The 71,100-nt window shown below is 49.0% G+C and overlaps 1 protein-coding gene and 1 long non-coding RNA gene across 6 annotated transcripts; one reads left to right on the top strand and one right to left on the bottom strand.

The window, feature by feature from the left end:
• Positions 1 to 10,908: 10,908 nt before the first annotated feature.
• Positions 10,909 to 64,872, bottom strand: rnpc3 (RNA-binding region (RNP1, RRM) containing 3). Of its 5 annotated transcripts, none has more exons than XR_015758096.1 (17): positions 64,842 to 64,857; positions 63,307 to 63,475; positions 59,010 to 59,057; positions 55,495 to 55,613; positions 53,054 to 53,149; positions 51,605 to 51,716; positions 48,996 to 49,064; positions 43,987 to 44,123; positions 41,282 to 41,407; positions 31,010 to 31,137; positions 29,073 to 29,231; positions 28,657 to 28,751; positions 28,494 to 28,552; positions 25,187 to 25,319; positions 16,639 to 16,722; positions 16,463 to 16,532; positions 10,909 to 12,457 (listed from the first exon to the last, which is right to left on the bottom strand). XR_015758096.1 is itself a non-coding variant. In XM_087990342.1 (16 exons), exons 2-15 carry the CDS (start codon positions 63,469 to 63,471, stop codon positions 16,657 to 16,659), a joined length of 1,512 nt encoding a protein of 503 aa, XP_087846468.1. In that variant the 5' UTR covers positions 63,472 to 63,475; positions 64,793 to 64,872; the 3' UTR covers positions 14,009 to 16,532; positions 16,639 to 16,656. The 5 variants fall into 5 exon arrangements, 3 of the variants coding, with proteins under 3 accessions (XP_087846468.1, XP_087846466.1, XP_087846467.1); XR_015758097.1 differs by having other exon boundaries at positions 16,477 to 16,532; XM_087990342.1 differs by lacking the exon at positions 10,909 to 12,457 and having other exon boundaries at positions 14,009 to 16,532; positions 64,793 to 64,872.
• Positions 23,687 to 55,483, top strand: LOC148149075 (uncharacterized). The gene is made up of 3 exons (XR_015758098.1): positions 23,687 to 23,768; positions 51,103 to 51,171; positions 55,319 to 55,483. It is a non-coding gene; the product is annotated as an uncharacterized LOC148149075 (long non-coding RNA).
• Positions 64,873 to 71,100: the final 6,228 nt, after the last annotated feature.

Below are 71,100 nucleotides of genomic sequence, written 5' to 3'. Positions count from 1 at the left end.
AAGATATTTTCTATGTCCGACCGATCAAATCCTTTCTTAAATTTAAGGCTCTCCATGAAACATCTTTTGCCTGAAAATAAAATTCATAAATCCTGTCCATCCTTTCCTAATGGCTATAACTGCTCAGTGTTGTTACCAGCTTCACACATTGTATCGACAGCTTCTCCAGAGTCCATCTGTGTGGTCTAACCAAAGTTTGATGTAGGTTTAATATGGTTTCTCTGTTATTTAGTTCTATCTTTCTCAAAATATAGAATTAAATAATTTCTTTTTAGAACTTTCTTTCTAAATTTGACAGAAATTAATTTACAGGACATGGGTGTCACTGGCTGGGCCCAGTATTCATTGCCCGTCCCTAACTGCCCCCTTGAGAAGGTGGGGGTGAGCTGCCTTCTTGAACCGCTACAGTCCATGTGCTGTAGATAGACCCACAATGCCCTTAGGGAGGGAATTCCAGGATTCTGACCCAGTGACATGAAGGGGACGGTGACATATTTCTAAGTCAGAATGGTCAATGGTTTGAAGGGGAATTTGCAGGGGGTGGTGTTCCCATGTATCTGCTGCCCTTGTCCTTCTGGATGGAAGTGGTTGTGGGTTTGGAAGGTGCTGTCTAAGGACCTTTGGTGAATTTCCACAGTGTATCTTGTAGATAGTACACACTGCTGCTACTGAGCGTTGTTGGTGGAGGGAGTGGATTCTTGTGGATGTGATGCCAATTAAGCGGGGGCTGCTTTGTCCTGGATGATGTCAAGCTTCTTGAGTGTTGTTGGGGCTGCCCCCATCCAGGCAAGTGGGGAGTCCATCCCACTCCTGACTTATCCCCTGATTCACACTGGCTCTAGTATTGCCAGGGCTCCTTGATGCCACATTTGGTTAAATGCAGCCTTGATGATAAGGGCTGTCCCTCTCCTCTCCCCTCTCAGATTCTGCTCTTTTGTCCATGTTTGACCCAAGGCTGGAATGAGGTCAGGATCTGAGTGGCCCTGGGGCAATCCCAAACTGGGCGTCACTGAGCAGGTTATTGCTGAGCAGGTGCTGCTTGATAGCTCTGTTACTGACACCGTCCATCACTTTACTGAGGACGGAGAGTAGACTGATGAGGTGGGAATTGGCCGGGTGAATTTGTCCTGCTTTTTGTGTACCGGTATATCTGGGCAATTTTCCACATCGATGCAACTATACCAGAACATTGAGATGAGGGAAGCAGCAAGGTCTGGAATGGCCTACTGCAGCAGTTACTGGGATACTCTCTGGGTCCATAACTGTTGTAGTATTCAGTGTCTCCAACTGACTCTTAACATGATATGAAGTGAATTGAATTGGTGGAATTCTGCCACCTGTAATCCCGGGGACCTGATGACAGTGCAATATGTGGACTCCTCTGCCCAGGAGCCCAGAGCGTGACCACTCCGTTCACTTATTTTCCTTTGCTCTTTTCTAATGTTCCTGTTTATTATGGTACCTCACCTTTTAACGATTTCAGCGGAAGGCACCTTCTCCAGGCCCAGGCCCAGTGTCGGAGATGCTTCCAAAGGCTCAGAATGGCAGGTTTGGACTGTCAGCTGGCAAGATGGTCTCGGTGTGGCTGGTTCTCGGTGTGGTGGTCTCTTGGAGAGCAATTCCTGTCTAGAAGGGGCACTCTTGTCTTGTCATGGTGATCTTCTTCAGCAGGTTGTGAGTATTCCAGCAGCTTTGTGTGAAGGTCTAGCCCCGGCACAAAACTCTTGACCTTGCTTCAGAGACGACTTAGGGATATTCCAGTGGCCCAGCATGGTGGTCTCAGTCACGCCCAGCCCAACCCAGCATGGTGGTCTCAGCCAGGCCCGGCCCAGCACAGCCCAACATGGTGGTCACAGCCAGGCCCGGCCCAGCACAGCCCAGCATGGTGGTCTCAGCCAGGCCCAGCCAAGCATGGTGGTCTCAGCCAGGCCCAGCCCAGCCAGGTCCAGCATGGTGGTCTCAGCCAGGCCCAGCCCAGCCCAGCATGGTGGTCTCAGCCAGGCCCAGCATAGCCCAGCCCAGCATGGTGGTCTCAGCCAGGCCCGACCCAGCCCAGCATGGTGGTCTCAGCCAGGCCCAGCCCAGCCCAGCATGGTGGTCTCAGCCAGGCCCCGCACAGCCCAGCATGGTGGTTGCAGCCAGGCCCGGCCCCGCACAGCCCAGCATGGTGGTCTCAGCCAGGCCTGGCCCAGCCCAGCATGGTGGTCGCAGGCAGGCCCAGCCCAGCACAGCCCAGATGGTGGTCTCAGCCAGGCCCAGCCTAGCCCAGCATGGTGGTCTCAGCCAGGCCCAGCACAGTCCAGCATGGTGGTCTCAGCCAGGCCCAGCCCAGCCCAGCACAGTGGTCTCAGCCAGGCCCAGCCCAGCACAGTCCAGCATGGTGGTCGCAGCCAGGCCCGGCCCTGCACAGCCCAGAATGGTGTTCTCAGCCAGGCCTGGCCGAGCCCAGCATGGTGGTCTCAGCCTGGTTTCCAGCGTACCCCAAACCCAGGAGTCATTAATTAAACCGTGATGAACTTTTACTATTTCTTCTTATTTACGACCTCAGTCATTAATTTAGAGTCCATGGTCTGGTGGCTTATAAACCCTTTCAGAGGCACCGGCCCTTGGAGGGGAGGGACTCTCCTGCAGCGCGCCGGCGGGAGTGAGTGACTGTCTGTGTGCTGGGACTCTCCTCCGCTATCGCCGAAGGAAGGAAGGAAGGAAGGAAGGAAGGAAGGAAGGAAGAAAGAAAGAAAGAAAGAAAGAAAGAAAGAAAGAAAGAAAGAAAGAAAGAAAGAAAGAAAGAAAGAAAGAAAGAAAGAAAGAAAGAAAGAAAGAAAGAAAGAAAGAAAGAAAGAAAGAAAGAAAGAAAGAAAGAAAGAAAGAAAGAAAGAAAGAAAGAAAGAAAGAAAGAAAGAAAGAAAGAAAGAAAGAAAGAAAGAAAGAAAGAAAGAAAGAAAGAAAGAAAGAAAGAAAGAAAGAAAGAAAGAAAGAAAGAAAGAAAGAAAAGAAAGAAAGAAAGAAAGAAAGAAAGAAAGAAAGAAAGAAAGAAAGAAAGAAAGAAAGAAAGAAAGAAAGAAAGAAAAGAAGAAGAAGAAGAAGAAGAAGAGAGGCAGGAGGTGGGAGCCTTTTTGGTCTGGCTCCTGGTCTCGGAGCTGCGGCCTAGGCCTCGCCACCGCAGGTCTCTGGGGCTCTGCCCGGACCTGTCTCGGCTGTTGCTGCTTGGGGCCTGCCTCCAATACAGCCTGGGACTTGCCTTGGGGCCCCTCGCGGGACCTCCACCGCTGCTGCTGTGGTCTGAGGCCTGCCTCCGCAACTGCGGCCTGGGACTCGGCTTGGGGCTGCCTGGGACTTGCCTTGGGGACCCTCCCCAACAGGTCTGCCCCCACCACTGCAACCGAGGGGACTTCCCAGGACTCGCCAGAGGCCTGCCTCCACCGCTGCTGCCTGGGACTCACCTTGGGCCCATCTCCACCACTACTGCCTGGGACTCGACTTTGGGGCTGCCTGGGACTTGCCTCGGGGACTCTCCCCAACAGGTCTGCCCCCACCACTGCGACCGAGGGCTTACCTTGGACTCGCCCGAGGTCCGCTTCTGCCACCGCTGTCGCTGCCTGGGACTTGCCTCTGGCGACTCGCCTCGGGCCCCTCCACCACTGCTGCTACCAGGGGCCCACCTCCACCGCTGCCTGGGGCCGAAGTACAAAGCGGCAGAATATGGCGAGCCCCAAAGTCGCCGGGCCCAGCCGCACCTACGCCGGGGTAGCCGCTGCCTTGGGCCCGGCTCCCACAACCCCGGCTGCGACGTCGACCCCCTTCAGGCACCTGACCAAACGCCTGGGGGTCAAGGCCTATCCCCACCCCAACATGACCATCGAGGCCTGCAGCAAGGCCATGGCTAGTGTGGTCGGCCCACTGGCCATCGTCGCTGCGGCCCGCATGTACGGGAAGGCCGTATTTTTCCTGAGGACCGAGCAGGCGGTCCACCTGGCCGTGGAGAGGGGGCTCGCTGTGGGCGGGACACATTTGCCCGTCGACCCTCTGGAGGTTACGGCCCAGAGGGTCGTGATCTCTAACGTCCCGCCCTTCATTGCCAGCGAGCTCCTCCTCCCCCACCTCAACACCCTGGGGGAGATCCGGTCGGGTGTCCAGCCGCTCCTGCTCGGTCTGAAGGACCCTGCCCTCCGACACGTTTACTCCTTCCGGCGCCAGGTGTTCATTTGCCTGGCCCGGGAGGAGGTCACCGAGGGCTCATTTACTGTCCTCCATGAGGGCGCGGCCTATCGCGCCTTCTGGACGGCGGACGGCGTGCGGTGCCACCTGTGCCGCGAGGTAGGGCACATACGAAAAAACTGCCCCGCCCAGAAAGCCGCCCAGCCCACACCAATGGCTGACGGTGGTGCCGCCGCACCCACTCCCCCTCCCCCGAAGTCAACACCACAGGCCCCGGCACCGGAGGCTAAGCCAGAGGCTCCCAATGCTCCAGCCTCTGGCAGGGAGGGGGGTGAGCGTCCGGCAGGCCAGAAGGCGCAGAGAAAGACGCGACGCGTCAAGCCCGCCCATGGGGAGACCACCCTATCCCCTTCCCCGGAACCTAGCCCACGACCTACCCCGCCCCGGCACGACAATGCCCCTGCGGCCGTGCCAGCGTCGCCCCGGCGCGGGACCCCTGACCCTCAAACCCCCGAACCTGTACCTGACCCTGACCCCAATGACACTACACCCACTCCCCACCCCGATGGAGAAACCCCTCGGGCTTTAACACCTGGCCCGGGGGCCCCCGAGCCCGAGCCCTGCCCAACCCAGCCACGCCCTGGCACTAACCTGGGGGAGGCCACCGCTGTTCCGCCTCCTGCAACGGCCGTGTCTCCGGGCCCCGGAGAGGGAACTAGGCCCCTGCCCCGCCCACCCTCACCTGATAAACCGGGGGTGGGGAAGGAAGTGACACGGCTGGCCCTCCCCACCCTGGCCACGCCCCCTGTCTTCCCCCAGCCATTCGTATTCCGGGAAAGGCTGGGGGGAGGGACCCCGGGCCCCATGACCACCGAGGCGGGCGGGGAGGGGAAGGCCCAGAAATCCCCCCCGGTCTCTCTGGGGAAGAGGCACCGGCCCTTGGAGGGGAGGGACTCTCCTGCAGCGCGCCGGCGGCGCTGCCCCTCTCCGGGGGACGAGCCAACGGTGCCCCTCGACTGTCCCGCACCGCGGCCCGACTCGCCCAAACCCCTGGGGGCTACAGCAGGGCCTCCTGCTGCCTTGACTCCTCCGGCCCCTGGGGAGGACCTCGATGACCACGAGGGCCGTGGTGCGGGCGACGACGGAGGACCCTCTGCTGGGTCGTCGAGCGGTGGAGGGGAGGAGGGTGTTATCCTCGCTCCTCCCTCCCAGACTGTTTTTCCGGGGGCCTTGGCCCTGGGGGATGACCTTTTCCTGGGGGATGACCTTTTCCCCGAGGAGCCAGGCGTCCCGGTGTCGGGAGAGGAGCGGGGCCCCGAGCCTCTGCCGCCCGACGACCCGAACTCGGGGCGTTCCGGGAAGGGGTGCGTCGAGGAAGGTACCGCCGGTGACCCTGGGGGTGGGGTCGCCGGGGGTTTGAGGCCGGTTGGCGGCGCCGGACCAGCCCCCATTCTCTCGGTGGGGGAGGGGTCGGTGACCGAGGGCGACCTCCCGGAGGAGGGTTCGGGATCGGTGGCGGACACCGGGGACGACGCGGACTCCGTCTGCAGTGACTTTTTTGAGTCCCGGGTGCCCCCCACCGATCTCCCCCTCATCCCCCTCGAGGAACTCCGGGAATTTGTCGAGGAAACTCGGAGTCGCCGGGATAGAGCCCAACTGGCGCTCGACCGCTGGAGCTCTTTTGAGAAAGTTTACTGGTCGGCCCTCGCTGCCCGCCAGGCGCCTGGGCTCGATGTCAATGAGCGAAAGCGAGTCAGGAACTTCCTGGGAGCACTCCTGGTGAGGGCGAGGGACTTCAGTGCCCCTCCCTCGTCCTCCCTGTAAATATATACACGGGTTTGTTAATTGTACTGGTGGTGGTTGCACAACGCTTCCGACATGGAGACAACTATAGCCAGCCTCAACATCAACGGCAGCAGGGAGTCGCAGCGCAGATTCCAGACCCTCTCGGTCCTTCGGGACGGGAGGTATGCGGTGTGCTTCCGGCAAGAAACCCACACTACCCCGGGAGACGAAGCCACCTGGCTCCTGGAGTGGCGAGGGGGGGTCTACATGAGTCACCTCACCCGCAGATCTGGCGGGGTGGCTATCCTGTTGGCCCCGCATTTTCAGCCGGAGATCTTGGGGGTCAGGGAGCCAGTGCCAGGCCGTTTGCTTCACCTGACGGTTCGGCTGGGGGGCGCGGTGCTTCACTTGGTGAACGTCTACGCTCCCCCGGCCGGGCCGAGGCAAGCGAGCTTCTTCCAAGAAGTGTCCGCTCATCTCGCTTCCATCGACGAGGGCCAGTGCGTCGTCCTCGGGGGAGATTTTAATTGCGTCCTCGAGGGCAGGGACCACGGCGGTGCCCGCACTGACCGCGCGTCAGGGAAGAGGTTGGGGGACTTGGTCAAGTCCTTCGACCTGGTGGACGTCTGGCGGAATCTCCATCCCGACTCCATCGCCTTCACCTTCGTGAGGCCTGGGGTCGGAGCGTCCAGAATCGATCGCCTGTACGTTTCGCGGGCGTACGCCTCCTGTTTCCCGAAGGCCTCCATGCGGCAGGTGTCGTGCACGGACCACCACCTGGTGTGGGCGGAACTCCTTCCGTTCGGCGCCAGGCTCGGCTCCGCGTACTGGCACTTTAACAACCTGCTGCTGGAGGACGAGCGGTTCCGGGACTCGTTTCGTCGCTTCTGGGCCGGCTGGAGAAGGAAGCGGGGAAGCTTCCCCTCCCTGAGGCTATGGTGGGACGTGGGCAAGGCTCACGTCCGCGTCTTCTGTCAGGAGTACGCGAGGGGGTCGACGAAGAGGCGGAAATCCAGGATCGGGGAGTTGGAGAGGGAGTTGCTCGACCTGGAGTCACGCCTCGGTCAGCCCGACGCGGACCCGGCCCTGCGCGGGGTGTACGAAGAGAAGAAGGCCGCGCTCCGGGACCTGCAGCTCGTCGGGGCTCGGGGCGCGTACGTGAGGTCGCGGATCCAGCTCCTCCAGGACCTGGACCGCGGCTCCCCCTTCTTCTACTCGCTGGAAAAAAGGCGTGGCACCCGTCAGCAGCTCCTTGTGCTGCTGGCCGACGACGGGTCCCTCGTCTCGGATCCGGAGGGCGTCAGGGCCCACGTCCGAAACTATTACACAGCCCTGTTCTCCCCGGATCCGTCCAGCGAGGATGCTCGCAGAGTTCTGTGGGAGGACCTGCCGCAGCTCGGCCCGGAGGACGCCGGAAGGCTCGACGCTCCCGTCACTTTGGAGGAGCTGACCGGCGCCCTCGACCGGCTCTCGAGGGGCAAAACCCCGGGGCTGGACGGGCTGACTGTGGAGTTCTTCAGGGCGTTCTGGGACGTCCTGGGGAGCGACTACGCACAGGTCCTGGGGGAGTGTTTAAATGCCGGACAGCTGCCCCTTTCTTGGCGCAGGGCGGTCATCGTCCTGCTGCCAAAGAAGGGGGACCTTCGTTCCTTAAAGAACTGGCGTCCGGTCTCCCTCCTCGGCACGGATTACAAAATCTTCGCCAGGGTGTTGTCTTCTCGCCTGGCCTCCGTGCTGGCCCACATGATCCACCCGGACCAGTCCTACACGGTCCCGGGCCGGAGGATACACGATAACGTCCACCTGGTCCGGGACCTGATCCATTTCTGTCGACGGGCTGGTCTGCCGAGCGCCTTCCTGTCTCTCGACCAGGAGAAGGCGTTCGACAGGGTCGATCACGAGTACCTGCTCGGGACTCTGCGGGCATTCGGGTTCGGGGCGCAGTTCATCGCCCGGATCCGACTTTTGTACGCCGCCGCAGAGTGTCTGGTTAAAGTTAACGGGTCCCTGACGGCGCCCCTTCGCTTCGGGAGAGGAGTGCGTCAAGGCTGCCCCCTGTCCGGCCAGCTGTATTCCCTGTGCGTGGAGCCTTTCCTGCGCCTCTTGCGGAGGAGGTTGTCGGGGCTGGTTCTGCGCGGCGCGGGCACGGGGGTGGTCCTCTCGGCCTACGCCGACGACGTGCTCCTCACTTTCACCGACCCGGCTGACCTGGGGAGGATGCGCGAGTGCCAGGCCGTGTACTCGGCGGCGTCTTCCGCCAGGATCAACTGGGCCAAATGTTCCGGACTACTGGTCGGCCCGTGGCGGGTGGACTCTCTGCCGGAGGAGTTACGGGGGTTCAGCTGGAGTACCACCCATCTCCTCTACCTGGGGGTCTACCTCAGCCCGGCTGAGGAATCCTGGCCGGCCAACTGGCAGGAGCTGGAGGCCAAAGTCTCGGCTCGCCTAGGCCGCTGGACAGGACTGCTCCGAGTGCTATCTTACAGGAGTCGAGTGCTGGTCATAAACCAGCTGGTGGCCGCCATGCTGTGGTACCGGCTGGTCACTTTGGTCCCTCCTCTTGGCTTTGTCGCTGGCATCCAGAGAACGTTGGTCGATTTCTTCTGGGACAAAAAGATGCACTGGGTCGCCGCGCAGGCTCTGAGTCTCCCTATTGAGGAGGGCGGTCAGTCGCTGGTGTGCGCCCGCACCCAGGTCGCGACGTTCCGCCTTCAGACCTTGCGGCGATACCTTTACGTCGAGCCTCCTCCTAGATGGTGCGCCCTGGCGACGTATTTTTTCCGCCAGGTGCGTAACCTCAACTACGACACGCAGCTCCTGTTCGTCGACCGTGACGGTTTGCAGGTCGCCCTCAAGACGCTGCCTGTCTTTTACCAGGACCTGATCACTGTCTGGAACATGGTCGAATCGCGTCGCGCCTACCCTCCGGCTGGAGTAGCGGCTGTCGTCAGGGAGCCGTTGCTCAGGAATCCGCACCTCCGTACTCGCGGGTTCGAGTGGCTGTCGGAGGAGAGGGCCGCGGCGGCGAGGGTGACCAGGGTCGGGGACGTGCTGGGTGCCGGGGGCCTGGGCTGGACGCTGCCGCAGGACATAGCAGGCAGGGCGGCGGTAGACGTCCAGTACGTGGCCACCGCCATCCGACGCCTCAAAACGGCGGTGCTCGGACCCGACGTAGTACACCAGTTGGAGGACGCTCAGGTGTGCGGTGGGATCCCGTCCGAGCTCACCCCAGCCCGGACGGAATTTCACATTGGCCCCAAGGTCCCGTACTTCCCGCGGGAGCCTGTGCCCCACAACCTGAGCCGCCTCCGAAATTTTAACTTTGTTTCGTTTAGGGAGGTGAACAGGAGAGCCCTGTACAGACTGCTGCTGCACACCATCCACCTCTTCTCCCTCATCCACCGTCCGGACACGCCTTGGCGTGCCCATTTGCCACCGGGCGGTGGGGATCCCCAGTGGAGGGCTCTCTACGCGGGAGTCCTCCCCCTTTCTCTCGGGGATCTGGGGTGGAGGGTGCTGCACGCAGCAGTCCCCTGCAACCGCAGATTGCGGTGGTTCACGGACTCCCAGCCCAACTGCTTGTTCTGTGGCGCTGTGGAGTCCGTGGACCATGTATATATTGGGTGTGGGCGTTTGCACTCCCTTTTTGATTTCCTTAAAAACCTTCTCCTCTGTTTTTGGCTGCACTTCAGTCCCACGCTCCTGATCTTTGGGCACCCGGTACGGAGGAAGGAGGGCAGGTCTGAAGACCTCCTCGTGGGTCTGCTCCTGGGCCTGGCCAAACTGGCCATCAACAGGTCCAGGCAGCGGGCCGTGGAGGGGGTCGTTAGGGCCGACTGCCTGCCCCTCTTCCGCGGTTACGTTAGAGCCCGGGTGTCCTTGGAGAAGGAGCACGCGGCGTCGACCAACACCCTGGAGTTGTTCAGGGAGAGGTGGGCGCCGCAGGGAGTGGAGTGCATCATTTCTCCCTCCAATTCTATTTTGATTTAGTCCCTACCCTCCCCTTCACTGTTTTGATCACACAGCACTGTCCTTTGATGTGAAGGGCAGTGTTTGTCACTGGCCACCCGGGTGTTTTCCTGTCTTCCTGGTGGTGGAAACTGAATAAAGATTCGTGCACTTTGTGTCTTTCACTGTGTCTCACACCTGCACACACACACCATGGGTGCTGGGGAAAAAATAAGCACTACCGCACTTAGGTGGTAGTGTGGGGGTTTTAAAAAAAAAAAAAAAAAAAAAAAAAAAATAAATCCCCCCCGGGGGTGGGGGTGTAGCTCAGTGGTAGAGCATTTGACTGCAGAAAAGAAAAAAAAAAAAAAAAAAAAAAAAATAAACCCTTTCACAGTATTTTTTTGTAAATTGTTATGCTATTCTGGAGGAGGCCGAGACTGATCACCCACTCAGCACTGCTGGTTGAAGGTTGCTGTAGGTGCTCCAGCCTTATCTTTTGCCCTGGTGCTGGGGTCTTCCATCATCGAGGATGAGGATATTGTGGAGCCTCCTCCTCCCGTTAGTCGCTTGATTGATTATCCAGCACCATTCACTACTAGATGCTGTAGGATTGAAGATCTCAGATCTGATCTATTGATGAAATTGCTTAGCTCTATCCCTTTCTGTTTATGCTGTTTGGAAGTAGTCCTGTTTGGTGGCTTCACCAGGTTGGCACCTCATCTTCAGATATACCTGGTGCTGCTCCTGGCATACCCTCCTGCACTCTCCATTGAACCAGGGTTGATCCCCTGGCTCGATGGTAATGGTTGAGTGGGGATATGGCGGGCCATGAGGTTACAGATTGTTCTGGAGTACAGGTCTGCTGCTGTTAATGGCCCACAGCGCCTCATGGATGCCCAGTCATGAGTTGCTCGGTGTGTTTGAAGCCTGTCCCATTTATCACGGTGATAGTGCCACACAACACAATGGAGGGTATTCTCAATGTGCAAAGTTAAAAATCACAACACCAGGTTATAGTCCAACAAGTTTAATTGGAAGCACTAGCTTTCGGAGCAACGCTCCTTCATCAGATGGTAGTGGAGGGCTCAATCCTAACACACAGAATTTATAGCAAAACTTTACAGTGTGATGTAACTGAAATTATACATTGAAAAATACCTGGATTGTCTGTTGCGTCTTTCATCTGTTTGAATACCATGATAGTTTCACTTCTTTCATGTGTAAATCACAAAACTTTTTTTTTTAAAATGTTGCATTCTCGGGTTAGCTGTAACAATGGGTGATAGCTAGACAATATGTTGAAGGTGTTAGCCCCTGTGTTCTCTGTCTATGCCATGATGTTTAGATTGATTCTAATCTAAAAAGTGAGATCGCAGAGTTTTACATAAATTCATGCGGTTTTTGAGCAAAGTACAATGTAACTTTGCAAGTGCAAATTCACCCCACAAAATATATGTGTGCATGTGGGTCTTTGTCTGTCTGTGTGTGTGTCTATCTGGGGTGGGGGTTATGAGTGTGAGAAAATGTGTGTGTGTGTGTGTGTGTGTGTGTGTGTGTGTGTGTGTGTGTGTGTGTATGTTTGTGTGTGTGTAGTGAGCGTAGAGTGTCTTAAGTCTGTGAGGGGGTACATGTGTGAGTGTGTGTGTCTGTAAGAGTGTATGTGGGTGTCTGTGTGCACATCAGTGTATATGTGTGTATAGGAGTGTGTGTGTGTGTGTATAGGTGTGTGTGTGTGTGTATAGGAGTGTCTGTGTGTGTGTGTGTGTATATAGTGCAATGGTGGTCACCTGTAATGTGACATGAACCCAAGGTCCCGGTTGAGGCCCTCCCTATGGGTACTGAACTTAGCTATCAGCCTCTGCTTGGCCACTTTTCTCTGATGCCTGTCCCGAAGTCCGCCTTGGAGGATGGTCACCCGAAGATCCGAGGTTGAATGTCCTGGATCACTGAAGTGTTCCCCAACTGGGAGGGAACCCTCCTGTCTGTTGATTGTCATTGTCAATGTGAACAGAGTTGTCAGGTATGTTTTTCCCTCCGACCGATTTCTTCACCACCTGCCGCAGACCCAGTCTAGCAGTGATGTCCGTTAGGACCCGACTAGCTCGATCAGTAATGCTGTCGTCGATCCACTCTTGGTGGTGGGACATTGCAATTCCCCCCCCCCACCAAGAGGACATTTTGCATCCTTAACACCCTTAGTGCTTCCTAGTCATCAGCTAAAGGAGGACAAGGTAATCCAGCAGGAGGTTTCCTGCCCATGTTTGACTTGAAGTTATGAGACCTCAAGGAATTTGGAGTCAGTGTTGAGGACTCCAGGGCAACTTCCTGCTGACTGTATCCCACTGTGCTGCTGCCACCTCTGTTGGGTCTGTCCTGCCAGTGGGTCAGTGGGTCAGGACACATCCAGGGTGATCTAGGGTAATAGTAGAGACTGAAAGGTGACAAAATGGGGAAACACCAATCAGAGACGGGGAGAGACTTACCAGGTTTGGAGCTGGACGAGTTGTAAACTTGTTGTGAATTACTCCAGGTGTTGGCTGTAATTTGGCTTCAAACATTTTTATTTCTTATTTGAATGCATTATCAAGGAAAGCAAACATCTGTGGTGTGTGTATCAGTAAGGTGACATAACTCTCATTCCCACCAGCACACAAGGACATCAGAATTAGAACATTCCCTTTCAAATGTTAACTAGGATGATTCCAGGGCTGAAAGGCTTAAATTAAAACTAACTTTGCTGATAGTTTTCTCATGTACCTGCTGGGATATGCAATCACTCAAAGTAGGGACATTACCACCACACCAGAGAACACTCAGGCAAGGCTTGTATTCACTCCAATACAGATTTTCAGCTGTGAGGTTTGATAGCAATTCTTTCCTCAAATGATGGGGGGGGGTGCGAGGCTAGGAGCGCAAGGGATGCACGCAGGGGTCACAGTCAAGGTGCAACTTGGCCCCTCCCTAACTGCCCTTAAACTGAATGGCTTGCTCAGCCTTTTCAGGGGGCAGTTAAGAGCCAGCCAAGTTGCTGTGGGTCTGGAGTCACATGTAGGCCAGAGCAGGTAAGTATAGAATATTTCCTTTTTTCAAGGACATTAGTGAATCGGATGGGTTTTTAACAACTGTCATCATTACAGAGACCAGTTTTAAGTTTGAACTTCAAGTAGCCACTGTGTGGGATTTGTACATGTGGTGGCAGCCTGGGGTTTTAGATTGCTAGCACAGCCCCATCACCATTTCACCACTGCCTTCCCAACTTTCAAAACCATACAATCAGAGCAGGCTAGTCAAAGGTGACATGAGGAGACACATTTAGGGCAGGTGTAGATGGATTCTTCATAATCCGGAGGGTGGGGGAACGCTGCTGAAAGGTTATCAGGGGAAGATGGAAATGTGCATTAATTAGCTCATGACCTTTTTGAATGGAGGAGCAAGCTTGAGGGGCTGAATGGCCTTTTCCCATTTGTATGTTTCGGGGAATTAGCAAAGGTTGGTACAGTGGAATAGGAGGCAGGTGGGAAAATGAGGATTGTGAGGTTAGTGATAAAAGCACCAGATCCCCATGTTATGCGAGGTTAGGAGATGAGCAGTTATGTATGAGCTGAGGTGATGAAATCAGAGCCACAAGGGCAAATTAAGTAGAATGTTGAAAGCTTCAAGGGCAGGCTCCTGGGCTCTGGGAATAAACAGAGAGTAGGACAGAAACCTTGCTAAAAGTATCACCCTGGGAATGAGGAAGAAAGTAGTAAGGGAGTGGAAGAGAGGTGAGGGGTGTCTGAATCAGAGTAAGAGAGCATCGGCTGAGGTTAGACAAGGAATCTGGAAGCAATGATCTGGGTGGGAAGTAAATTCTGGAATCCAATTCACTACCAAAAAGAAAAAAACATAAATTGCAGGAAGAACTCAACAGGTCTTATTCAGTTTTGAAGAAGATTGCTGGACCCAAAACGTTAACTCAGCGTTCTCTCAACAGATGCTGCCAGACCTGCTGAGTCTCTCCAGTAATTTCTGTTTTGGTTTCAAATTTCCATCATCTGCAATTCTTTGGGTTTTTTCCCCCCCACTATCAAAAAGATCAACAGTATGGACCTAAATCAAAAACACTGATTAACAAAAGCACAGTTTTGTTACACCAGCTTTTATTTTTGTTGAACACATTCATTCAAGCAGCAAGAATTCAACAACTGACTGCAGATATTGACACTTTCCCAGAGTACAGAACATCCACAGCATCCCAAACATGATGGCATTTAAAAACAGAATGAGGACTTCCTTGTTAGTGCTGGGGCTACCATCTCTCAGATTCACAATGTTTCCCAGTGACCCACAAACACTTCATCAGAACTCAGACTGCAACACTCCACATCCAGAAACAATGCTTTTTACCCTCATCCTGGCTCTTCCTCAACTCATGGGCCTGAACATTTCTGAACCAGATGATTGCAGGATACCAGAAGTAGAAGTTAAATACTCAGAGAAATTCTCAGGATAAGACAGCTCTCCATTTCTCCCTGTACAAGTAGTAACAAGGACAGTGCCTGAACTATGAACAAAGGCTGAACATGCTGGAGGGCTGTTTCCAACACTGAGAAAACGGAGGGGGGATCTGATTGGTAACTTCAGGATTCTGGAAGAGTCTCAGCTGATGCCGAGTCAATAATTCTGTTAATGGGAGACACTAGAAGCCGGGGCCATTACACATTTTAGTAAATCCAAGTCAGGAAAAACCTCTTTACTCAGTGGGGAGACAGGAAGTCACTGCCAGGGTAAGTGGTAGATGGAAACAATGTCAATACATTTAACAGAACACTGGACCAATGTGGAGAAACAGCAGAGAAGGATCTGCTGATGATCTGAATGAGATAAAGAGGACATGTCAGGAGTTGCTGTGGTGTGGAAACTTCCAATGAGGCTAGGCACAGTATGGCAGGTAGAGTTTACAGCCCACAGTTACAGCATGATGAGATTTCAATACTGCTATTGGGTGCTGGAGCACGGGGACGTCTATCCTTCACTCTGGATCAACAGGACAGAGGAAGGAGAAAGCCACTAATCGGTCTCTGGTTTTGCTTAAAAAAAAGACTGTTAGAGGTTTTCTTCTTACACACATCAGGACAAATTGTAAGAAATAACAGATGTGCCACACTATTGATCAGTATTTGCCAGAGGATTCAGGACAGACTGATAACCAAGTCTGGATTGTTGGTTGGGCTCAGTGTGGTGTATTGTGGGCACTGGAAGCTCCATGTATTAATAGTCAAAGCCATTTGTAGACAGGAAGAACACACACTGCACCTGTTTCACCTCAACAGAATAGGTGACAGCCATTCACTGACTCATTTCTCAGGGAGATGTTTTGACTAATCAGAGTCAACTTGTCTGGTTTAAAATTTAAACAAAGCCTAGCAGTTAACTGTCAACCATTAATTCTCAAGGCAATGCCGCTACCATGTAGAGTTCATTTGCTGACCAATCAGCACTCTCCTTTCCCACAGAATAAATGCTGTTTTCCCTTTATGTTGGCATTCTTGTGAAGTGTCCTGATGAGTGAAAGACAAAAAAAAGCTTCAACAAAATGTGTCTTTTTTCCAGCAACTTTCAAATCCTGTACAATCTAACGACTAATTCTATTAACAATTTTTCCACCTCAAGATGTGAGATCCCCTGACACAGCCTCCTTGGCTCAAGGATTGGAGAGAAAACACCCCATACAGCCTCTGTCCCACACACTAATTAGCGGGGATTTAATCTAATTTAATAACCCTCTGAGGTGGTGATATTGTGGGTGGGGGGGGGGGGGGGGGGGGGGGGGGGGGGAAGTGCCTGAAATATGAGGCACAGGTACCAGGATTGGAGAGCCCAGGCTCTATTGCTGCACATTCTGATTGGAGCAATGACAACTTAGCTCCCTTAACTGTGAAAGAAACTTCCACAGGCAACTGGATTTGCCACTGGGTTACTGATCTGACAGCAACTGAAAACCGTTTCTCATTCCTGCTCACCTTACCACAGGGGAAACGGGTTGTGGTTCAGATCGGTTCAAACCTCAACATCACTGCAGCATTCTGGGTTTCTGACACACACCGTGCTTCAAAGCAGGAAGAATAAATGAGGGCTGAGTCCACGTGTGCTTGCGATATCTTGATGTCGTGGACTATTCACCAATTATAGCAGAAGAGTTTCTAAAAAGTGATCATGACTGATCTGAAGATTAAAACCAAGTCACTGAACAAAAGAAATAACAGAGATGGAAATGTGTTGCTGGAAAAGCGCAGCAGGTCAGGCAGCATCTAGGGAACAGGAGAATCGACGTTTCGGGCATTAGCCCTTCTTCAGCCCTTCTTCAACGAGTTTACGAAACAGAAATCGGAGCAGACTCTCTGGCCTATCTAGCACTGCACCACTGAACATGATCCTGGCTGATGCTGGGCTTCAACTCCACTTTCCTGGCCACTCAAATAACAGACCGAGTTACTGAGAGGCCTCATTTCCCCATGAATTCTCAATAAGTGAATGACAGGAGCATCAATGCTGTCTTTTGAGTCATTGCGTTTTATATATAAAAGGATACATTATAAAGGATACACTGAATTATCACTGCCCCAAACTGATGACTGGGCTTTTACTGTGAACAGTGTCAACTGTAACCAAGAGAAAAACATAAACCATCAACGAGCCTTAAACGCTCGCTCCACGGGACATGCCAGCAACATTACTGAGCATTAATGAGCAGAGCCAAAGACTCACCATACAACCCTCTGATCTTCACTTCCCTTGGCCTCTCCTGCCGTCTGCTGGATCTTGTTTCGGCCGTGCAGAGCGGGCAAATTGCTGTGAAGGCATTAAGGTGCAATGTCCGGTACAGTTGATGTAACATCAATGACAACGAGTTTACGAAACAGAAATCGGAGCAGACTCTCTGGCCTATCTAGCACTGCACCACTGAACATGATCCTGGCTGATGCTGGGCTTCAACTCCACTTTCCTGGCCACTCAAATCCCTCAATTCCCAGGGATCAAGGATCAGCATATCCTCCCCGAACAGGAGTATTTCTCATCTCAATACTGAATGATCAACCCTTTATTCCAAGACTATAATCTCATGTTCCCAATTCCCCAGTGTTTACTTGTTAAACTCCTTCAGAGTCCTGTTTCAACTCATTTTTCTAAACTCCAGACAATAGGGATTCAATTCACTCAGTCTCTCACCACAGGATAACCTCCTCAATCCAGAAACGAATGCAGCAAACTTTCGGTTTATCAACTGTCCTTCCATAAATACAAAGACTAAAAACTGCAGACATTAAACAGGTTGCCTCGCTAAAGATCTGTACAACTGTAGCAAGACTTTATTTCTGTACTTCAATAGCCTGGTAATGTTTGTACAGGATGTTGGTGAGGCCACTTTTGGAATACTGGGTACAATTCTGGTCATCATGAGGGGCAGAGATAAGGTGAATAGCAAAGGTCTGTTCTCCAGGGTACGGGAGTCTGAAACTAAAAGGCATAAATTTAAGGTGAGATTTAAAAGGGACCTGAGAGGATAACTTTTTCACACAGAGAGTGATTCGCATGTGGAATAAACTGGTCAGAGGAAGTGGTAGATGCAGATACAGTTATAACAATAAAAAGACATATGGACATGAATAGGAAAGAGCTTCAAGGGATACGGGCCAAACACAGGTTAGTGGGACTGGTTTCATTTGGGAAACTTGGCTGGCGTAGATAAGTTGGGCCGAAGGGTCTGTTTCTGTGCTGTATGACTCTATAATGAAGTCCAAAGTGCCATTTGCTGGTCTAATTGTCTGTTTGATCTGCAGGCCAACTTTATGTTCCTTATATGAGCACTATATGGCTCTCTACACATTTAAACGTGTGCAACTCATTGGAGTTAAAGTATTCTGCTCTTCTGTCCTTACTACCTTTAAAGGGTCGGTATTATACAGAACCTGACACAAATGTTAAAGCACTAAGATACAGGAATGAAAAGAGCACAGATGTCTCAGAGCAGATGGAAAATAGGAAGGCAAGAGGTTCTGAAATGATCGAAAAACAGTGAACAGAAGTTTTTATGAAATATGTTGAAAAACTTCATAATAAGAAGCAAATTTAGACAATAAAGATATTTGCAATTCACACTGTCCTGCTCAAAGTTTAGACTGGACAGGAGTCAAGAACTAGTTATTCTTTAGAAAGATTATTTCTGACCACAAGCTAAGTATCCCGAAAGATTTTGTTCCCAGCCGATGTCAGGTAGACATTGCAAAATATTAGAGCTGAAAAATGTGTTGCTGGAAAAGCGCAGCAGGTCAGGCAGCATCCAAGGAGCAGGAGAATCGACGTTTCGGACATAAGCCCTGTTCCTTGGATGCTGCCTGACCTGCTGTACTTTTCCAGTAACACATTTTTCAGCTCTGATCTCCAGCAACTGCAGTCCTCACTTTCTCCTAGCTGATTGCAAAATATTACCCAACAAATTAGCTATTAAACTTTCACTGACTGAACAAACCAAAGCTTGAAGGCAAAGATGCAATTCTGCAGATGAAATAGTCGAGAGCGTGATGCTGGAAAAGCAAAGCAGGTTCAGGCAGCATCCGAGAAACAGGAGGAATGCCCTGAAGGGCTTTTGCCTGAAACGTCAATTCTCCTGCTCCTTGGATGTTGCCTGACCTGCTGTGCTTTTCCAGCAACACACTCTTGACTCTAATCTCCAGCATCTGCAGTCCTCACTTTCTCTAGTTATCATTTAACAGGGTTATAAAATTCTGCAGAAATAGGTCTAACACTAACATAAGGTTAGTATTGGATCAAACATGGAATCCAAGTTAAACAGAACATTTTTTTTTGAGTGCGAGCAGCAGCTGAGCTTAAACGAACCCGGAAGGCTACAACTAAGGTGAGACAGTTTGTTTTAAAATTACTCACCGGTAGCGGGCAGCGGTGTTTTTTTTTCTCTTCACAGAAAGAGCGGGAGCAGCAGGGGGAAGTGACGAAGACCAGAGGGGCAGCCAGGAAGGAAAGCAGTGAGTATATAAATCAGGCAGGCGGCTAAACCCGAGACTCTACAACTGTAGTGTCTCCCACCCACCCTCCTCCTCTAACCCCCTTACTAAGTACTGTTTATCCATTAATTGGTTTTTAGAAAAAGACTATAGCAGAGAGGTATCAGAAAGTATTTTAACTCAAACTTGTACAAAGTAATAAAGTAATTAACTAAGCAGAGAAGGCTGGGCAGGTGGTGTGCTGTAGCTGTATGATGTGGGAGTTGGCTGATCCCATTGTGAATGGCAGTGACCACATCTGCAGCAAGTGTTGGTTGCTGGAAGAACTCCAGCTCAGAGTTGATGATCTGGAATCTGAGCTTCAAACACTGCGGCACATCTGGGAGGGGGAGAGTTACCTGGACGCTTTGTTTCAGGAGGCAGTCACACCTGGGAGATTATGTAATTCACATCCAGTTAGTGATCAGGGACATCAGAATGTGACTGTAAGTGAGGCAGGTAGGGGGAGCCTGAGTTCAGGAGTGCAGGAGCCTCAGCCTTTGACCGTGTCCAACAAGTATGAGATTCTTGCTCCCTGTACGGACGAGGAAAAGGGCTCTGGACAGGATGAGCCAGCTGACCACGACACCATGGTGCAGAAGGCCATTCAAGAGGGGGGAGCAAAAAGACAAGTAGTTGTTATAGGGGATTCTATAATTAGGGGGACAGATAGTATCTTTTGTGAGCTGGATCGGGAGTCTCGCATGGTGTGTTGCCTGCCCGGTGCCAGGGTTCGGGACATCTCTGACCGGCTTGAAAGGATATTGGCGCGGGAGGGGGAGGATCCAGTTGTTGTGGTCCACGTTGGGACTAACAACATTGGCAAAGCTAGGGTGGAGGACCTGTTTGGGGATTATCGAGCACTAGGAAAGAAATTGAAGTACAGGTCCTCAAGGGTCATAATCTCCGGATTACTGCCAGAGTCACGTGCCAATTGGCATAGGGATAAGAAAATTAGGAAAGTAAACACGTGGCTAAGGGATTGGTGTGGGAAAGAGGGATTCCACTTCATGGGGCATTGGCATCAGTTTTGGAACCGCGGGGATCTGTACCGTTGGGACGGTCTCCACCTGAACCCATCAGGTACCAATGTTCTAGCGAAGAGGATAAATAGGGTGGTCAGTAGGACTTTAAACTTCTGAGTTGGGGGGAAGGGAAAGTGAAAGCGACAGGGAGTATGGAGTTAAATGGAAAGATAAGCGGCAGGATAGCATATGTGCAGGCAGATTTAAACTTGAGACAGACTGGGAATGCAGCAAAAAGGAAGGATAACTTAGGACATCTTATGACTTCAATATCTCTAATGATAAGAAAGTTAGCATTAAGGCACTTTACCTGAATGCTGTAGCATTCGTAACAAAGCAGACGAACTAATGGCACAGATCATCGTGAATGATTATGATGTGGTTGGCATCACAGAAACATGGTTACAGGGGGGTCAGGACTGGCAGTTAAACATCCAAGGGTTTTCAACTTATCGAAAAGACAGGGAGGTGGGCAGAGGGGGCGGGGTTGCCTTGTTAGTTAAGAACAAAATTAAATCTATGGCACTGAATGACATAGGGTCGGATGATGTGGAGTCTGTGTGGGTGGAATTGAGGAACCACAAAGGCAAAAAAACCATAATGGGAGTTATGTACAGACCTCCTAACAGTGGTCAGGACCAGAGGCGCAACATGTACCGGGAAATAGAGAAGGCATGTCAGAAAGGCAAGGTCACGGTGATCATGGGAGACTTCAATATGCAGGTGGACTGGGTAAATAATGTTGCCAGTGGATCCAAAGAAAGGGAATTCATGGAATGCTTCCAGGATGGCTTTTTGGAACAGCTTGTCATGGAGCCCACAAGGTAGCAGGCTATTCTGGACCTAGTGCTATGTAATGAACCAGACTTTATAAAAAATCTTAAAGTAAGGGAACACTTTGGAAGCAGCGACCATAATATGGTAGAGTTCAGTCTGCAGTTTGAAAGAGAGAAGGCAAAATCGGATGTAATGGTGTTACAGTTAAATAAAGGTAATTATGAGGGCATGAGAGAGGAACTGACGAAAATAGACTGGAAGCAGAGCCTAGCAGGGAAGACAGTAGAGCAAAAATGGCAGGAGTTTGTGGGTAAAGTTGAGGACACTGTACAGAGGTTCATCCCCAAGAAGAGAAAGATTATCTGGGGAGGGATTAGACAGCCATGGCTGACAAAGGAAGTCAGGAAATCTATGAAAGAAAAAGAGAGATCCTATAAAGTGGCCAAGAGCACTGGGAAATCAGAAGATTGGGAAGGCTACAAAAACAAACAGAGGATAACAAAGAGAGAAATAAGGAAGGAGAGGATCAAATATGAAGGTAGGCTAGCCAGTAATATTAGAAATGATAGTAAAAGTTTCTTTCAATACATAAGAAACAAACGACAGGCAAGAGTAGACATTGGGCCACTTCAAACTGATGCTGGAAGCCTAGTGAAGGGAGATAAGGAAATAGCTGGAGAACTTAATAAGTACTTTGCATCAGTCTTCACAGTGGAAGACATGAGTAATATCCCAACAATTAAAGGGAGTTAGGGGGCTGAGTTGAGTATGGTTGCCATTACAAAAGAGAAAGTGCTAGAAAAGCTAAAAGGTCTTAAAATTGATAAATCTCCTGGCCCTGATGGGCTACATCCTAGAGTTCTGAGGGAGGTGGCTGAGGAAATAGTGGAGGCGTTGGTTGAGATCTTTCACAAAAGTCACTGGAGTCAGGGAAAGTCCTGGATGATTGAAAGATTGCTGTTGTAACCCCCTTGTTCAAGAAAAGATCAAGACAAAAGATGGAAAATTATAGGCCAATTAGCCTAACCTCGGTTGTTGGTAAAATTCTAGAATCCATCATTAAGGATGAGGTTTCTAAATTCTTGGAAGAGCAGGGTCGGATTAGAACAAGTCAACATGGATTTAGTAAGGGGAGGTCGTGCCTGACAAACCTGTTGGAGTTCTTTGAAGAAGTGACAAATGGGTTAGACCGGGGAAACCCAGTGGATGTGGTCTACCTAGACTTCCTTTGATAAGGTGCCACACGGGAGGCTGCTGAGCAAGGTGAGGGCCCATGGTGTTCGAGGTGAGCTACTGGCATGGATTGAGGATTGGCTGTCTAACAGAAGGCAGAGAGTTGGGATAAAAGGTTCTTTTTCGGAATGGCAGCCAGTGACAAGCGGTGTCCCGCAGCTGTTCACATTATATATTAATGATCTGGATGAAGGGACTGGGGGCATTCTAGTGAAGTTTGCTGATGATACAAAGTTAGGTGGACAGGCAGGTAGTACTGAGGAAGTGGGAAGGCTGCAGAAGGAACTAGACAGTTTGGAGGAGTGGTCCAGGAAATGGCTGATGGAATTCAATGTGAGCAAATGCAAGGACTTGCACTTTGGAAAAAAGAATAAAAGCATGGACTACTTTCTAAACAGTGAGAAAATTCGTAAAGCCAAAGTACAGAGCGATCTGGGAGTGCTAGTCGAGGATTCTCTAAAGGTAAACATACAGGTTGAGTCCGTGATTAAGAAAGCGAATGCAATGTTGTCAATTATCTCAAGAGGGTTGGAATATAAAAGCACTGTTGTGCTACTGAGACTTTATAAAGCTCTAGTTAGGCCCCATTTGGAGTACTGTGTCCAGTTTTGGTCCCCACACCTCAGGAAGGACATACTGGCACTGGAGCGTGTCCAGCGGAGATTCACACGGATGATCCCTGGAATGGTAGGTCTAACATATGAGGAACGGCTGAGGATCCTGGGATTGTATTCATTGGAGTTTAGAAGATTAAGGGGAGATCTAATAGAAACTTACAAGATAATACATGGCTTGGAAGAGGGTGGACGCTAGGAAATTGTTTCCGTTAGGTGAGGAGACTAGGACCCGTGGACACAGCCTTAGAATTAGAGGGGATAAATTCAGAACAGAAATGCGGAGACATTTCTTCAGCCAGAGAGTGGTGGGCCTGTGGAATTCATTGCTGCAGAGTGCAGTGGAGGCTGGGACACTAAATGTCTTCAAGGCAGAAATTTATAAATTCTTGATGTCACAAGGAATTAAGGGCTACGGGGAGAATGCTGGTAAGTGGAGTTGAAATGCTCATCAGCCATGATTGAATGGCGGAATGGACTCGATGGGCCGAATGGCCTTACTTCCGCTCCTATGTCTTATGGTCTAACTGCAGAGCTACAGCCAGTCTGTAAACAGCTCCCGTCACTTGGGATTTTAATACCCTGACTCATTCCTACATTGTTCCAATAAAGTTCAACACTAACAAGAGGAAAATGCACTTCACAGTCTTCCATAGCCAACAATTTCAGATCGCAGTCTCTGTCCTCACTTATTCAGCCAGCAATTGCTGCCACTGACACCTCCTCTAGACCCAGCTTTTAATACCTTACATCTTTCATTCATTCCCAACCCGTTGTGCCTTATGCCTTATAACATCCTTTGTATAAATTCATCTCTTTTGCCCTCTACCCCACCATTTCCTCTTCGTACGCACAACCCTTTTCCTGAGTTTGCTAAAACCTGTTCTGTCTCTAACTTCTCTCTTTTTTGATCAAATGTCCTTGACCTGACTCACTAACTGCTTTTCTCTCTACAATTGCTTCCAAGAACTGCCAGTGTTTGGGTTAATTTCTAACTTCCAGCACCACAAAGCTCTGATTATGCAAAAGAAAAATACTTGCTCTGCTTGGTAGCATCATATCGAGTGGAGGAAAATATTAACTGGAAGGAATTAAAACTATCTGAGCTAATTAACCAGGCAGACTCCTGACAATGTGTTACCTGGCAAAGCTGGAGAGTTCATCCTGTTCTCGCCCAGGCAGAGAAGGTTATGATGGGTTTTAATAGATGTGTTCATCTTCTATGATATGGGTTGTCCCCAAGACACAACTACAAACTTCCCCAAGTTCCCAAGTCTCCATGTCTTTCTCCATGGTAAACACAGGGAGAAATGTTCACTGAGGACCTCGCCCTAGCTCCACTTTGGTCCTTGAAGGGTTCTATTCTCTCTCTAGTTATTCTTTTTCCTTCAATATACTTAAAGAATCTCTTTGGATTCACCTTAATCTTCTCAGCCAAGACTATCTCGTGCCCCCTTAATTTTTCTTTGAGCTATAATGAAGGGTTAAGCAATAATGTGACCCTAGACTGTAGCCGAGCTGAAGCCAAAGGCTGTGTATGAATGGAGTTTATTTAGGAGCCAATACTCTGAAAGCTTGTGATTTTAGCTCAACCTGTTGGCCTATAACCTGGTGCTGTGTGACTCGACTTTCTCCAGTAACAACCACATTAAGCTTGAAGAAAGCTGTTTGGTTTTTCCTGCAGCTGTTACTGTATGCTCTGGCTCTTAACCAGTAAACTCGAGTCTTTACAAATGTAAACCAATCCTGCAAACAAGTGAGCGTTGTTGGAAAAGGATCACAGAGCAGCAAGTCCTAACACAACAGGACCATTTCAGTGAAAGCTTCAGACTGACAGCATTGAATTGCGTTCCCAGTCTTACACCCTTCCCAAACACTCACGACTTTTTCCAGGCAGTGTCAGCCTGAGGGGGAGTGGGGTTAGAACTTTCACTAATTCCAGTCTATGGTTCATAATTGTAATTTGAATCTATTTATCTGTAATAAATGGTAATTCTGGTTAAATCCATTGCTTTCTGTCAACCTGGATCAGAAAGGCAAGTCAATTGAGGATTTCTTCAATCTTATTAAAATCTTTAATTTTTGTAATGACTCCAGGAAAAGCAGAGCTTGAAATTCAGCACGATACCCCAGTGATTCCTGACAGTGCTGAATCAGAAGGGAATTAGGTAACTGGTTGAAGGGGATGACATTCAGGCCCACTGGGAGAGAGCTGGGGAGTCAGCGAGTTCTTTCAAAGAGCCAAATGGCATGGTCCTGCAGAGTGTAATTCCAATACTTGTGATTCTTTCCCTCTCTAATCCCCTTTTGAAAATTGTTATCGAATCTATTTCGACTGCTATATTAGGACAGCATGTTCCAGATCCCAACAAGTCCCTGTGCTATGTTAGTCCTCCTTCAGAAATCCCCCATCTCCCAACTCTCTTTAATCTGCATTCCACTGGTGACCAACCCCCCTGTTAAAGTTTCGTTCTAAACACTCTCCCCTCACTACGGATATAGATCTGGCCACTCTGTGGGTGGTGTGTTGTTATTTTTACTTCACTCTGGCAGGAATCACTGAGAAGGAGTCCCTTGCAATTCCTGCTGTTCTATGAAAGGATACAACCACCATCGGTTTTTCTTTGAGCTCAAACCCATTGACTTCCTTGAGGGCCTTGGCTGCAGCCTTCTCATTGGGAAGCCCAATGAAGGCCTGGCCCTTCATCCTCCCTTCTTTCATCAGTCGGATGTCAAACCTGCAAAGGCACAACAACTTTGTTTTATTAAACGATAATGCATCATTCAAAATCAAAACCACCGGAACAGATATTGGTTCATTCATGTGACAGCTAGCTGTTCACAACACCCTGTTCCACAGAGCTGGGCTACATGCTCACTGGCCTACACTGGCAGCTGGTCCAGAGAGAGTTAGAATTTTCATTTCTGCATTCAAATCCGTCTGTGGATTTAAGTCCTCACCATTTCGGTAACCTCCACCAAGTTTAAAGTGTTCTGTAGCTTTACTTCTTCCTCCAGTCACAAATCCCTCCTTACCTCTGTAACGCTGTCCTGCTCCACATCTTTCAACATATCGAGACTTTTCCAATTCTGGCCACTGTCCACCCTGGTTTTAGTCACTCTATCACTGACCTTTCCTCCAGCTGACAGAGGACCAAACCTCTAGAATCCCCTCCCCACGTCTCCTCATCTTTCCATCTCACATCCCTTCCTCAAGACACTGTTAAAAATCTACCACTTTATCCAAGCTTTTGGTCAGCTATCCTAACATTTTCTTACATGGCTCTCTTTGTTTGTGAAGCACGTTGGGACGCTTCTTTAAAAGGTGAAAATAAAGTTATAAGCAGGAGAATAATTTAATTGTTGGATAGAATTTCTACAATATTTAAGTTTTGGCAGGACAAAATTTGAGTATTGTGGAAAAAAAATGAAGTGTGATGGAATCCTTGCCACTTGCCTGGATGGGGCAGCCCCAACAACACTACAGACGCTTAACACCATCCAGGGACCAAGCAGCCTGTGGCTGACACCACCACCAACACTTAGGAGCAGTAGTGTCTATCTACAAGCTGCACTGCAGAAATTCATTAAATATCCTGAGACAGCATCTTCTAAACTGATAAGCACTTCCATCTAGAAGGACAGGGGCACCAGATACATGGGAACACCACCCCCTGCAAGTTCCCCTCCAAGCCACTCCCCATTCTGACTTAGAAATGTTTCACCGCTCCTTCAGTGTCACTGGGTCAAAATCCTGGAATTCCCTCCCTAAGGGCATTATGGGTTTACCTACAGCACATAGACTGCTGCGGTTCAAGAAAGCAACTCACCCCCACCTTCTCAAGGGCAGCTAGGATTGGCAATAAATGCTGGGCCAGCCAACAACACCTACATCCCAAAGATGAGTTTTATAAAATGCATTTTGCCTTGCACTCATCAGGACATTTTGCAAGAATTCAATCTCAAGGGGAAAACCAATTTATAGTGCATGAGGTGAGTGATAGTTGGTTGACAAATGGACTCTTAATTGGTGGAAGTGTTGCCATGGAGAATGTAGCCATTAATTCTGATTGACAGTCAACAGCCTGGATACATTTAATGTCAGGCTTACAGAGTGCTGTGCTCATGAGTCCTGGAAGTTACGTATCCTCATACACAGGCCCCTGTGGCAGAGGGTTTGAGCAGCGTTGGAGCGCATGCTCCTGAGCTGTTTGGGTAAGTTTAAAAAATAAGGAATGATATCACAGAAAAATTTGCAGTTAATGTTAGACATAGTATTTCAACCCCAGGAATTTTGAAAAATGTAAATTTATAACCTAGCAGAGAGATAGTAAGAATTTATAGACACAGGAAAGGGGAGCTGATTTGTCACTAAAGGCAAGGAATTTATTCTTTCAACAAATCTACGTTTAAAATTAATAGCATAAAACAAATAATTTCTACTTGGCCTAAAGTTTGGTTAACCATAATTTAACTGAAGAGAGACCGAGGGGTTTAGGTATACAGCTTCCTGAAAGTGGACACGGTAGTAAAGAAGGCATTGAACATACTTGCCTTCATTATTCAGATCACTGAGTATAAGAATTGGGACATTATGCTGGGGTAGTACGGGACATTGGTGAGGCCACTTTTGGAGTACTGTGTACAGTTCTGGTCACCCTGTAATAGGAAGGATATTATTAAATTGGAGAGGCTGCAGAAGTTATTTACCAGAATATTACTGGGACTGGAAGGTTTGAGTTAAAAGGAAAGGCTGGATAGACTGGGACTTTTTCTCTGAAGCATAGGAGGTTGAGGAGTGACCTTTTAGATGTTTATAAAATCATGAGGAGCATAGATAAGGTGAAAAGCAAAGGTTTTCTCACTCGGTTGGAGAATTCAAAACTAGAGAGAGTAATTTCAAGATGAAAGGAGAAAGATTTAAAGGCACCTGAGGGACAATCTTTTCACACAAAGGGTTATTCGTATGGGGAATGAACTGTCAGAGGAAATGGTAGATACAGGTACAGTTACAACATTGAAAAGACAGTTGGACAGGCATTTAATAGGAAAGATTTAGAGGGATATGGGCCAAATGCAGACAAGTTTGTGAAATCACTAGTTTAATTTAAGAAAGCAGGTCGGTATGGATAAGTTGGACTGATGCTGTGTGACTCTTTGAATAACAGGGTAAGAGTCCTGGGTGTTACATATCCCGCAGTACATGGTAAGTCTCCTTTCCTCTTGTATAAATGACAGTTTTGTTTTTACTTTGATATTTCTTGCAAAATGTCCAGGTGAACGTATGACAAAAAACTTCAACAAAATACATCTCTCTCCAGGAAAACTCAAGCTTCAGTCCCATTGCGAACACTAAAAGATAGATTTGTATTTTCACAGACCCTATTATCCTCACAGGATGACCAAAGGTTAGTTAGTTAATGAGGATTTTCTCTGACGTGTAGGCAGTGTTTAAATGTAGCAAATGAGGCAGCTAACATGTGCACAGCAAGATCCCACAAACAGCCCTGTGAAAATGAAGAAGGGCTTATGCCCGAAATGTTAATTCTCTTGTTCCCTGGATGCTGCCTGACCTGCTGCGCTTTTCCAGCAACACATTTTCAGCTCTGATCTCCAGCATCTGCAGACCTCACTTTCTCCCCAAAATGACCAGATCACCTATTTTCACATATACCGAAGTAGATCAGGGATGGAGGTGTTGTCATATCTTTTGCGTTCCTTCAAGTAGCAAATGCACCTTTCTACTTAACACCCACTCCAAAGTCAATGCCTTCAACACTGCAGTCCCCCTTTAGTAATGTCCTGGATTCCCTAACCTGACCAAGGTTCTCACATCTACTCCGTGAAAATTGCACCCATATCTTCCTGTGGTCTTAATAATATAACAGAGAAACAGAAACCAGATCTCTTACATGTTCCTCTCAGTTTGCGATGAGAAATCAACGTATCTGCCAAAGATGAACTTCAAATCCTGGAATGAAATGAAAGTGAGAAAACACTGCTTGCACAAACTTCCTCAGCCTGCAGTGAAAAAGAAAAGGAACAAGCTGCATAGGGATCTGGGAAAGAGGTTACCTTCTCTTCAACTTGTTTGGAAAGGTTCTTTACGTACAGGCGACAGGTCGGTTCACCTGGATTGTAATTCTTAAACAACGAAATGCTCTCCATCTCTGCAAGAAGAAAATCACATACTGTGTATACCAACGGCAATATAGGAACACGAAGAGGTCATTCATCCCCGAGACTGCACAGCCATTCAAATCGATCACGCCAAGCCGTTTCTCAATTCCAATAAAAAGCTACCAATCTCAGTTATACATCTTCAATTGACTTCAACATCCCACTACCCCTAAACAGCCCTGATCTGACTCTGAGATTACAGACTCTCCCATTGGAAGATGACCAAACTTTAAATTGTACTGGCTTCATTCTCACCAATGATTGGTGCATTAAGGTTAGTAATTGGCACTGCCTCTGACCCCCACACTCACCATCTCTGGAGATCCTTCCTTTGACCAACTGTTTCTTGGAAATGAACTCCGAGGGAATTTCTTCCTCTTCCTCCTCCTCACTTTCATTTTTTGAACATACAGGTGTTGGTTGGATTTTCCCAAATCCTGAATTTTGAGGTTCGGAATTCTCTTGCGGCTCTGTAAAAGTGTCATCAGGAAACAGGAGCTTAACAACCAATCACAGCTCAGTGCCAACAACCTCACATTGAATCCAATCATTTCTCACAATATCTTTCATCCGGAATGTCACTGGATTCAACATACTGGCCATTACGTAATTTATTACAAGGCCTCAAAGAAATAGATCTCTCCAACACTTCACAGGATCATAATTCAGACACTGAGCCCCATGAGATCGTTTAATCAGAGGTTTGCCTTTTAAGGACCATCTTAGAATCATACAGTACAGAAGAAGCCCTTCAGCCCATCAAGTCTGTACTGCTAAAACGTTAAATCTACCCTACTCCCACTTTCCAGCGCTAGTCCCATAGCCTTGAAGTTAATGACATTACAAGTGCTTGCCCAAGTACTTTTAAAAAGTTGAGAGATTTATCAACTCCTCCCAGGCAGTACACTCCAGACATCCACCACTCTTTGGGAGAAAAGGGCTTCCCTCAAATCTCTTCTAAACCACCTGCCTTCCATCTTAAAAGTCTTGTTACTTTTTTGAAACTGACCTTCAACTAAGGGGACAGCTGGTTTCTATCCACCGTGTCCATGCCCCTCGTAACCTCAGACACCTCCATCAGGTCCCTCCCTCCAAGCCTACTCTGTTCCACAGAGAATGCCCAGAGCTTATCCAGCCTCTCCGCATCGCTAAGCTTCACCACCCCAGGCAGCATCCTGGTGAATCCCCTCTGCATCCTGTGCTGTATAATCCCATCCTTCCTATCGTGTGGGGACCAGAACTGCACACAGTACTCCACCAAACTCCAGTGTAATCTCCCTGCTCTTATCATCTATCCCTTGACTGAAAAAGGCAAGTGCCCTGTGTCCCTTCTGAACCACTCTATTAACCTTTCCTGCCACCTTCTGGGATCTGTGGATAAGCTCCCCAAGATCCCTCTGAACTTCCTAGTGTCTCATCATTTAAAAACTCCCTTGTTTTGTCATTTCTTCCTGCTTCACCTCACATGTATAGGGTTAAATTCCATCTGCCTCTGATCAGCCATTCTAACCAATCTGTAAACTGATCTGTAATCTAACACCTTCCTCCTCACTATCAAACACCCAGCCAAACTCTGTGTCATCTACAAACTTGATCACCCCTCCCTTGCCCATACCCCACATTTTCTTCTATACTTCCCAAACAATAAGGGACCCAGCACTGATCTCTGTGGTACACCACTGCACACCAGGCTCCAATCACACAAACAGCCTTCGACCACCACCCTCTGGCTCCAAGAGGATTTTGGATCCAACTTGTCACTTTACTTGGGACCCCCATGTGCCTTTATATATTTTTTTAATCAGTCTCCCTTGTGGAACCTTATCAAAGATTTGGTTGAAATCCATAGAAACTACATCAACTAATCCATAAAAACCCGCCTCATTCAAACACTCAGTCACCGCCTTAAAGAAACGCAAACAAATTTGTTTGGTGTGTCCTCCCGCTACAAAGCTATGCTGACAATCCTGTTCAAACCTAAATACAAAACATTAATTCTCTCCTTCAGAATTTTCTTCAATAGTTCCCCAGGCACTGATGGGAGGCTCACTACCATCGAGGAGATGGGCTCATGTTCTGGAGTTAGGTGCTGGCCTTTGGTAATGGGACTGCTGCAGTTCTCAACTGACAGTAAATCAGTGAGACATCAGAAATCATTAACCTACTGTGAAGGGCTTTCAGGAAAGGAGAATAAATGTCTTTGTTTTTTCACTGGGACAGAGTGCACACTGGTTTCATGACAGCCTACCTGTTCGATGATCACCTCCTCCCTCCAACAAGCTGCTAGCATCGACAGAGATGTGGAATTCAATTTTCTTTTGACTGTGAGGCTGCGGCTGGTCAAAGACTTCAGACGGTGGAACAACAGGATGCGAGCTGGGAAGGCACAGGGAGATATAAATCAACCTTCACTAGAAGGTGGGACGAAGCAGCAGGAAGAAGCCACTTGGCCTTTCGAGCCTGCTCCACCATTAATGAAACCATGGCTGAAACAAACAATGCTGGGGAAACTCAACAGGTCGAGCAGCTTCTGTGGAGAGAGAGAAACAGAATAAACAATGTGCCCCATACGACTCTTCAGAACCGCTCTGATTAGTGGAGGTGAGGCTAATAAATGTTTTTTAAGAAAAACGTCAATTATAGTCACAGTGTCATAGAGGTGTACAGCATGGAAACAGACCCTTCGGTCCAACCCGTCCATGCCAATCAGATATCCCAACCCAATCTAATCCCACCTGCCAGCACCCGGCCCATATCCCTCCAAACCCTTCCTATTCATATACCCATCCAAATGCCTTTTAAATGTTGCAATTGTACCAGCCTCCACAACATCCTCTGGCAGCTCATTCCATACACGTACCACCCTCTGCATGAAAAACGTTGCCCCTTAGGTCTCTTTTACGTTTTTCACCTCTCACCCTAAACCTATGCCCTCTAGTTCTGGACTCCCCAACCCCAGGGAACAGATTTTGTCTATTTATCCTATCCATGCCCCTCATAATTTTGTAAACCTCTATAAGGTCACCCCTCAGCCTCCGACGCTCCAGGGAAAACAGCCCCAGCCTGTTCAGCCTCTCCCATAGCTCAAATCCTCCAACCCTGGCAACATCCTTGTAAATCTTTTCTGAATCCTTTCAAGTTTCACAACATCTTTCCGATAGGAAGGAGACCAGAATTGCATGCAATAGTCCAACAGTGGCCTAACCAATGTCCTGTACAGCCCAACATGACCTCCCAACTCCTGTACTCAATACTCTGACCAATAAAGGAAAGCATACCAAACGCCTTCTTCACTATTCTATCTACCTGCAACTCCACTTTCAAGGAGCTATGAACCTGCACTCCAAGGTCTCTTTGTTCAGCAACACTCCCTGGGACCTTATCATTAAGTGTATAAATCCCATTCTGACTTGCCTTTCCAAAATACAGCACCTCACATTTATCTAAATTGAACTCTATCTGCCACTTCTCAGCCCATTGGCCCATCTGGTCAAGATCCCATTGATCTCTGAGGTAATCTTCTTCGCTGTCCACCACACCTTCAATTTTGGTGTCATCTGCAAACTTACTAACTGTACCTCTTATGCTCGAATCCAAATCATTTTATATAAATGACGAAAAGCAGTGGACCCAGCACCGATCCTTGTGGCACACCACTGGTCACAGGCCTGCAGTCTGAAAAGTAACCCTCCACCACCACCCTCTGTCTTCTACCTTTGAGCCAGTTCTGTATCCAAATGGCTAGTTCTCCCTGTAATCCATGAGATCTAACTTTGTACCAGTCTCCCATGGGGAACCTTGTCGAATGCCTTCCTGAAGTCAATATAGATCACATCTACTGCTCTGCCCTAATCAATCCTCTTTGTTACTTCTTCAACAAAACTCAATCAAGTTCATGAGACATGAACATACAAAGCCATGCTGACTATCCCTAATTAGTCCTTGTCTTTCCAAATACATGTACATCCTGTCCCTCCGGATTCCCACCAACAACTTACCCACCATCGAGGTCAGGGTCACCGGCCTATAGTTCCCTGGCTTGTCTTTACTGCCCTTCTTAAACAGTGGCACCATGTTTGCCAACCTCCAGTCTTCCGCCATCTCACCTGTGACTATCGATGATACAAATATCTCAGTAAGAGGCCCAGCAATCACTTCGCTAGCTTCCCACAGAGTTCTAGGGTACACCTGATCAGGTCCTGGGGATTTATCCACCTTTACCCATTTCAAGATATCCAGCACTTCCTCCTCTGTAATATGGACATTTTGCAAGATGTCACCATCTATTTCCCCACATTCTATATCTTCCATGTCCTTTTCCACAGTAAATACTGATGCAAAATACACATCTAGTATCTCCCCCATCTCCTGCGGCTCCACACAAAGGCTGCCTTGCTGATCTTTGAGGGGCCCCATTCTCTCCCTAGTTACTCTTTTGTCCTTAAATGTATTTGTAAGAACCCTTTGGATTCTCCTTAATTCTATTTGCCAAAGCTATCTCATGTCCCCTTTTTGCCCTCCTGATTTCCCTCTTAAGTATACTCCTACTTCCTTTATACTCTTGTAAGGATTCACTCGATCTATCCTGTCTACACCTGACATATGCTTCCTTCTTTTTCTTATCCAAACCCTCAATTTCTTTAGTCATCCAGCATTCCCTATACCTACCAGCCTTCCCTTTCACCCTAACAGGAATATACTTTCTCTGGATTCTCGTTATCTCATTTCTGAAGGCTTCCCATTTTCCAGCTGTCCCTTTACCTGCGAACATCTGCCTCCAATCAGCTTTCGAAAGTTAGAACATAGAACATAGAAGAATACAGCGCAGTACAGGCCCTTTGGCCCTCGATGTTGCGCCGATCCAAGCCCACCTAACCTATACTAACCCACTATCCTCCATATACCTATCCAATGCCCGCTTAAATGCCCATAAAGAGGGAGAGTCCACCACTGCTACTGGCAGGGCATTCCATGAACTTACGACTCGCTGAGTGAAGAACCTACCCCTAACATCTGTCCTATATCTACCCCCCCTTAATTTAAAGCTATGCCCCCTTGTAATACCCGACTCCATACGCGGGAAAAGGTTCACACTGTCAACCCTATCTAACCCCCTAATCATCTTGTACACCTCAATCAAGTCACCCCTAAACCTTCTTTTCTCTAATGAAAACAGCCCCAAGTGTCTCAGTCTTTCCTCATACGATCTTCCTTCCATACCAGGCAACATCCTGGTAAACCTCCTCTGCACCCGTTCCAGTGCCTCCACATCCTTCCTATAGTATGGCGACCAAAACTGCACACAATATTCCAGATGCGGCCGCACCAGAGTCTTATACAACTGCATCATGACCTCAGGACTCCGGAACTCAATTCCTCTACCAATAAAAGCCAGTACGCCATATGCCTTCCTCACCACACTAATTACCTGGGTGGCAACTTTCAGAGATCTGTGTACATGGACACCAAGATCCCTCTGCTCATCCACACTACCAAGTATCCGACCATTAGCCCAGTACCCCATCTTTTTGTTATTCTTCCCAAAGTGAATCACCTCACACTTAGCTACATTGAATTCCATTTGCCACCTTTCTGCCCAGCTCTGCAGCTTCTCTATATCCTGCTGTAACCTGCCACATCCTTCCTCACTGTCAACAACTCCTCCGACTTTCGTATCATCCGCAAACATGCTCACCCAACCTTCTAACCCCTCTTCCAGGTCATTTATAAAAATGACAAACAGCAATGGTCCCAAAACAAATCCTTGCGGAACACCGCTAGTAACTGCACTCCAAGATGAATCTTTACCATCAACTACTACCCTCTGTCTTCTTCCATCCAGCCAATTCCTAATCCAAACCTCCAACTCACCCTCAATGCCATACCTCCGTATTTTTTGAAGTAGCCTACCATGGGGAACCTTATCAAACGCCTTACTAAAATCCATATATACCACATCTACCGCTTTCCCCTCATCAACCTCCTTCGTCACCTTTTCAAAGAATTCAATAAGGTTTGTGAGGCACGACCTGCCCTTCACAAAACCATGCTGACTATCCTTGATCACATTATTCCTATCCAGATGTGCATAAATCCTATCCCTTACAATTCTCTCTAAGACTTTGCCCACAACAGAAGTGAGACTCACCGCCCTATAGTTACTAGGGTTATCCCTACTCCCCTTCTTGAACAAGGGAACCACATTTGCTATCCTCCAGTCTTCTGGCACTACTCCTGTAGACAAAGAGGACATAAAAACCAAGGCCAATGGCTCTGCAATCTCCTCCCTTGCTTCCCAGAGAATCCTAGGATAAATGCCATCAGGCCCAGGGGACTTATCTATTTTCACCTTTTCCAGGATTTCCAACACCTCTTCTCAACATACCTCAAAGCCATCCATTCTACTTATTTGTGACTCAGTATTCACATCGACGACAATGCCCTGTTCCTGAGTAAATACTGAAGAAAAGTATTCATTCAGTGTCTCCCCAATCTCTTCCGCCTCCACACGCAACTTCCCACTACTATCCTTGACTGGACCTATTCCTACCCTAGTCATTCTTTTATTCCTAACATACCTATAGAAAGCCTTAGGGTTTTCCCTAATCCTACCGACTAAGGACCTTTCATGTCCCCTCCTTGCTGCTCTTAGCTCTCTCTTCAGGTCCTTCCTGGCTACCCTATAACTCTCAATCGCCCCAATTGAACCTTCACGTCTCATCTTGAGATAGGCCGCCCTCTTCCTTTTAACAAGGGATTCCAATTCCTTATTAAACCACGGCTCCCTCGCACGACCCTTTCCTCCCTGCCTGACAGGTACATAATTATCAAGGACACTCAATAGTTGCTCCTTGAACAAGCTCCACATATCATTTACACTCTTGCCTTGGAGTCTACTTTTCCAAGCCACACATCCTAAGTCATGCCTCACCGCATCATAATTTCCCTGACCCCAGCTATAACTCTTGCCCTGTAGTACACACTTATCCCTCTCCATCACGAAAGTAAAAATCACCGAATTATGGTCACTATCCCCAAAGTGCTCACCTACCTCTAATTCTAACACCTGGCCTGGTTCGTTACCCAGAACCAAATCCAGTATGGCCTCACCTCTTGTTGGCCTGTCTACATATTGTGTCAGGAAACTCTCCTGCACACATTGAACAAACACTGACCCATCTAACGAACTTGAGCTATAGCTTTCCCAATCAATATCAGGAAAGTTAAAGTCCCCCATAACCACCACCCTATTACTGTCACTCATCTCCTGAATCACCTTCCCTATCCTTTCTTCAACGTTTCTAGGACTATTAGGAGGCCTGTAAAAGACTCCTAACAGGGTGACCTCACCTTTCCTATTCCTAACCTCAGCCCAAACTACCTCAGATGGCAAGTCCTCATCCATCGTCCTTTCCACCACTGTAATACTATCTTTGACAAGCAATGCCACACCTCCCCCTCTTTTACCCCCACCTCTGACCCTACTAAAACATTTAAATCCTGGAACCTGCAACAGCCAATCCTGTCCCTGTTCTAGCCATGTCTCCGTAATAGCCACAACATCGAAGTCCCAGGTACCAACCCTCGCTGCAAGTTCACCTACCTTATTTCGTATACTTCTTGCATTGAAGTATACACACTTCAAGCCTAATACCGTCATAACTGACATTCCTCCAATTGAGAACTTTTAGATCTGGTCTACCCTGTTCCATCTGTATTTTAAAACTAATATAATTATGGTCGCTGGCCCCAAGTGCTCCCCCATTGACACCTCAGTCACCTGCCTTGCCTTATTTCCCAAGCGTAGGTCAAGTTTTGCACCTTTTCTAATAGGTACATCCATATATTGAATCAGAAAATTGTCTTGTGTACACTAAACAAATTCCTCTCCATCTAAACCTTTAACACTATGGCAGTCCCAGTCTATGTTTGGAAAGTTAAAATCCCCTACCAGAGTGGGAAGGGTGTGGAATGCCCTGCCTGCCAATGTAGTCAACTCAGCCACATTAGAGACATTTAAACAATCCTTAGATAAGCATATGGATGATGATGATGAGATAGTGTAGGGGGAACGAGCTGAGAATAGTTCACAGGTCAGTGCAACATTGAGGGCTGAAGGGCCTATTCTGCGCTGTATAGTTCTATGTTCTATAACCACCCTATTATTCTTACAGATAACTAAGATCTCCTTACAAATGTGTTTCTCAATTTCCCTCTGACTATTGGGGGGGGTCTATAACACAATCCCAATAAGGTGATCATCCCTTTATTATTTCTCAGTTCCACCCAAATAACTTCCCTGGATGTATTTTCGGGAATATCCTCCCTCAGCACAGCTGTAATGCTATCCCTTATCAAAAATGCCACTCCACCTCCTCTCTTGCCTCTATTTCTATCCTTCCTGTAGCATTTGTATTCTGGAACATTAAGCTGCCAGTCCTGCCCATCCCTGATCCATGGTTCTGTAATTGCTATGATATCGCAGTCCCATGTTCCTAACCATGCCCTGAGTTCATCTGCCTTGCAGTTTAATTTATCAGTCCTGCTTTGACCCTGCCTGCCCTGACCGTTTGACTCGCTCCTTTTCCCCCTGCATCAGTCTCAGATTGATCTCTTTTCTCACTATTTCCTTTATAAAACAGTAATTGCTGTTCCTGGAATTCAAGGTAATCACCTCCAACGCCTAAACTAACTCAAAAAATGAGCGGCTCTTACAGCCACAAGGTATTCCTATCCTCCATCTTGAATTCTTGACCAAAGGAGTCAAAGCATATTGGAGCAGGTGGGAAAATGGAGCTAAGACCACAACCAGATCAGTCACAACCATATGGAATGGCAAACTCACTGGACTGGACAGTCCAGTGAGTGTTACCATATTTGTGTTACCCCATCATCCCCAATGGTTACAGACATGGACACTGCAGTAAAGAAACTGAAGATTTCTGATTAGGCTGCACAATATTAGGATACAGGAACTGGTTAACTAATCTTCTATTATGTATTGCCTTCTAACAACCTGTTCCAAATGATCCTAACAGAGTGTTCATCAAGAATGACTACTTCTGCCCATCCATCACAAACACAGAGATTGAGTACAAAAGCAGAGAAATGATATAGGTATTTATAAAACCCGCATTAGGCCCCAAATACAGTGTAGCATCTAGAACTGATCAGCACATTCGGAAGGATGCAAGGATGCCCAAGGGGGTTTTTAGTTCTAATATTTGTTCAGGGATGTACCAGTGATCAACATTCATTGTCTAACCCCAAGTATCCTGGTGGTGATGAGCTGCTGCAGTCCATTTGGTGTAAGTGTTCCCACAATACTGCTAGGGTTTGACAACCTGAACTTTGATGCAGCGACACTGAGGGAACAGTGATATATTTCCAATCAGGACACTGAGTGGCTTAGAGGGGAACTTGCAGGGGATGGTGTTCGCATGTATTTATTGCCCTTGTCCTTCGACATGGAAGTGGCTGGGGGTTTGGATGGTACAGTCTCAGGAGCCACGATGAATTTCTGCAGTGCATCTTGTAGACTGCACACACTGCTGCTGCTAAGCGTCGGAGGTGAATATTGAAGGTGGTAGCTTGGGTGCCAAACAGGCTGCTTTGACCTGCTTGGTATTGATCTCCTTGTTGATGGATTTGCATCTATCCAGGCAAGTGGGGAATATTCCCTCACACTCCAAATTTGTGCTTTATGGACAGGGAACAGTCTTTGAAGACTCAGATGATGGAGATTTTGACTACAGAATCCCAACCTCTGACCTGCTCTGGTAGCCACAGTATTTATATGGTGAGTCCAGTTCAGTTTCTGGTCAATGGTAACCCCCACCAGGATGCGGATAGTGGGGGATTTATGCCACTGAAAGCTAACTGATGATGGTTAGAGTCTTTCTTGCTGTGGATGATGATTGTCTGGGCACTTGAGAAGCGTGAATGTTATTTTCATCTTCACAGCAGAGACCTGGATGTTGTTCAGGTCTTGCAGCATTTGGACATGGATTGCAGGAGTAAAGCAGGATGCTGACCATTGATTGCACAGAGGAGAGATTTTCCAGAATGGTTCCAGGAACGGGGGGAATTTTTAAGTTGGAGAAGCTGGGAATTTTCTTCTTGGAGTAAGGAGGTTGAGGGAAGACTTGATAAGAATGTGAAAAGTTTAATTGTGAATAACAACTTTTTATATATTGAGTGGGAATAAAGTAGAACTTGCTTTCCACTAGAGAATGATGGAAGTAGAGACAATGAACACTTTCAAAAGAAAATGGGACAAATGTTTGAAGAAGATGGAGTTGCAGGGTGATGAGGATTGAACGGGGGAATGTGACTGACTCTAGACAGAACTGGCAGAAATTTGATGGGCCGAAGGACATTCTTCTCATTACAAATAATTTTGAAACATCACGCTTTTGAGTGAAAGGCATTTTGCCCCAGGGTCAGGGACATCTACAGTGCCTACCAGTGGGATTTGAGAAGCATCTGATAGAGGAGTATAGAGAACAGAGTTTAGTCATTTACAGCAGAGATTGAACTATGCCACACAGACACAGCATCTTCTTGGTTTCAATGTCATTCTGGCTCTTCAAATAACATGTGAGAATCAAATTCCTATAAAACACTTCAATGTGTACATATAGGCCTCATGCGGCTACTCTTTTGAGGATGTGACAGGCTTATTTACTTCAAAGATACTTCACTTAAACAAGGCTTTCCAGCCGGTGTGTTCCTGAGTCCACTGAAATGTGGGGATTAAAAACTCATCTTTCTGAAAAACTCACCCTTGCTGCTGAGCCACTCAAATTGTACTGTTGTACTGGGGCACTTAGTTACTTTCCTCTTTATCCTAGGAACCTTATTTTACTTGAATCTACAAGACAGCTCATTTTGGAAGTTTTTGTAACATTTACAAGAGTGATTTCTGAGATGAGGAACATCAGTTACGAAGATAGATTGGTTAAGTCAGGGCTCTTTTCTTTGGAGAGAGAGATCTGATAACAAAATTCAAAACCTGGAGGAATGTGGACAGAGTAGATAGGGAGAAACATTTCCAACTCCTGAAAGGATTGTGATCGAAGGACAAGATTTAAAGCAATGGGCAAAAGTAGCAAAACTGATAGGAAGGAAATCTTTTTCATGCAGAGAGAGGTTAGGGTCTGGAACGCACTGCCTGAGTGCGTGGTAGCAAATCTAATCAAAGCGTTCAAAAGGGTTCGCTACCTGAAAGAGGAGAACGGACATGGTCACAGAAAGAAAATTCGAAGAAGGCACCAAGCAAGTTGTTGAGAGTCAGTACTAATATGACGGGCAGAGTGGCCTCCTACTGCATCCAAACAATTCTGTGAACTCCTGAGATCAAACAGCCAATGGCTGAGATGCTGAAGCTGGCTTTCAATGTGGAACAGGGCTGGAATGAGATTATACAGGCAGCCCTGATTACAATCAATGGGTTACTCCAGAATCAAGATAAAGTGAGGACTGCAGCTCAGAATCAAAAAGGTGTGGCGCTGGAAAAGCACAGAAGGGCAGGCAGCATCCGAGGAGCAGGAGAATCGATGGTGCAGGTATAAGCCCTCTTATCCCCGAAATGTTGATTCTCCTGCTCCTTGGATGCTGCCTGACCTGCTGTGCTCCTTTTCCAGTGCCACACTTTTCGACTCTACTCCAGAATTAAACCTTCGTGTATAACCTCATCATTACAGCCTGCAGTGGAGAGTGGGGAGATCTAAGAAGACGTTCTGCAACTAAAGGAGTGTTAAACATTAATGACAGCCAGACCAGATAAGAGGTGCCTTGGGAAGCATTGTCGGCACTGTGTATGCATACTTGGACATTACTGGGCTTTATTGGTGAATGTTGTTCCAATATGTGCAGTGAGCACTGTCAACAGACCGCCTGGTATAAGTCAGCAAGTGCAGAATGGAACCCAGTGACAAATTCTGCTGGAAATTGAAGCTCATTACAGGCATTGCTCAAGTTACAAATGGGTTCCGTTCTTGAATACTTTTATAAATCAATTTGTCTGCAAGTTGGAACGCAACACAATACAAAATAACCGTTCATTGCTCTGAGAAAATGTTCATGTCAGATCTTTAAAATTAATATTACTTGGGGAATCTCTTTTATAACTACAAGCACTTATAAATCGTACAATTGTAAATTGGGGACAGCAGCCTGTAGATAAAATATCCCTGAACCCATTATAGATATGATTTAGATCCACGTGTGCTAAAAACAGAGCACGCAGGAGTTAAACAATTATTATGTGATAGAGAGGCAAGGAGAATTTTTCGCTTTACTGTAAGTGGTTGCGATCTGGAAAGCACTGCCTGCAAGGGTGCTGGAAACAGATTTAATAACATTTGAGAAGGGAATTGAAGAAATTTAGAAAAGGAGAAAGATTGCAGGGCTCTGGGGAAAGGGGGGGGAAATGGGACATAATGGAATACAATGGGCTGAATGGTCCCCTTCTGTGCTTCAAGTTCCACATCCCAGACCTATCTTCTAAGGTTCTTACCTCTGGGTAGGTGCTTTTGGCACGTTAATCAGGTCCTTTAGTCTAGGTCGTTTTCGGACTGAGGCTCGCTTTCTCTTCTGTCTCTGTTTTGGTGGAAGTGAGGCCAATTCCATCAATCGCACCATCCTGGAAAGAAAAAGGAAATGTTTTAGCATTGAACAGATTTCCAGGGATGGAGGATTATTTACTTGGCCAAACTGGAGAAGCTGAGATATACTTGCTCCTTTTTCAATAAAAATGTCAATATTGTTTAAAGTCCAGGGGTTCCTTGGACTTGCTGCCCTTACCCTTCACTCTGAGAGAAACACACTGGGCCTGAATTCTGAAGTAAACACCGTAACTACCCCATGGAAATAAAATACTGGAAATACTAATGGGGCAAAAGGCTGATAAGTCCTTTGGGTGTTGCCGGATGCATCCTAGGATTTCAAAGGAATTAGCTGGAAATGTGTTGCTGGAAAAGCGCAGTAGGTCAGGCAGCATCTAGGGAACAGGAGAATCGACGTTTCGGGCATAAGCCCTTCTTCAGGAATGGGGAAAGTTTATCCAGCAGGCTAAGATAAAAGGTAGGGAGGAGGGACTTGGGGGAGGGGCGTCGGAAATGTGATAGGTGGAAAGAGGTCAAGGTGAGGATGATAGGTCAGACTGGGGTGGGGGCAGAGAGGTCGGGAAGAAGATTGCAGGTTAGGAAGGCGGTGCTGAATTCGATGGATTTGACTGAGACAGGGTGGGGGGAGGGGAAATGAGGAAACTGGTGAAATCCGAGTTCATCCCTTGTGGTTGGAGCGTTCCTAGCCGGAAGATGAGGCGTTCTTCCTCCAACCGTCGTTTTGTTGTGATCTGACGATGGAGGAGTCCAAAGACCTGCATATCCTTGGTGGAGTGGGAGGGGGAATTGAAATGTTGAGCTACAGGGTGGTTGAGTTGGTTGGTCCGGGTGTCCCAGAGATGTTCTCTGAAACGCTCCGCAAGTAGCCGGCCTGTCTCCCCAATATAGAGGAGGCCACATCGGGTGCAGAGGATGCAATAGATGATATGTGTGGAGGTGCAGGTGAATCTGTGGCAGATATGGAAGTTTCCTTTGGGGCCTTGGAGGGAGGTGAGGGGGGGAGGTGTGGGCGCAAGTCTTGCACCTCCTGCGGTTGCAGGGGAAGGTGCCGGGAGTGGAGGTTGGGTTGGTGGGGGGTGTGGATCTGACGAGGGAGTCACGGAGGGAGTGGTCTTTACGGAATGCTGATAGGGGAGGGGAGGGAAATATATCCTTGGTGGTGGGGTCTGTTTGGAGGTAGCGGAAATGACTGCGCTGTACATGGAGATTGGTGGGGTGGTAGGTGAGGACCAGTGGGGTTCTGTCCTGGTGGCGGTTGGAGGGGCGGGGTTCAAGGGCGGAGGACCGGGAAGTGGAAGAGATGCAGTGGAGGGCATCGTCGACCACGTCGGGGGGGAAAATTGCAGTCCTTGAAGAAGGAGGCCATCTGGGTTGTACGATTTTGGAACTGGTCCTCCTGGGACCAGATGCGGCGGAGTCGAAGGAATTGGGAGAATGGGATGGCGTTTTTACAGGGGGCAGGATGGGAGGAGGTGTAGTCCAGGTAGCTGTGGGAGTCGGTCGGTTTGTAGTAGTTTCTCTTCCACTTCCCTCACCTTGACCTCTTTCCACCTATCACATTTCCGACGCCCCTCCCCCAAGTCCCTCCTCCCTACCTTTTATCTTAGCCTGCTGGACAAACTTTCCTCATTCCTGAAGAAGGGCTTATGCCCGAAACGTCGATTCTCCTTTTCCCTGGATGCTGCCTGACCTGCTGCGCTTTTCCAGCAACACATTTCCAGCTCTGATCTCCAGCATCTGCAGACCTCACTTTCTTTTCAAAGGAATTAGTCAAAGTTAAATATCACACAACACCAGGTTATAGTCCAACAGGTTTATTTGGAAGCACAAGCTTTCGGAGCGACGCTCCTTCATCAGGTGGTTGTGGAGCAGGATCATAGGACACAGAATTTATAAATCCACTTGATGAAGGAGCGTCGCTCCGAAAGCTAGTGCTTCCAATTAAACCTGTTGGACTATAACCCGCTGTTGTGTGATTTTTAACTTTGTACACCCCAGTCCAACACCGACATCTCCAAATCAAAAGAAGTAGTGACAGAGATTGTACATGCGCTGGTCGCCATTTTCCAACAATTCTTAGAATCAGATAAAGTCCCAATGCCTTCAGCTGCTTAGGCCCAAACTTCCTAAACCCTTCTGTCTTTCTCTCCTCCTTTAAAGGCACTGCTTAAAAGTTCCCTCTTTAACCAAGTTTCTGTCCTAATATCTCCTTTAATGAATCCATGCCAAATTCTGTTTGCGATTGTTCCTGCAAAACATCATGGGTTGGAGAGAAACCATTTCCCTGGTGAGAGAGTCTGGAACAAGGAGCATCACTTTAAAATCCAAGTCACAGTTCAAGCCAGAAACATTTCTTCACACAAAGGAGGGAAATCTGGACATCGTTCCCCAAAAAATTGTCTTTGTTAAGGGGGGGTGACATTTAATAAATTCAGTGCTGGACTTTTGCAGTAGTTTGCAAAGTTGGATACAATTGAGACAACGATCAGCCACAATCTGACTGAAAGGTAGTACTCGAGTGGCTGAATCGCCTCCTTCCTGCTCTCAGACATAACTCCATTAAAGATGCTGGAGTCAAAGTTATTGTTGTACTTGCCTTTCTTTATCCTCTTCACTTCCACTTTCATATTCGGATTCTTCCTCACTCGAAACATCCATCTCTTCCTCGGGCAGAGGTGGTTCCTCTGGGGGCAGTGGAGGCATTGGTGGGGGGGCAGGAGCATACTCCTCATACTAACAGAAACAGGAAAACAAATTCCTCAATTACCCAGGGAAACGGGTCATCATTCAGCCCATCTAGCCTGCCCTGCCACTCGACATGATGATGCCCAAGTCCATTTATTCAGCGTGGTTCATTCAGTAACAAAACCCACCCATTCAGATTGATCATGAATATCTGAGATGGAAACTACTGCATTTTGTGCAAGTACTTCATGAGGCAAGAAATATTACATTTCTCTTGCACCTACCACTGCTACAGAAACACACAAAACACATTAAACTCATGGCAAAGTGTACTTACTGCTGTAATATACAATACAGCAGCTAATTTACACACAACAAGCTCCCACTAACAGCAATGGGGCAAGGATCAGGTAATCTGGTTCAGTAATGTTGAGTGAAGGACAAACATTGGCCAGGTCACTGAAGTCACTCAACTCCAGCATCTGCAATCCTCACTTTCTCCGAGATCACTGAAGTTAACCAACCTGTCCCATTCATCAAATTACTCATCCTTCCACTTCAGAGGGAAAATGAGACACGGTTTAATATCTCAGCTGAATACTGACTCATATAAGAGGCAGAGCCCTTGTGACGCAACCCACCGACAGTGCCCACTTGCTCTGCACCGACCCACCCGACAGTGCAGCACTCCCTCAGTGCTGACCCACTGACAGTGCCCACTCCCTCAGTGCTGACCCAACGACAGTGCAGCACTCCCTCAGTGCTGACCCACCCAACAGTGCCCACTCTCTGTGCTGACCCACCAACAGTGCAGCACTCCCTCAGTGCTGACCCACCCGACAGTGCAGCACTCCCTCAGTGCTGACCCACCCGACAGTGCAGCACTCCCTCAGTGCTGACCCACCCGACAGTGCAGCACTCCCTCAGTGTCACCTTGGTTCCTATCCCCTGACAGTGCGGCACTCCATTGATAATTCGCCTGAACTTTGGCTGAGGATTCTAGAGTGGAGTGGACACGATGCACCTTCCGATTGGGATGTATTGGAGGTTACCCCCCCAAACATATCTGTTTAAAGTTAAATCACACAACCCCAGGTTATAGTCCAATAGGCTTAATTGGAAGCACTAGCTTTCGGAGCGTCGCTCCTTCAGATGGTAGTGGAGGGCTCAATCCTAAGACACAGAATTTATAGCAAAAATTTACAGTGTGATGTAACTGAAATTATACATTGGAAAATTGATTGTCTGTTAAGCCTTTCATCTGTTAGAATACCATGATAGTTTCATATGTGATTTACACATGAAAGAAGTGAAACTATCATGGTATTCTAACAGGTGAAAGGCTTAACAGACAATCAAGGTATTTTCCAATGTATAATTTCAGTTACATCACACTGTAAATTTTTGCTATAAATTCTGTGTCTTAGGATTGAGCCCTCCACTACCACCTGATGAAGGAGCGTCACTCCGAAAGCTAGTGCTTCCAATTAAACCTGTTGGACTATAACCTGGTGTTGTGAGATTTTTAACTTTGTACACCCCAGTCCAACACCAGCATCTCCAAATCAAAACCATATTGGAACAGCCTATGAAGCTGGTGTTTCGGCAAGGTAAGGGGCTAATCATATTTGTGGTCCCAGAGCAGCTGTAGTAACTCACTGATGTAACTGGAGTCCCACTGGTGTAAGGCTGGGATTAGAGTGAAGTGATTTCACCCAAATAACACACCACCCACTGACTGGGTTCGTGAAGCAAAATGTAAAACCTAACGATTATTCCATATCTTTGTGGTGTTATCCACTAAGCAGTTTGTCCCATTAGCCCCAGCAATTGACACAATCCGCATCCCAGTTCGAAGCCCCGTAACCTTTTCATGAACGAGTTATCTAGCTGGAAGATTATCCTGTCCTCTGCCCCATAGGCAAATCTCTGCTGAACACTGCCCATCCTGGTTAACGTTTACAGCAATTTGTTTTCATTTCCAAAAGAAAATAAAAATTACCCTCACTGTAGAAATGGTGCTGAGCTCCATTAGGCTGCAGCGATATTACAGGAAGCAGCAGGACTCCCAGCTCTAATGAGCCTCAGCTAACCCCATGCAAGTTCAAACCAATTAGTCCGACTTCCTGGTTGTTTCCCCTGAAGTCTTAGTTTTTCTTCCCTTTGAGTATTATCCTCATCTCCTTTGAGTCATATTACAAAATATAACCATCAGGCAGCACACAGATCCCCAAAACTGTATAAAACAAAATCCCCCTCTGGGGCTTTTCCCAATTCCCTTCAATCTGTCTCCCTCTGCTCCCTCACCTTCCTGTCCCTGGAAACACTCTCTCCTGATTTACTCCATCAAACTCTCTCCATGATTTTGAACACCTCAGTTAACCCCCCTGGAACCTTCTCTGCTCTAAGGAGAACAATCCCAGCTTCTCCAGTCTCTCCACATTCACTGAAGTCCCTTATCCCTGGTCCACACAAACACAGGGACAGAAGCAGCAATAAGGGCACCCTTCTCCTTGAGTCTGCTCCGTGACTCAATGGGACCATGCTGACATGATTACTCCACATTCCCTCCAACCCTTGGTAACCTCACACCTTTTTGTTTATCAAGAATCTATCTCCCTTTGTCCAAACAATATCCAGATTCTGAGTCCACCACTTTGACAGGAAGAGAGTTTCAAAGACATGGGAGCCTGAGAAATAAATTCTCCTTCTCCATCGTAAAATACTGACCCCTGTATTCTGCCACAAGGGGAAACATCCTGCCCACATCTACCCAGTCAAGACCCCTCCAGATCTTATGTTTCAATCAAGCCATCTCTCACACTTGTAACCTCTAATGGAAATGAGGCTTATTTGTCCAACCTTTATTTATAAGGAAACCCACCCATTCCAGATATTAATCTGAGAAACCTTCTCGGACTTGCTTCCCACTCATTTACAGCTTTCCTGAAATAAGATGACCAGTACTGTACACAGTCCTCCAGGTATGGTCCCACCAGTGCCCTGTCTGACTGAACCATAATCCCCAGGTCTTTTGTGTTCAATTCTATTTGGAATAACATGGAACAATACAGCGCAGGACAGACCCTATGGCCCTCGGTATTGTGCCGACCTGTGAACTAATCTAAGCCCATCCCCCTACACTATCCCTTTGTCATCCATGTGCTTATCCAAGGATTGCTTAAATCTCCCTAATGTGGCTGAGTTAACTACATTCCACTTTGAGTAAAGAACCTGCCTCTGACATCTGTCTTAAATCTATCACCCCTCAATTTGTAGTTACGCCCCCTCGCACACGCTGACGTCATCATCCTAGGAAAAAGACTTTCACTGTCTACCCTATCTAATCCTCTGATCATCTTGTATGTCTCTATCAAATCCCCTCTTAGCCTTCTTCTTTCCAATGATTACAGAACCAAGTCTCTCAGCCTTTCCTCATAAGACCTTCCCTCCAGACCAGGCAACATCCTGGTAAATCTCCTCTGCACCTTTTCCAATGCTTCCACATCCTTCCCGAAATATGGGGACCAGAACTGTACACAATATTCCAAGTGTGGCTGCACTAGCATTTTGTATAGTTACAGCACGATATTGCGGCTCCGGAACTCAATCTCTCTACCAATGAAACCTAACACACTGTATGCCTTCTTAACAGCACTATCCATCTGGGTGGCAACTTTCAGGGATCTATGTACATGGACTCCAAGATCCCTCTGCACATCCACACTACCCAAGAATCTTTCCATTGACCCAGTACTCTGCCTTCCTGTTATTCTTCCCAAAGTGCATCACCTCACATTTGGCTGCATTGAACTCCATTTGCCACCTCTCAGCCCAATTCTGCAGTTTATCCAAGTCCCCCTGCAACCTGTAACATTCTTCCACACTGTCCACTACTCCACTGACTTTAGTGTCGTCTGCAAACTTACTAATCCATCCTTTGCCTGTGTTTAAGTCATTTATAAAAATGACAAACAGCAGTGGTCCCAAAACACACCCTTGAGGCACACCACTAGTAACCAGACTCCAGGCTGAATATTTTCCATCAACCACCACTCGCTGCCTTCTTACAGAAAGCCAGTTTCTAATCCAAACTGCTAAATCACTCTCAATCCCATGCCTCCACATTTTCTCCAACAGCCTACCATGTGGAACCTTATCAAAGGCTTTACTGAAGTCCATGTATACCATGTCAACTGCCCTACCCTCATCTACATGCTTGGTCACCTTCTCAAAAGAGTCAATGAGGTTTTTGAGACACGACCTGCCCTTGACGAAACCACGTTGACTATCTGCAATCAAATTGTTGCTTGCCAGATGATTATAAATCCTATCTCTTATAATCCTTTCCAAATCTTTTCCTACAACAGATATAAGGCTCACTGGTCTATAATTACCTGGGTCATCTCTGCTGCCCTTCTTGAACAAGGGCACAATATTTGCAATCCTCCAGTCCTCTGGTACTAAACCTGTAGACAACGACGACTCAAATAAGTAGGCCAAAGGCTCTGCTATCTCCTCCCTAGCTTCCCAGCAAATCCTCGGTTAAGAACATAAAAGATCAGAAACATTCCAAGCTTTCCTGATTACTTGTTGTACCTGCACACTAACCTTTTGAGATTCCTGCATTCAGACACCCAGATTCCTTTACGTCTGAGTGCTGCAATCTCTCAACATTTAGATAATATGCTTCTTTTTATCCTTCTAGCCAATGGACAGTTTCACATTTTTCAACATTATGGTCTATTTGCCACATTTAACTTGTCTACCCCCCTTTGTAGATTCCTTATCACATCTTATTTCCCAACCTCTCTCTGCCCCATACTCTCCAAGGCCTTGACATTCTGCATCAATATCTCAGCTGTTGGCTAACTGCGGGTGCTCCATGCACCACTGCTACAGCTTTCGCACACAGATTACCATTGGAGGGCGGGTCGTGATGGGTCCGAAGGGAGCAGGCAGATTCATCTTGTTCATCAGGTGCAGAACCTGCAAGCAAGGTATTCAGTTATCAGCATGACATCCAAACTGTGTGAACAAAACACACTAACCTTACACTTTTTCATCTCAGATGTCCCAAAGCAGTTAAACTTAACTGAGTCTTTCCGAAATGTGGTAACTCTTTTAATGTGAGAAATGCTGTATTCTACCAAGTACAGTAGGTTACCAGATACAGGAATGTGATCAGCACCTGCGTTATCTGGCCATCTGTTCAAAGATGGAACAACTTGTTGGGATGTCATGTTACAACTGGACAAGACATTGGTAAGGCCACATTTGGAAAACTGCATAGAATTCCGATCACTGCTATAGAAAGAACATTATTAACCTGAAAAAGATATAAAAATTTACAAGGATGTTACCAAAATGGGTTTGAGTTATAAAGAGAGGCTCAGTAAGCTGGGACTTTTATTCCCAGGAACATAGGAGGCAGACGGGTGACTTTGTAGAGATTTATAAAATCATGAGGGACACAGATAAGGTGTACAGTCAAGGTCTTTTCCCCAGGATAGAGAAGTCCAAAACCAGAGGGCATAGCCTTAAAGTGAGAGGAGAAAGATTTACAAAGAGACCTGAGGGGCAACTTTTCTATGTAGAGGGTGGTGCATTCTGGAAAACTCTGTCAGAGGAAGTGGTGGAGGCTGATACAATTACAACATTTAAAAGACATTTGGATAGGAACGCAGATAGGAAGGATTTAAAAGGAGATGGGTTTAGATCAGAGCGGTGCTGGAAAAGCACAGCAGGTCAGGCAGCATCCGAGGAGCAGGAAAATCGACGTTTTGGGCAAAAGCCGTTCATCAGGAATCCTGTTTCAGTACATGGTTAAAGAAAGATGGGCCAAACGCAGGCAAATTAGACTAGCTCAGTTCAGGAAACCTAAGCATGAAGTGGTTGGGCCAAAAAGTCTGGTTCTGTGTAACTCGATCTTATATTTATACAGCACCACTTACAAAATGGAATGCCCCAAGGTACTTTGCAGGAACGCTGTAAAATGCAGTTCGACATTGAGTCACATATGATATTAGAACATAAGAACACGAAACAATAGAAACAGGTGCAGGCCATTCGGCCTCACAAGCCTGCCCCACCATTCATCATGGCTGATCTACAACAGGCCTCAACTCCTACTTCAAGTCACCTCAGCATGGCTGATGACTCTTCGATATTTCAAACATATATTTAACTCCTCTTTGAATACTTTCAATGATCTAGCCTCCACAGTTCTCTATGGTAAAGACATTCACTATCCTTGGGACATGCCAGTGTATCGTATCGTTAATATAAGGCAGAAAAATGTTCACAGCAGTCCGGGTGCAGCCTCACTAAGTCATTTTACAGTTGTAACAAGATTTCCCTATTTTTAAACTCCAAACGCTTAGCTGCACAGGTCAGAATTCCATGTGCCACATTTTTGCACACTCACTTAACCTCTATCCTTTAATCACTTGCAAGACCTAAAAACCTTTTGTGTTTCATGTACAAGAACACCCAGATGCCTCCCTATCTTGTACAACACCAATTAAATGTGGCATCTTATCAAATACCTTCTGGAATCCAAATACACTAAGTAGTCTTTTTCCCAGGGTAAAGGAGTCCAAACTTAGAGGACATAGGTTTAGGGTGAGAGGGGCAAGATTTGTAAGGGATCCAAGGGGCAACTTTTTCACACAGAGGGTGGTGCGTGTATGGAATGAGCTGGCAGAGGAAGTGGTGGAGGCTGGTACAATTACAACATTTAAAAGGCATCTGGATTGGATTTATGAATAGGAAGGGTTTGGAGGGATACAGACGAAGTGTTGGCAACTGGAACTATACCTGATTGAGATGCCTGGTCAGCATGGACAGGTTGGACATGCTGTATAACTCTACGACTCTATGTACTGATTCCCCTTTCTCATGTCTGCTTGTCATAGCCTCAAAGAACTCAGTAACAAATTCTTCAAACATGATCTCCCTTCCACAAAAACCACGTCAACTCTGTTCAATTGCACTAAGCTTTGCTCAATGTCCTTCTATTGAACAGAATTTCTTCCATTGACTGGATGACCAATTCGTCAAACTCCTCTGTTCTGCAAAATCATCTCAAGAAAAGGTAAGAGTGAAAGACTGTGTGATTGAAATCTTTAAAGTTACGTAAGGGCTTGACACAGTGGGTGGAGGGAATACGTTTGCACTGAAAATCAGAACTTGGTGCGATGAAGACAAGACAGTCCCTAATAAATCCAATCAGCAATCCAGGAGAAACATCCTCACCCAGAGAGCGGAGGGAACGTGAGACCTGCACCCATGAGGGAATATTATTGCTACATTAAAGGGGAAGCTGAATGAACATCCTTTGATTCCTTTTTGCCTCACATATATTGATAAAGTGAGATGAAATGAGGGTGCCATGAATAAATATTGCCATTGCCAAGTATGGGCCCAATGGCGTATAAATTTACATGATTCAACAAAAATTCAGTAAAAGCAAAGGCTGAGATTTTCTTGCAGCCAAAGGTTAAAAATATCTCAATGGATTATTTTACCTGCACGTAGAACTTGGGTACACTTGCCATGGCATTTGCAATGTTGGCCAGAGTGACGCTGGATGGCGGTGGGTACAGATACTTCAGACATGGGTTCATGGGATAGGTAAACCTGCAACACAAGGAGGACAAGGTCCACAGTCCAACACACAACTTGAGGATCTCTCAGCCTGCTGACGAGAAACTTGCTGACACCTAAAATCCAACCTGACAATGTAACTGACGCAGCAGGGTTGTGGTGAAAACGCTGACAGGAAGAAAGTGAGGATTGCAGATGCTGGAGATCAGAGTCGAGAGTGTGTTGCTGGAAAAGCCCAGCAGGTCAGGCAGCATCCAAGGAGCAGGAGAATCAACGTTTCAGGCAAAAGCCCTTCATCTCATCTGCCAAAATTTGAAAGGATTCCCATAAATCGTTTTCCACTGAGGTAGGTGGAGGGATAAATGTTCACCAGGCACCTGAAAGACTCCTCTGCTCTTTTTAAGAATAGTGTCAATGACGGGCAAGGGGACAGGGCCAGGAAATACTGGCGGATGTAAACCCGAGAAATCGGGCAGGACCAGACCCTCCGACAGTGCGGCGCGCCCTCAGCACTGACCCTCCGGCAGTGCGGCGCGCCCTCAGCACTGACCCTCCGGCAGTGCGGCACGCCCTCAGCACTGACCCTCCGGCAGTGCGGCACTCCCTCAGCACTGACCCTCCGACAGTGCGGCACTCCCTCAGCACTGACCCTCCGACAGTGCGGCACTCCCTCAGCACTGACCCTCCGACAGTGCGGCGCGCCCTCAGCACTGACCCTCCGACAGTGCGGCACTCCCTCAGCACTGACCCTCTGTCAGTGCGGCACTCCCTCAGCACTGACCCTCCGACAGTGCGGCACTCCCTCAGCACTGACCCTCTGACAGTGCGGCACTCCCTCAGCACTGACCCTCCGACAGTGCTGCACTCCCTCAGCACTGACCCTCCGACAGTGCTGCACTCCCTCAGCACTGACCCTCCGACAGTGCTGCACTCCCTCAGCACTGACCCTCCGACAGTGCTGCACTCCCTCAGCACTGACCCTCCGACAGTGCTGCACTCCCTCAGCACTGACCCTCCGACAGTGCTGCACTCCCTCAGCACTGACCCTCCGACAGTGCTGCACTCCCTCAGCACTGACCCTCCGACAGTGCTGCACTCCCTCAGCACTGACCCTCCGACAGTGCTGCACTCCCTCAGCACTGACCCTCCGACAGTGCTGCACTCCCTCAGCACTGACCCTCCGACAGTGCTGCACTCCCTCAGCACTGACCCTCCGACAGTGCTGCACTCCACATTTGGATCTGGCAGTTTGTGTAGTCACTAGTTTGAAATCGTAGTGAGTTTTTAATGAATCAGGGATCCAGCCGCCCGGTGTGGCTGGTGTTGGAATCCTGATGAGCTGGTTCCACCGTTAAAGCCATGTTACTAACCCGAGGCTCTTGGCAATCGCATCCTCAATAGTGGGAACTCTTGGTTTCAGAGCCTGCTTCACAACCTCATCGCCTGAAGTTTTTTGTGTCGCGTGACTAAAAAGCAGAAATAAAGAAAATGAACAATCCATGCATTCTATGAAGCATCATGCGGATTCTTTGTTTTATTACACTAGAAACTTCATGAATTTCCCAAACAATACCAGAGAATTTTCACCCGAATATTTAACACTGAGGCAAGTGAAAGGGTTGACATTCCGAAGGGAGAGTCCGGCCAGGTGTGAACAAATGGCCATCAATATTGCAATAATGGAAACCAGGGTGGATGAGGAGATCTCAGGAGGTTCACATGTTGGGAGAGAACACATACAAACAAAAGGTGAAAGGAATTTGAACTGAAGAATGAGAACTTTGAAGTCAAGGCTTTGCTAGACTTGAAACTAAGTGGCAAATATGAGACCTCTATTCAAGAAAGGAAGGAAGAGAAAACAAGAATAAAATAAAATGATCAGTTCTGACAAAGGTTTACAGGACTCGAAACTTGTTCTTCCCACAGACACTGCTGGAACTGTATTTCTCTCGGCACTCTGATTCTGAAACTGCAGACCAGTTAGCTTGATGTTGGCCAAGGGAGAGCTGTTCAAATCGATCATGTCTCAGACACTTGGGAAACTCAAGGTTACTGGGAAGATTCAACATAATTTTGCAAAAAGCAAATATATTTAAACAACAGATTATCTGAATGGGTACCGTGTGATGTGGACAAAGGGGGATCCTATTGATGTGCTGTACTTTGTTTCCAAAAGGCATTTCACAATGTTCTTCACAAAAGGTTATTTCACCAAGTAGGGGCTGTATGTGTCTGTGCGCGTGAATGCGTGCATGCTGTGGGATGGTGGTGAAAGAGAATTATCCCTGTGTAGCAAGTGATTACAAAGGTTCACAGAATGCTTTTTTTGTTATGAGAGGAACGGAACATAAAATGAAGACTAATAAATAAAAAACAGGTAGTAGAGAAATTCCGGAGGTCTGGTGACATCTGCAGACAGAGAAAAAGCATTAACCTTTCAGTTCAATTGGCTACTCAAACTGCTAATGCCAGGACCTGCTGAGTTTCTTCGGCACTTTGTTTTTATTTCGGATCTCCAGTATTCGCAGTGTTTGTTTTTATTGCTGAAATGAAGGAAGTTATGCTTTGGTTACACTTGGTACCGGTGAGAGCACATCTCAAATACTGCGTGCTGCTTTTGTCCCTTTATTTAAGGACGGTCATAAATGCACTGGGGGACAGCTCAGAGGAGGTTTACTGGTTTGACAGCTGTGATGGGAAGGGTGCCTTACCAGGAAAGGTGAGAGAAGCTGGACTTTGCTTCCATTTGGGTTTAGAATAGTAAGGGGTGACTCAGAATGAAATATACAAGACTGTGAATGGCCTTGATACGGTGGAGATACGATCAAGTCCAGAAATGGGGGCATTTTCTGATTTAGTGTCCACAGTTCTTTCGGTTTTTATTTCACACTGGAATCAATCCCATTATGAATGAGATTAAGGATCCAACATGGGAATGGGTGACTTAACCCAGCCAATGTACTGTGTATCACTGCTCTCCTGCTGTCAGGAGGGAACAGAGAAATACAGGGAGTGGGTAGTTTTGTGCCTCTTCTGCTTTTCAATATGATCATGCCTCACCATCCAGCTCAGGCCCTTGTTCCTGCGTTCTTCCCTTACCCTTTGATCCCTTTAGCCCCAAGAACTATATCTAACTCCTCCCTGAAAACAGTCAAACAAATGACAACTTAAGGGAGAGCATAAAGAACACCATAAAGTGGGTTTCTTGGTTGTTAAAGGTACTCGGGGCTTTCTGCAGTGGATTTTAAAAAAGAAGGTATTCGCAAAAATACAATCTAGTCACTTTTATACAGCAAAAATACAGTACCTTGTGTAATCCTTTCAGCTTTGACCTGGAAACTTGAAGTTATCATTTTAAACTTATTGGTCTCTATAGAGATCAGAACATAATGCACTGGGACTGTCAAGTCGGAGCTCAATTCTCATGTTGAGACCTGACCCAAGGGATGCAACTGCGGCAGGGGGTTCACGGTATTTGTTGGAGCAAACTTTGTTGCTTTGCATATTTTATAAGGGAACCATTTTTAATTCTTGATCAGCTGCTTTGTATTTAACATCATTAGTTCAGTCTGTTAACAAAAACTCATTCATTCATTCTTATGGGAACTAAATCCCTGTTTTTTGGTCTTTTCCAGGTGTTAGCAGATTAGATGCTGCCTCAGGGTCAGTTCGGAAGGGGGTCCTGCCAATCAGAGATACAAATTAATGTTAGATTCAAGCCAAGATTTTAACAGCCCGGGTGTAACCTGTTCAGATTAGGCAAAGCCAACAGTTGTAGCTACAATAAAATGACGGAATGTGAAGTACGTACGGTTTGTTTTCATCGCAGACTGTCCCTGGTTCCAGTTGCTTGACGTGCTCCTGTTCCTTCGCATATTCCACCACCAAAGTATGGCCCAGGACTCTTAACTGATGCAGTCTGGTCAAAGCCTGAAAACAGCATATGGCAGACTGGCTTCACTGCTGCATGTCAAATACCACAGGCAATGAACCAGGTCTTTCCCTTTCTCAATGGACCACAATGATCGAGAGGACTACAAGGTTCGAGCCAATGACTGAACCCTGTAACTGGCAGAGGTGGTCCACAGGACTAACTGTCAGACAAGTCAGATTCACAGCCAAATGGGGAGATATTAGAACCGATGATCAAAAATTCAATCCAAGACATAGCTTTTAAAGCGTGTTTAAAAAGAAGAGAGGGAGAGAGACAAAGATTGAGGGGGCTTTAGGCTGGGAGTTCCAGGCAACTGGAGTTACAGTTAGAGTGACTGTCAGGGATACACAAGGTCAAATATCTATGGACACATCTCTCCAATATAGTGATTCATCGACTAAAAGGAATTAGCCTCAATATAAACTCCAACCCTGGATGACAGGGCAACCCAAATGGCACATACACCAAAGTTAGCAGCTCACTACCACCTTCTCCAGGGCAACTCGGGATGCACAATAAATACAGGCTCAGTCTGTGATGCCAGCTTCTTGACCATGAATTTTTAAAAATACCCAATTGTTAGCTTACAGCCTATTTAGCCTACTAGGTGAGATGCTGTTGCAATACCTTGAAGAGTCACTGAATTTAATTTCATTTCAATTTGCCACATTTTCATTGAATATCTGGAATCTCAGTTTCTCACAACAGAGGGAGGTCATTCCACTCAATGTAATGTATTGGCGTTATAAAATAAAAATCCAGCTCACTCTGCAAATAAAAGTTCCATGGCTGCTAGAGATCATAGAACAGAATCAGAAAATCCCTCCAGCATGGAAGCAGGCCATTCAGCCCATCGAGTCCACTCTGACCCTCTGAAGAGCATTCCACCCAGAACCAGCCCCATGCCCGTAACCCTGCAATTCCCACAGCTAATCCACCTGACCTGCACATCTTTGGACTGCGGGAGGAAACCCACGCAGACACAGGGAGAATGTGCAAACTCCACACAGACAGTGGCCCGGGGTGAAATCAAAGCCAGGTCCCTGGCTCTGTGAGGCAGCAGTGCTCACCACTGAGGCACGATACAAAATCAAAGTGCTGGAGAAACTCAAGAGGGTCTGGGAGGATCGCCAGAGAGAGAAACCAATTCTAAATTAGAGTTGTATTGGACTTGAAACATGAATGAGGTTTCGCTCTCCAAAGATGCTGTCAGAGCAGTTGAGTTTCTCCAGAATCTGTGTTTTCAATCCAGTTAGCCCCACTCCCCTGCATAGAACATTACAGTGCAGTACAGGCCATTCAGCTCGCAATGTTGTGAAACCAAACTGAAGCCTATCAAACCTACACTATTCCATTTCCGTCCATATATTTACAGCCCTGAAAATGATACCCAAGCCCTTTCGAAAGTTATTATTGAACCTGTTTCCGTTGCCCTTTTGGGCAGGTGAACGTGACAGTGACAACGATGACAATTACTGTGTTAAAAAGATAATCCATTCATTTCCCTTTCTGGGCCTTGTACAGATTCGCTTCAGTCTGTGTCCCTCTGGTCATAGACCCCTCTGACACCGGAAATGGTTCCCTCTTGATTTACTCTATTCAACCTAGACATGATGGTGAAATTGGTCATTAGACCGCTCCCTAAGCACCTCTGTCGGCTCTATGGACAGCAATCACAGCCTCTCTGATCTCTAATCTCATGATGTGGAGGTGCCGGTGTTGGACTGGGGTGGACAAGGTTAGAAGTCACATGACAGCAGATTACAGTCCAACAGATTTATTTGGAATCACAATCTTTTGGAGTGCCGCCCCTTTGTCAAGTGAAGGATATCTGCTCCCACACCTTACGGTATTCAGGGTCCACTCACTGCCCACATTTGCAAGTTTACTTTTGGTATTCTTCCAAGGGATATGTGCATCACTGGCAAAGCCAGTATATGTTGCACAGTCCAAATGGTCCTTGTAAGATGGAGGCAAGCTGACACAATTCACTGAAAGAGGAGACAGGACCGGCACGGTGGGCGGCACGGTGGCACAGTGGTTAGCACTGCTGCCTCGCAGCGCCAGAGACCCGGGTTCAATCCCCGCCTCAGGCGACTGACTGTGTGGAGTTTGCACATTCTCCCCGTGTCTGCGTGGGTTTCCTCCGGGTGCTCCGGTTTCCTCCCACACTCCAAAGATTTGCAAGTCAGGTGAATTGGCCATGCTAAATTGCCCGTAGTGTTAGGTAAAGGGGTAAATGTAGGGGTAGGGGTATGGGTGGGTTACGCTTCGGCGGGTCGGTGTGGACTTGTTGGGCCGAAGGGCCTGTTTCCACACTGTAAGTAATCTAATCTAATCTAGACCACAGATTAGCGTTTCATCCAAAGGACAGTTTCCTCGGCATTAACCCATCATCAGTGTGGCACTCCCTGAGGGGTTGACCCGCCGACAGTGTGGCACTCCCTCAGCACTGACCCGCCGACAGTGTGGCACTCCCTCAGCACTGACCCGCCGACAGTGTGGCACTCCCTCAGCACTGACCCGCCGACAGTGCGGCACTCCCTCAGCACTGACCCGCCGACAGTGCGGCACTCCCTCAGCACTGACCTGCCGACAGGGCGGCACTCCCTCAGCACTGACCCGCCGACAGCGCGGCACTCCCTCAGCACTGACCCGCCGACAGTGCGGCACTCCCTCAGCACTGACCTGCCGACAGCGCGGCACTCCCTCAGCACTGACCCGCCGACAGCGCGGCACTCCCTCAGCACTGACCTGCCGACAGCGCGGCACTCCCTCAGCACTGACCCGCCGACAGCGCGGCACTCCCTCAGCACTGACCCGCCGACAGCGCGGCACTCCCTCAGCACTGACCCGCCGACAGTGTGGCACTCCCTCAGCACTGACCTGCCGACAGCGCGGCACTCCCTCAGCACTGACCCGCCGACAGCGCGGCACTCCCTCAGCACTGACCCGCCGACAGGGCGGCACTCCCTCAGCACTGACCTGCCGACAGCGCGGCACTCTCTCAGCACTGACCTGCCGACAGGGCGGCAATCACGGTGGCTCAGTGATTAGCACTGCAGCCTCACAGCACCAGGGACCCAGGTTCGATCCCAGCCTCAGGCGACTGTCTGTGTGGAGTTTGTACATTCTCTCCGTGTCTGTGTGGGTTTCCTCTGGGTGCTCCGGTTTCCTCCCACAGTCCAAAAATGTGCAGGTCAGGTGAATTGGCTATGCTAAATTGCCCATAGTGTTAGGTGTATTAGTCAGGGGTAAATATAGGGTCTGGATGGGTTATTCTTCAGAGGGTTGGTGTGGACTTGCTGGGCCGAATGGCCTGTTTCCATACTGTAGGGAATCTAATCTAACCCAATCAGTTCAATCTTTGTTTTGCTTAATATATAACGTACCTTCGCTGCTGCATGAGTTGATGAGAAAGTAGCAAAAGCTGTATGTTTCTGCAAAAAACAAAGTAAATATAGAGTCTGAGAATGACAGACAATAAGCATAAAATTCAATAACTCACCCCCACAGTTTGCTTCAACATCCTACCGCACGTAGGAAGCATCACTCCTACAATCAGCACTGCTAGTACATCAGCTCATTCAGAGCCCTACACAACACCTGTGACTGTGCGAAAGTAGATGCAGCCACATTCTCCGATCACTGCTTACAGAGGGGCTTGCTGACACAGTTACGGATCATGCTTATATGGACTGCAACTCCACACAATAAAGAGACAAAATATAGAGTGATTGACAAGCTTCTCATTTGGCATAATGTAATAACGGAAATAACTTTAAAGGTTTGTGAAGGTTTGTAGCTCAGGTTGAGGTTTAGGGTGTAGGTTTGCTCGCTGGGCTATAGGTTTGATATCCAGACGTTTCATTACCTGGCTAGGTAACATCATCAGTGGTGACCTCCAAGTGAAGCGAAGCTGTTGTCTCCTGCTTTCTATTTATATATTTGTCCTGGATGGGGTCCCTGGGGTTTGTGGTGATGTCATTTCCTGTTCGTTTTCTGAGGGGTTGATAGATGATATCTAGATCTATGTGTTTGTTTATGGCATTGTGGTTGGAGTGCCAGGTCTCTAGGAATTCTCTGGCATGTCTTTGCAGGAGACAACAGCTTCGCTTCACTTGGAGGTCGCCACTGATGATGTTACCTAGCCAGGTAATGAAACGTCTGGATATCAAACCTACAGCTCAGCGAGCAAACCTATACCCTATAACTTTAAAGTATAGTCATAGAGATGTACAGCATGGAAACAGACCCTTCGGTCCAATCCGTCCATGCCGACCAGATATCTTAACCCAATCTAGTCCCACCTGCCAGCACCCAGCCCATATCCCTCCAAACCCTTCCTATTCATATACCCATCCAAATGCTTCTTAAATGTAGCAATTGTACCAGCCTCCACCACATCCTCTGGCAGCTCATTCCACACACATACCACCCTCTGTGTGAAAATGTTTCCCCTTAGGTCTCTTTTATATCTTTCCCCTCTCACCCTAAACCTATGCCCTCTAGTTCTGGACTCCCCGACCCCAGGGAAAAGACTTTGTCTATTTATCCTATCCATGCCCCTCATAATTTTGTAAACTTCTATAAGGTCACCCCTCAGCCTCCGATGCTCCAAGGAAAACAGCCCCAGCCTGTTCAGCCTCTCCCTGTAGCTCAGATCCTCCAACCCTAGCAACATCCTTGTAAATCTTTTCTGAACCCTTTCAATTTTTAAAACATCTTTCCAATAGGAAGGAGACCAGAATTGCATGCAATATTCCAACAATGGCCTAACCAATGTCCTGTACAGCCTCAACATGACCTCCCAACTCCTGTACTCAATACTCTGACCAATAAAGGAAAGTATACCAAACGCCGCCTTCACTATCCTATCTACCTGAGACTCCACTTTCAAGGAGCTATGAACCTGCACTCCAAGGTCTCTTTGTTCAGCAACACTCCCTAGGACCTTACCATTAAGTGTATAAGTCCTGCTAATATTTGCTTTCTCAAAATGCAGCACATCGCATTTATCTGAATTAAACTCCATCTGCCACCTCTCAGCCCATTGGCCCATCTGGTCCAGATCCTGTTGTAATCTGAGGTAACCCTCTTCGCTGTCCACTACACCTCCAATTTTGGTGTCATCTGCAAACTTACTAACTGTACCTCTTATGCTCACATCCAAATCATTTATGTAAATGACAAAAAGTAGAGGGCCCAACACCGATCCCTGTGGCACTCCACTGGTCACAGGCCTCCAGTCTGAAAAACAACCCTCCACCACCACCTTCTGTCTTCTACCTTTGAGCCAGTTCTGTATCCAAATGGCTAGTTCTCCCTGTATTCCATGAGATCTAACCTTGCTAATCAGTCTCCCATGGGGAACCTTGTTGAATGCCTTACTGAAGTCCATATAGATCACATCTGCCACTCTGTCCGCATCAATCTTCTTTGTTACTTCTTCAAAAATCTCAATCAGGTTTGCGAGGCATGATTTCCCACAAAGCCATGTTGACTATCCCGAAACAGTCCTTGCCTTTCCAAATACATGTATATCCTGTCCCTCAGGATTCCCTCCAACAACTTGCCCACCACCGAGGTCAGGCTCACCGGTCTATAGTTCCCTGGCTTGTCTTTACCGTCCTTCTTAAACAGTGGCACCACATTTGCCAACCTTCAGTCTTCTGGCACCTCACCTGTGACTATCAATGATGCAAATATCTCAACAAGAGGCCCAGCAATCACTTCTCTAGCTTCCCACAGAATTCTCGGGTACACCTGATCAGGCCCTGGGGATTTATCCACCTTTAACCGTTTCAAGGCATCCAGCACTTCCTCCTCTGTAATCTAGACATTTTGCAAGATGTCACCTTTTATTTCCCTACAGTCTATATCTTCCATATCCTTTTCCACAGTAAATACTGATGCAAAATATTCATTTGGTATCTCCCCCACTTTCTGTGGCTCCACACAAAGGCCGCCTTGCTGATCTTTGAGGGGTCCTATTCTCTCCCTAGTTACCCTTTTGTCCTTAATATATTTGTAAAAACCCTTTGGATTCTCCTTAATTCTATTTTCCAACACTATCTCATGTCCCCTTTTTGCCCTCCTGCTTTCCCTCAAATATACTCCTACTGCCTTTATACCCTTCTAAGGAATCACTCGATCCATCCTGTCTACACCTGACATATGCTTCCTTCTTTTTCTTAACCAAACCCTCAATTTCTTTCGTCCTCCAGCATTCCCTATACCTACCAGCCTTCCCTTTCACCCTGACAGAAATATACTTTCTCTGGATTCTTGTTATCTCTTTTCTGAAGGCTTCTCATTTTCCAGCTGTCCCTTTACCTGTGAACATCTGCCTCCAATCAGCTTTCGAAAGCTCTTGCCTAATACCGTCAAAATTGGCCATTCTCCAATTTAGTACTTCAACTTTTAGATCTGGTCTCCGTTTCTATCACTATTTTAAAACGAATAGAATTATGGTCACTGGCCCCAAAGTGCTCCCCCACTGACACCTCAGTCACCTGCCCTGCCTTTTTCCCAAGAGTAGGTCAAGTTTTGCACCTTCTCTAGTAGGTACATCCACATACTGAATCAGAAAATTGTCTTGTACACACTTAACAAATTCTTCTCCATCTAAGCCCTTAACATTATGGCAATCCCAGTTGATGTTTGGAAAGTTAAAATTCCCGACCATAACCACCCTATTATTCTTACAGATTGCTGAGATCTCCTTGCAAGTTTATTTCTCAATTTCCCACTGACTATTAGGGGGTCTATAATACAATCCCAATAAGGTTATCATCCCTTTCTTATTTCTCAGTTCCACCCAAATAACTTTCCTGGATGTATTTCCTGGAATATCCTCCCTCAGCACGGCTGTAATGCTATCCCTTATCAAAAATACCACTCCCCCTCCTCTCTTGCCTCTCTTTCTATCCTTCCTGTAGCATTTGTATCCTGGAACATTAAGCTGCCAGTCCTGCCCATCCCTGAGCCATGTTTCTGTAATTGCTATGATATTGCAATCCCATGTTCCTAACCATGCCCTGAGTTCATCTGCCTTCCCTGTTAGGCCCCTTGCATTGAAATAAATGCAGTTTAATTTATTAGTCCTACCTTGTCCCTGCCTGCCGTGATTGTTTGATTCGCTTCTGTTCTCAACTGTACCCGCCTCAGATTGATTTCTTTCCTCACTATTTCCCTGGGTCCCATCCCCTCCACCTTACTAGTTTAAATCCTCCCGAGCAGTTCTAGCAAATTTCCCTGCCAGTATATTAGTCCCTTTCCAATTTAGGTGCAATCCACTGTTTACTGTAAGAAATACTGTAGCTAATATGCATACAGCAAGCCTCAAAAGAAATGAGCAGCGGCGAATCCACTTGAGTGATATTGACTGAAGGGTTAATATCAGAGTAGAATTGAAGATTCTCTGTATCTTCACAATAGTTCCATAAGATTCTGTGTGTCTATTAAATACATCAAACAGCTTGGCGCTCCCTCAGCACTGACCCTCCGATAGCATGGCACTCTCTCTGCACCAACCCTCCGACAGCATGTCACACCCTCAACACCAACCCTCTGACAGTGTGGCGTTCCCTCAGTACTATTTATATAATAAGATTGAAAGTTAAACAATTGAAGGAAAGGAAAACAATGCCTGTTACAGAAGTATGGCTAATACTACTGTAGTCATACCAGTCTTCCTTTGTCTGATAAAATCCGCACAGACACTGCTCCGAAATACTTCAGCAGATCCACCTTCTCACTTTGTGTTAAATCTGATGGAAGATGGCGCACCAGAATTGTCTTGCTGCTATTGTTTGGAAGGGTGACATTTTCTGTGGCGACTGGAGTAGCCATCTCTCTGGAAAGGCAAAGAAACACAGGACATTAGTCAACAGGGCATTGTAACTGGAGGACTCCACAATCCAGGAGATAACTGGGCACTGGGGTTAAATGAGGACTGAGTGCCAGGTGTGTGTGCAGGGCAGGGTGTGCGCGGGGAGGTGGGGCGTGGGGAGATGAGGAAGATGCATAGTGAGAGTATGGGTGGTGTGTGAGAGGTATGTTTCAGGACTGTGTGAATGTGTCATTGGGTTTGACAGCACAGAAAAAGGTCCTTTGGCCTATTATGAGCCTCTTAGTCACAAACAACCACCTAACTATTCTATTCCAGCACTGGGCCTGTAGTCTAATACCAAAAGAACTGCAGATGCTGTAAATCAGAAACAAAAACAGAACTTGGAAAACCCTCCGAGGAAAGGTCACCAGACCCGAAACATTAACTCTGATTCTCTTCACAGATGCTGCCAGACCTGCTGAGCTTTTCAAACAACTTTTGTTTTTGTTTCTGTAATCTAATACACCTTTACATTGTAAATGCACATTTAAAAACTTCTTAAATGTTGAAGATTTCTGCCTCCACCACCCTGACAGGCTGAAGCCCGAGTTCCAGGTTCCCAACAGCCTCTAGTTGAAAATGCTTTTCTTCACATCTTCTTTTAAAACTCCTGCCCCTTACTTTAAATCAATACCCCCGGGTCATTGATTCCTCCGCCAAACAAATCTCAATTATGTCCTGCTACAATCTTCTCTGCTCTTATAGAGCTTAAAAATGTTTTGTTGGAAAAGTGCAGCAGGCCAGGCAGCAAAGGAACAGGAGAATCGACATTTTGGGCATAAACCCTTCTTCCTTTATGCCCGAAAAGTCGATTCTCCTGCTTCTTTGATACTGCCTGACCTGCTGCGCTTTTCCAGCAACACATTTTTTAACCTCTGATCTCCAGCATCTGCAGTCCTCACTTTCCCCTCTGCTCCTATAGAGACAACCCCAGTCTGCATGATCTCTCTTCGTAACTAAACTCTCCAGCCTGGTGAATCTTCTCTGTCCCCTCTCCAATATTATCACATCCCTCCTGTAACGTATTTGCCTGAACTGCACACAATACTTTAATTATGGCCGAGCCAATATTTTACACAGTTCCAACATGAACTCCCCACCTTTAAGCTTTGCCTCAGCTAATAAGGGCAAGTATTCCATAGGCCTTGTTAACCATTTGTCCTGCTATTTAAAGGAACTGTAGTCCATGTAGATGAAGGTCCCTGGTGTGTCCCAGAATCCCACCATGTATTCCCTTCGCTGATACTGCCTGCCCAGGGACACTACCTCACAGTTACCCACCTCCTGCATTATATAGCACCGCCACCATCCACAACCCTCACTGACCAACCTCCTCATCCCACTCCCAGATGGTCCTTCACACTCACCGGAAGAGGATCCGCGAAGCGCTGCAGCCCCGCGCGTGCGCACCTCCGTCACGGCAATGGGCGGGGCTCGGTCCGCACATGCGCAGCGAAAGCAGCCCCGTGGTTTCCATAGCAACCTGAAACTCGGCCGCCCAGAGAGAGACAGAGAGAGATGGCGGGGACCTGCCGGAGGGTGAGTCAGAGACCGGCAGGGACAGGGAGATCGGGGCTATGTCTGTGTGAGGGAGGGTCAGTGCCATGGGGGGAGGGGCTCAGTGTGGGGAGGGGCTCAGTGTGGGGGAGGGGCTCAGTGTGGGGGGAGGGGCTCAGTGTGGGGGGAGGGGCTCAGTGTGGGGAGGGGCTCAGTGTGGGGGAGGGTCTCAGTGTGGGGGGAGGGGCTCAGTGTGGGGGAGGGGCTCAGTGTGGGGGGAGGAGCTCAGTGTGGGGAGGGGCTCAGTGTGGGGGAGGGTCTCAGTGTGGGGGGAGGGGCTCAGTGTGGGGAGGGGCTCAGTGTGGGGGAGGGGCTCAGTGTGGGGGGAGGGGCTCAGTGTGGGGGAGGGGCTCAGTGTGGGGGGAGGGGCTCAGTGTGGGGGAGGATCAGTGCCATGGGGGAGGGGCTCAGTGAGGGGAGGGGCTCAGTGTGGGGGAGGGGCTCAGTGTGTGGGAGGGGCTCAGTGTGGGGGGAGGGGCTCAGTGTGGGGGGAGGGGCTAAGTGTGGGGAGGGGCTCAGTGTGGGGGAGGGTCAGTGCCATGGGGGAGGGGCTCAGTGTGGGGAGGGGGCTCAGTGTGGGGGAGGATCAGTGCCATGGGGGAGGGGCTCAGTGTGGGGGGAGGGGCTCAGTGTGGGGGGAGGGGCTAAGTGTGGGGAGGGGCTCAGTGTGGGGGAGGGTCAGTGCCATGGGGGAGGGGCTCAGTGTGGGGGGAGGGGCTCAGTGTGGGGGAGGATCAGTGCCATGGGGGAGGGGCTCAGTGTGGGGGAGGGGCTCAGTGTGTGGGTGGATCTCAGTGTGGGGAGGGGCTCAGTGTGAGTGAGGGGCTCATTGTGGGGAGGGGCTCAGTGTGAGTGAGGGGCTCAGTGTGGAGGAGGGGCTCAGTGTGTGGGAGGGGCTCAGTGTGGGGGAGGGGCTCAGTGGGGGAGGGGCTCAGTGTGTGGGAGGGGCTCAGTGTGTGGGAGGGGCTCAGTGTGGGGGAGGGGCTCAGTGGGGGAGGGGCTCAGTGTGTGGGAGGGGCTCAGTGTGTGGGAGGGGCTCAGTGTGTGGGTGGATCTCAGTGTGGGGGAGGGGCTCAGTGTGGGGGAGGGGCTCAGTGTGGGGGAGGGGCTCAGTGTGAGGGGGGCTCAGTTTGGGGGAGGGGTTTAGTGTGAGGGAGGGGCTCAGTGTGTGGGAGGGGCTCAGTGTGAGGGAGGGGCTCAGTTTGGGGGAGGGGATCAGTGTGGGAGAAGGGCTCAGTGTGGGGGAGGTGCTCAATGTGGGGGAGGGGCTCAGTGTGAGGGAGGTGCTCAGTTTGGGGCGTGGCTAGGTGTGAGGGAGGGGATCAATGTGTGGGAAGGGCTCAGTGTGGGGGGAGGAGCTCAGTGTGGGGGAGGGGCTCAGTGTGAGGGAGGTGCTCAGTTTGGGGCGTGGCTAGGTGTGAGGGAGGGGATCAATGTGTGGGAAGGGCCAGTGTGAGGGAGGGGCTCAGTGTGAAGGAGGGGCTTAGTGTGTGGGAGGGGCTCAGTGTGCGGGCGGGGCTCAGTGTGGGGGAGGGGATCAGTGTGAGGGAGGGACACCATGTAGGGGTGGGACTCAGCGTGTGGGAGGGGCTCACTGTGTGGGAGGGTCTCAATGCATGGGGAGGGGCTCATTGTGTGTGGGAGGGTCTCATTGTATGTGGGAGGGGCCCAGTGTGTGGGTGGGTCTCAGTGTGTGGGAGGGGCTCAGTGTGTGGGTGGCTCAGTGTGGGGAGGGGCTCAATGTGAGGGAGGGGCTCAGTGTGTGGGCGGGGCTCAATGTGAGGGAGGGGCTCAGTGTGTGGGCGGGGCACAGTGTGAGGGAGGGGTTCAGTGTGTGGGAAGGGCCCAGTGTGTGGGAGGGCTCAGTGTGACGAAGGTGCTCAATCAGGAGGAGGGGCTCAGAGTGTGGGAGGGGCTCAGATTGAGGGAGGGGCTCAGTTTGTGGGAGGGACTCAATGTGGAGGAGGGGCACAGTGTGTGGGATGGGCTCAGTGTGTGGGAGGGGCTCAGTGTGTTGGAGGGGCTCAGTGTGATGGAGGGGCGCAGTGTGAGGGAGGTGCTCACGTGGGGGAGGGGCTCAGTGTGGGGGAGTGGCTCAGTGTGTTGGAGGGGCTCAGTGTGAGGGAGGTGCTTAAAGTGGGGGAGGGGCTCAGTGTGATGGAGGGGCGCAGTGTGAGGGAGGTGCTCACGTGGTGGGGGGCTCAGTGTGTGGGTGGATCTCAGTGTAGGGGAGGGACTCAGTCTGGGGGAGGGGCTCAGTGTGAGGGGGGCTCAGTGTGTGGGAGGGGCTCAGTGTGTGGGAGGGGCTCAGTGTGTGGGAGGGGCTCAGTGTGAGGGAGGGGCTCAGTGTGTGGGAGAGGCTCAGTGTGGGGGAGGTGATCAATGTGGGGGAGGGGGTCAGTGTGTGGGAGGGGCTCAGTGTGGGGGGAGAAGCTCGGTGTGAGGGAGGTGCTCAGTTTGGGGCGTGGCTAGGTGTGAGAGAGGGGATCAATGTGTGGGAGGGGCCAGTGTGAGGGAGGGGCTTAGTGTGTGGGAGGGGCTCAGTGTGCGGGCGGGTCTCAGTGTGGGGGAGGGGATCAGTGTGAGGGAGGGGCACCATGTAGGGGTGGGACTCAGCGTGTTGGAGGGGCTCACTGTGTGGGAGGGTCTCAATGCATGGGAAGGGGCTCATTGTGTGTGGGAGGGTCTCATTGTATGTGGGAGGGGCCCAGTGTGTGTTTGGGTCTCAGTGTGTGGGAGGGGCTCAGTGTGTGGGTGGCTCAGTGTGGGGAGGGGCTCAGTGTGTGGGAGGGGCTCAGTGTGTGGGCGGGGCACAATGTGAGGGAGGGGCTCAGTGTGTGGAAGGGCCCAGTGTGTGGGAGGGCTCAGTGTGAGGAAGGTGCTCAATCTGGGGGAGGGGCTCAGAGTGTGGGGGGGGCTCAGATTGAGGGAGGGGCTCAGTTTGTGGGAGGGTCACAATGTGGAGGAGGGGCACTGTGTGTGGGATGGACTCAGTGTGTGGGAGGGGCTCAGTGTGTTGGAGGGGCTCAGTGTGGGGAGGGGCTCAGTGTGAGGGAGGTGCTTGATGTGGGGGAGGGGCTCAGTGTGAGGGAGGGGCGCAGTGTGAGGGAGGTGCTCACGTGGGGGAGGGGCTCAGTGTGGGGGAGTGGCTCAGTGTGGCGGAGGGGCTCAGTGTGAGGGGGGCACAGTTTGGGGGAGGGGATCAGTGTGTGGGCGAGGCTCAGTGTGTTGGAGGGGCTCAGTGTGGGAGAAGGGCTCAGTGTGGGGGAGGTGCTCAATCTGGGGGAGGGGCTCAGTGTGTGGGAGGGGCTCAGTGTGGGGGGAGGAGCTCAGTGTAGGGGAGGTGCTCAGTTTGGGGCGTGGCTAGGCGTGAGGGAGGGGATCAATGTGTGGGAGGGACCAGTGTGAGGGAGGGGCTCAGTGTGAGGGAGGGGCTTAGTGTGTGGGAGGGGCTCAGTGTGCGGGCCGGGCTCAGTGTGGGGGAGGGAATCAATGTGAGGGAGGGGCACCATGTAGGGGTGGGGCTCAGTGTGTGGGAGGGGCTCACTGTGTGGGAGGGTCTCAATGCATGGGGAGAGGCTCATTGTGTGTGGGAGGGTCTCATTGTATGTGGGAGGGGCCCAGTGTGTGGGTGGGTCTCAGTGTGTGGGAGGGGCTCAGTGTGTGGGTGGCTCAGTGTGGGGAGGGGCTCAATGTGAGGGCGGGGCTCAGTGTGTGGGCGGGGCTCAATGTGAGGGAGGGGCTCAGTGTGTGGGCGGGGCACAGTGTGAGGGAGGGGCTCAGTGTGTGGGAAGGGCCCAGTGTGTGGGAGGGCTCAGTGTGACGAAGGTGCTCAATCTGGGGGAGGGGCTCAGAGTGTGGGAGGGACTCAATGTGCAGGAGGGGCTCAGTTTGTGGGAGGGACTCAATGTGCAGGAGGTGCTCAGTGTGTGGGATGGACTCAGTGTGTTGGAGGGGCTCAGTGTGGGGAGGGGCTCAGTGTGAGGGAGGTGCTTAATGTGGGGGAGGGGCTCAGTGTGAGGGAGGGGCGCAGTGTGAGGGAGGTACTCACATGGGGGAGGTGCTCAATGTGGGGGAGGGGCTCAGTGTGGGGGGAGGAGCTCAGTGTGGGGGAGGGGCTCAGTGTGAGGGAGGTGCTCAGTTTGGGGCGTGGCTAGGTGTGAGGGAGGGGATCAATGTGTGGGAGGAGCCAGTGTGAGGGAGGGGCTCAGTGTGAGGGAGGGGCTTAGTGTGTGGGAGGGGCTCAGTGTGCGGGCGGGGCTCAGTGTGGGGGAGGGAATCAGTGTGAGGGAGGGGCACCATGTAGGGGTGGGGCTCAGTGTGTGGGAGGGGCTCACTGTGTGGGAGGGTCTCAATGCATGGGGAGGGGCTCATTGTGTGTGGGAGGGTCTCATTGTATGTTGGAGGGGCCCAGTGTGTGGGTGGGTCTCAGTGTGTGGGAGGGGCTCAGTGTGTGGGAGGGGCTCAATGTGAGGGAGGGGCTCAGTGTGTGGGCGGGGCTCAATGTGAGGGAGGGGCTCAGTGTGTGGGCGGGGCACAGTGTGAGGGAGGGGCTCAGTGTGTGGGAAGGGCCCAGTGTGTGGGAGAGCTCAGTGTGAGGAAGGTGCTCAATCTGGGGGAGGGGCTCAGATTGTGGGAGGGGCTCAGATTGAGGGAGGGGCTCAGTTTGTGGGAGGGACTCAATGTGGAGGAGGGGCTCTGTGTTTGGGAAGGACTCAGTGTGTGGGAGGGGCTCAGTGTGGGGAGGGGTTCAGTGTGAGTGAGGTGCTTAATGTGGGGGAGGGGCTCAGTGTGTGGGAGTGCCTCAGTGTGGAGGAGGGGCTCAGTGTGAGGGAGGGGCGCTGTGTGAGGGAGGGGCTCAATGTGGGGGAGGGGCTCAATGTGGGGCAGGGGCTCAGTGTGGGGTAGGGGCTCAATGTGAGGGAGGAGCTCATTGTGGGGGAGGGGCTCAGTGTGAGGGAGGGGCTCAGTGTGAGGGAGGGGTCAGTGTGTTGGAGAGGCTCAGTGTGTTGGAGGGGCTCAGTGTGGGGGAGGTGACCAGTGTGGGAGGGGCTCAGTGTGGGGGGAAGGGCTCAGTGTGGGGGAGGGGCTCAGTTTGGGGGTGGGGCTAGGTGTGTGGGAGGGGATCAATGTGTGGGAGGGGTCCAGTGTGAGGGAGGGGCTCAGTGTGAGGGAGGGGCTCAATGTAGGGGAGGGGTTCTGTGTGAGGGAGGGGCTAAGTGTGGGAGGGGTTTAGTGTGTGGGAGGGTCTCAATGCATGGGGAGGGGCTCATTGTGTGTGGGAGGGTCTCAATGTATGTGGGAGGGGCTCAGTGTGTGGGAGGGGCTCAGTGTGTGGGTGGGTCTCAGTGTGGGGGAGGGGCTCAGTGTGGGGTAGGGGCTCAGATTGAGGGAGGGGCTCAGTTTGTGGGAGGGGCTCAATGTGGAGGAGGGGCTCTGTGTGAGGGAGGGGCTCAGTTTGGGGGAGGGGCTCAGTGTGTGGGTCTCAGTGTGTGGGAGGGGCTCAGTGTGTGGGTGGATCTCAGTGTGGGGGAGGGGCTCAGTGTGGGGGAGGGGCTCAGTGTGTGGGTGGGGCTCAGTGTGGGGTCGGGGCTCAGATTGAGGGAGGGGCTCAGTTTGTGGGTGGGGCCCAATGTGGAGGAGGGGCTCTGTGTGAGGGACCCAATGTGGAGGAGGGGCTCTGAGTGAGGGAGGGGCTCAGTTTGGGGGAGGGTATCAGTGTGGGGGAGGGGCTCAGTGTGGGGAGGGGATCAATGTGTGGGAGGGTCTCAGTGTGGGGGAGGGGCTCAATGTGGGGGTGGGGCTCAGTGTGGGGGAGGGGCTCAGTGTGAGGGAGGGGCTCAGTGTGGGGAGGGGATCAGTGTGTGGGAGGGTCTCAGTGTGGGGGAGGGGCTCAGTGTGGGGGTGGGGCTCAGTGTGGGGGAGGGGCTCAGTGTGAGGGAGGGGCTCAGTGTGGGGAGGGGATCAGTGTGGGGGAGGTGCTCAATGTGGGGGAGGTGCTCAATGTGGGGGAGGTGCTCTGTGTGAGGGAG

The sequence above is a fragment of the Chiloscyllium plagiosum genome, unplaced genomic scaffold (assembly GCF_037043375.1).
Source record: "Chiloscyllium plagiosum isolate Xiang-an unplaced genomic scaffold, Cpla_swu_hap1 HiC_scaffold_9, whole genome shotgun sequence".
Lineage (NCBI taxonomy): Eukaryota > Metazoa > Chordata > Chondrichthyes > Orectolobiformes > Hemiscylliidae > Chiloscyllium > Chiloscyllium plagiosum.
Note: the sequence above shows the minus strand (reverse complement) of the source record. Positions and strands in the feature narration are given on the sequence as shown.

Excerpts from the sequence above, each read along its gene's own strand:
- rnpc3 (XM_087990340.1), bottom strand. Across the intron at positions 55,614-59,009 it reads CAACTCATGCAGCAGCGAAG|GCTTTGACCAGACTGCATCA; the intron begins GTACGTTATATA and ends TGCTGTTTTCAG. Across the intron at positions 29,232-31,009 it reads AGGAGGTGATCATCGAACAG|AGCCGCAAGAGAATTCCGAA; the intron begins GTAGGCTGTCAT and ends ACACTTTTACAG.